This window comes from Rhinichthys klamathensis, unplaced genomic scaffold (assembly GCF_029890125.1).
Source record: "Rhinichthys klamathensis goyatoka isolate OS25496 unplaced genomic scaffold, OSU_Roscu_1.1 h1tg000331l_1, whole genome shotgun sequence".
NCBI classification, from domain to species: domain Eukaryota; kingdom Metazoa; phylum Chordata; class Actinopteri; order Cypriniformes; family Leuciscidae; genus Rhinichthys; species Rhinichthys klamathensis.
The window spans coordinates 1-62,500 of NW_026606846.1; the positions used below are offsets into that span (position 1 = coordinate 1).

The 62,500-nt window shown below is 42.5% G+C and overlaps 4 protein-coding genes across 4 annotated transcripts in view; all 4 read left to right on the forward strand.

Moving 5' to 3' along the window:
* Nucleotides 1-7,708: 7,708 nt before the first annotated feature.
* Nucleotides 7,709-11,860, forward strand: pde6hb (phosphodiesterase 6H, cGMP-specific, cone, gamma, paralog b). The gene is made up of 4 exons (XM_056272154.1): nucleotides 7,709-7,815; nucleotides 11,301-11,448; nucleotides 11,536-11,576; nucleotides 11,666-11,860. Exons 2-4 carry the CDS (start codon nucleotides 11,303-11,305, stop codon nucleotides 11,740-11,742), a joined length of 264 nt encoding a protein of 87 aa, XP_056128129.1. The 5' UTR covers nucleotides 7,709-7,815; nucleotides 11,301-11,302; the 3' UTR covers nucleotides 11,743-11,860.
* Nucleotides 11,861-17,604: 5,744 nt separating this feature from the next.
* LOC130106002 (G-protein coupled receptor family C group 5 member B) lies at nucleotides 17,605-29,166 on the forward strand. Its single transcript, XM_056272199.1, has 3 exons — nucleotides 17,605-18,670; nucleotides 28,956-28,990; nucleotides 29,086-29,166. Exons 1-3 carry the CDS (start codon nucleotides 17,695-17,697, stop codon nucleotides 29,164-29,166), a joined length of 1,092 nt encoding a protein of 363 aa, XP_056128174.1. The 5' UTR covers nucleotides 17,605-17,694.
* Nucleotides 29,167-31,302: 2,136 nt separating this feature from the next.
* Nucleotides 31,303-46,074, forward strand: zgc:65811 (uncharacterized protein LOC393524 homolog). Its single transcript, XM_056272201.1, has 9 exons — nucleotides 31,303-31,359; nucleotides 32,229-32,339; nucleotides 34,267-34,369; nucleotides 34,467-34,564; nucleotides 39,862-39,936; nucleotides 40,028-40,129; nucleotides 40,381-40,470; nucleotides 45,577-45,660; nucleotides 45,784-46,074. Exons 1-9 carry the CDS (start codon nucleotides 31,303-31,305, stop codon nucleotides 45,922-45,924), a joined length of 861 nt encoding a protein of 286 aa, XP_056128176.1. The 3' UTR covers nucleotides 45,925-46,074.
* Nucleotides 46,075-55,473: 9,399 nt separating this feature from the next.
* LOC130105961 (peripheral myelin protein 22-like) overlaps nucleotides 55,474-62,500 on the forward strand; it is a 10,643-nt gene continuing 3,616 nt past the window's right edge. Inside the window, exons 1-3 of the mRNA XM_056272150.1 lie at nucleotides 55,474-55,570; nucleotides 56,037-56,116; nucleotides 56,537-56,642. Coding sequence (XP_056128125.1) covers nucleotides 56,039-56,116; nucleotides 56,537-56,642 — 184 coding nt within the window. The 5' untranslated portion in view covers nucleotides 55,474-55,570; nucleotides 56,037-56,038. The remainder of the gene's footprint in view (nucleotides 55,571-56,036; nucleotides 56,117-56,536; nucleotides 56,643-62,500) is intronic.

Sequence of the window (62,500 nt, forward strand, 5' to 3'; positions counted from 1 at the left end):
CAGCGCTCTGGCCGGCTCTATCTGATATCAAAATTCAATGAAGATGGACGCCGCAAAGATTGTCGCAGACGAGCTGAAGCGTGGCAGTTACACCGAAAATGTTTTCGCCGCACTTTGTGGGCTCGGGAAACTGAACCGGAGGTATGGGCGCGGCGCGCGCGCCCTCGGTGCTTGAATACGGCGGCTCGGCTCGCTGACAGCGGTGGCTAACTGTTTCGTATGTGATGTCCCGATTGCTTTGAATGGGGAACGTTTTGTGAACAGGGAACAGACTTAATGGACTGGCAACAATCTCCATAGAACATGAACTGGCACAGAGAATCGAAATAGAGGATGCAGTTAAGACCTTTGCTGCGATGAAGGCCTGCCGTGCGCGTTTCTGAAACGTAAGTTAAGCTTCATTTGCTCTCTAGTCGTTATTTAAGATGCTGAACCTGCTGATGATATAATGTGCTTGCGGACATTTCATTTGTGTGTGTATACGCACATAAGAAAGTGGTGTAAAGAGATTTGCAACAGTAATCTGAGGAGGAAATATGATTATTTGGAAAATTCCTGTCATGACTGCTTAAAGAAAAATGCCAGCAGGCATTTACCTCCTGCATAAACTTTAATATTCTTGACATTTTGGGCACACGCGCGTTGCGCACTATTTGCGTTATATGCAGGCCTATGGCTTATTGGTCTTTGTGTGTTGTTGCTGGTTTTGCGTTATATGTATATGGCATATTGGTCTTTGTGTGTTGTTGCTGGTAAACGTTGCAAATAGAGGGGCAGCACAATTGTTTTTCGCCTAGAGCGGCAGAAGTGCATTCGCCGGTCCTGGGGGTGAGTTTGCATTAAGCATTAAAGTTTGTCGTTTTGTTTTAATTCTAAGAACACGTACATGTTATCTCATGTTTAGTCTGTTTAGACCTTCCCATACCTACCTATTGTTATTAGCTAGCTCAGGAAAGAAAAAAAAGCTGTAAAGCACAGGGGGAGCTTTACAGGGGGTATGGCTTATCTAAATGAGATGTAAATGAGCCCTATTGTCACTCCCAGCACGAGAGAGAGGTGAGAATGCACAATCTTTTGAGGCCGTTTTCTCCCATTTTACCTTTTTTGAGTTCCTACCTTCAAATGGCCACAACTTCTCCAAATATTATCAGATTTCCACGTGTTACACATCGTTGGAAAGCTTGGAGACTACACTTTCAGAATCTATGAATAACTCAAAATGCCGAAGAACCGACTTGTGTCCCTAGTTTCCGTGATCGGTCACATTTTTTTGTAAAATAAAAGAGACCCTAAAAGTCAAGTCTCTCTCTCTCTCTCTCTCTCTCTCTCTCTCTCTCTCTCTCTCTCTCTCTCTCTCTCTCTCTCTCTCTCTCTCTCTCTCTCTCTCTCTCTCTCTCTCTCTCTCTCTCTCTCTCTCTCTCTCTCTCTCTCTCTCTCTCTCTCTCTCTCTCTCTCACACACACACATACACTCACCCTCTCTCTCTCACACTCTTTCTCTCTCACACACACACACACACAAACTCACTCACTCAAACACACAGATGTAAATGAAGTGTTATGACTCCCCCATCTGTTCAACCCATGAAACTGCATCTCACTTCATCTCATTTAAACAAACAATGAGAAACAGTTTGGTTCTTATGCGTCTATTCCTGTAAAATGAGAAGACAAATGGAGCGCTGAAACTCACGGCTCTGATGGGAAGAAAAAAAGCTAAGACGTGTTCGCGTCAGCAGTAAATCCCCTCTAAACCCTTTTCCTGATTGGATCTTCAGTCCCATATAATCACATTAACAGCCTTCTATATATAAAATGCCATCAGATGAAATGATTATATAAAGAGAGAACACAAACACAGCAGGGATAAAAAATAAAATAAAAAAAAACATGAGACTACATTGAAAATCTGGAGTTCAAAAAGACCTGTAAATAAACAGAAACATAACAGTACATAAAAAAAAGAAGATTCTTCTGCTCTAATTCTGTGTGACGAATCAGATGCAAGTGAACGAGTGTCATTGATCATGTGATCATGTGTACAGCTTTCCCGTCTCAGATCATCAGGTTCAGTTCATGGTATGCACCTTTAAAAGAAGAAGAAGAAGAAGAAGAAGAAGAAGAAGGTACAGTTCATGAAGCTCCAGCGATGCTGAGACACAAACACACTGAGATCGTTTCATTAATAATCACACTTTTCTAAATGAACAACAGAAGCATTTTGAATAGCAATTTCTGATTTGATCCCCACTTTCTCATAAACGAGACCAAAACCAAACATGTACAGTAAGAATAATCAGCCCATTTTAAAGCTTTCAGGCTCTACCGTGCTGTTTACCACATTTACTGTGTTAAGTATGTTATGGAAGAACACATCATGTTTTTCTGAAACGTCAGGTCCCGTTTGGTCACATCCAATTACCCACAACCCCCCTCGTCTCCTCACTCGCTGCAGGACAGTCTAAAGCTCTAAACCGGATTATTCTGCTCAAGCTCGTCAGCTTCGCTTGTTTCCAGATCTGTCTTCATGACGCTGTTGCTGCAGACGCCACAGAAACAGACTAAACCTTTTGTTTTTATTCATCAACAAAATAAATCTGTCCATCCTCAAACTAAAGAAGATTTCAGTTGTCTAATCTAACACATTACACTAATTTGTTACACGAGTCCCAACATTCATAACGAAGAGATTAATGCTGGGAAGATCATTCTGTCAAAAACGACAGATCTTGATCACTGTCTCATCGACGATCCTGAGCTTTATGTTTAGATATGGACACAATGAGCCTCCACCAAGAAGAGAGTCACAAGACATGAAGAGTAACCCTAACTAACTAACTAACTGACTAACTAACCATCCAACTAACTAACTAACTAACTAACTGATTATCCAACTAACTATCCAACCAACCAACTAACAAATAACAGCCTAACCGGCTGACCGACCGACCAATCAACCAACTAACTAACTTACTAACTAACCAATCAATTATAACCAACCAACTAATCAACTAACTAATTTACTGTCACCAGTGACTGTAACCAGATAGACAAATAGTGACTGTAACCTACTGTCACTATCAGTTATCGGTCTTTAATAGTATCCACAGGTAATTAAACAAAAGGCAGGCAAGGAAACACATCCGTAGAATAAACAAGACCCAACAAAACTCAAATGAAACACAAGGACTTACACAGATCAAACAAGGTAATTAATGACGACCAGCTGAATAGATTTATTAAATTAAATCAGTAACTATGGTGACAAACTCAGGTGGGAAAATGGCAAAAAAAAGTCCAAACATAACAGAACCGTGACAATATCGTCCATGTTTAACTGATCAACAGACTGAATTAACAAACCCCTGATGTTTCTTCAATCTAGTCGTCTTTCTCTGAAAAAGCAAAACCTCAATGATTTGTCATTAGAGCAAAAGTAACTGTTCTTTACTCTGTGATATGAATTGAAAATAATGGCATGCCTTAATACCGGTTTTGCACTATAGCAAAAGCACTTTAAATCTCTTGACAAACTAAAAGACGTAAATTACATTTGTATGTATTCTAAATAAAAGATAAGATTGTACTGAATGTCAGCTTGCTTATATGGCTCAAGATAAGGATTTATTGAGTCCACATGTCATGCAAACAAGAAACTCTGCCTATAACCACAGGTCGAAAGCTGTCGTTCTAACCACACAACTTTGCAATGCCGTTTGCGAATGTTCGTTGGAACGATGGTTTCGGGAAACACTGAGTTGTTGAACTGCTGATAACGACAGGAACTTGTGACCATAGTTGGATAACAATCCTTTTGGGAAACACACAAGGCGCAGGTCCTCCATCTGATCTGGATACGGCCCGGATCCGGCTGACTACATCATGTGTTGTGGTCGTGTCTAGGCGCAGGTCCACCATCTGATCTGGATCCGGCCCGGATCCGGCTGACTACATCATGTGTTGTGGTCGTGTCTAGGCGCAGGTCCTCCATCTGATCTGGATACGGCCCGGATCCGGCTGACTACATCATGTGTTGTGGTCGTGTCTAGGCGCAGGTCCTCCATCTGATCTGGATACGGCCTGGATCCGGCTGACTACATCATGTGTTGTGGTCGTGTCTAGGCGCAGGTCCTCCATCTGATCTGGATACGGCCCGGATCCGGCTGACTTCATCATGTGTTGTGGTCGTGTCTAGGCGCAGGTCCTCCATCTGATCTGGATACGGCCCGGATCCGGCTGACTACATCATGTGTTGTGGTCGTGTCTAGGCGCAGGTCCACCATCTGATCTGGATACGGCCCGGATCTGGCTGACTACATCATGTGTTGTGGTCGTGTCTAGGCGCAGGTCCTCCATCTGATCTGGATACGGCCCGGATCCGGCTGACTACATCATGCGTTGTGGTCGTGTCTACGCGCAGGTCCTCCATCTGATCTGGATACGGCCCGGATCCGGCTGACTACATCATGTGTTGTGGTCGTGTCTAGGCGCAGGTCCACCATCTGATCTGGATACGGCCCGGATCCGGCTGACTACATCATGTGTTGTGGTCGTGTCTAGGCGCAGGTCCTCCATCTGATCTGGATACGGCCCGGATCCGGCTGACTACATCATGCGTTGTGGTCGTGTCTAGGGGCAGGTCCTCCATCTGATCTGGATACGGCCCAGATCCGGCTGACTACATCATGTGTTGTGGTCGTGTCTAGGCGCAGGTCCTCCATCTGATCTGGATACGGCCCGGATCCGGCTGACTACATCATGCGTTGTGGTCGTGTCTAGGCGCAGGTCCTCCGTCTGATTTGGATACGGCCCGGATCCGGCTGACTACATCATGCGTTGTGGTCGTGTCTAGGCGCAGGTCCACCATCTGATCTGGATCCGGCCGACTACATCATGCGTTGTGGTCGTGTCTAGGCGCAGGTCCACCATCTGATCTGGATACGGCCCGGATCCGGCTGACTACATCATGCGTTGTGGTCGTGTCTAGGGGCAGGTCCTCCATCTGATCTGGATACGGCCCGGATCCGGCTGACTACATCATGTGTTGTGGTCGTGTCTAGGCGCAGGTCCTCCGTCTGATTTGGATACGGCCCGGATCCGGCTGACTACATCATGCGTTGTGGTCGTGTCTAGGCGCAGGTCCACCATCTGATCTGGATCCGGCCGACTACATCATGCGTTGTGGTCGTGTCTAGGCGCAGGTCCACCATCTGATCTGGATACGGCCCGGATCCGGCTGACTACATCATGCGTTGTGGTCGTGTCTAGGGGCAGGTCCTCCATCTGATCTGGATACGGCCCGGATCCGGCTGACTACATCATGTGTTGTGGTCGTGTCTAGGCGCAAGTCCTCCATCTGATCTGGATCCGGCCCGGATCCGGCTGACTACATCATGCGTTGTGGTCGTGTCTAGGCGCAGGTCCACCATCTGATCTGGATCCGGCCCGGATCCGGCTGACTAAATCATGCGTTGTGGTGGTGTCTAGGCGCAGGTCCTCCATCTGATCTGGATACGGCCCGGATCCGGCTGACTACATCATGTGTTGTGGATGTGTCTAGGCGCAGGTCCTCCATCTGATCTGGATACGGCCCGGATCCGGCTGACTACATCATGTGTTGTGGTCGTGTCTAGGCGCAGGTCCACCATCTGATCTGGATACGGCCCGGATCCGGCTGACTACATCATGTGTTGTGGTCGTGTCTAGGCGCAGGTCCTCCATCTGATCTGGATACGGCCCGGATCCGGCTGACTACATCATGCGTTGTGGTCGTGTCTAGGCGCAGGTCCTCCATCTGATCTGGATACGGCCCGGATCCGGCTGACTACATCATGTGTTGTGGTCGTGTCTAGGCGCAGGTCCACCATCTGATCTGGATACGGCCCGGATCCGGCTGACTACATCATGTGTTGTGGTCGTGTCTAGGCGCAGGTCCACCATCTGATCTGGATACGGCCCGGATCCGGCTGACTACATCATGTGTTGTGGTCGTGTCTAGGCGCAGGTCCTCCATCTGATCTGGATACGGCCCGGATCCGGCTGACTACATCATGTGTTGTGGTCGTGTCTAGGGGCAGGTCCTCCATCTGATCTGGATACGGCCCGGATCCGGCTGACTACATCATGTGTTGTGGTCGTGTCTAGGCGCAGGTCCACCATCTGATCTGGATACGGCCCGGATCCGGCTGACTACATCATGTGTTGTGGTCGTGTCTAGGCGCAGGTCCTCCATCTGATCTGGATACGGCCCGGATCCGGCTGACTACATCATGTGTTGTGGTCGTGTCTAGGGGCAGGTCCTCCATCTGATCTGGATACGGCCCGGATCCGGCTGACTACATCATGCGTTGTGGTCGTGTCTAGGCGCAGGTCCACCATCTGATCTGGATACGGCCCGGATCCGGCTGACTATATCATGCGTTGTGGTCGTGTCTAGGGGCAGGTCCTCCATCTGATCTGGATACGGCCCGGATCCGGCTGACTACATCATGCGTTGTGGTCGTGTCTAGGCGCAGGTCCTCCATCTGATCTGGATACGGCCCGGATCTGGCTGACTACAGCATGTGTTTTGGTCGTGTCTAGGCGCATTCTTCTTCAGGGTTTGGTTCAGCTGAACAGTTCTGGTTTAGTATGTGTGTGTTTGAAGTTTACGGCACAGTGCGTCACCTGTTCTTCTCTCAGGACTCTGTTAAAGCTCAGAGATTGTTTGGTGCTAGTTTAGAGCAGATTAACCCAAGATTATGAGCTCTACTGCATTAAATCATCTGTCATATAGAATAAGAAGTGCTGATCTCCCAGACAGCAACATAGTGTCAGCCCAGATTCGGCCTATATCTGGTACACGTGGATTCCACACGGTCCAGATGTGGGCCGGATCTGGACCGACACTATGGTGCTGTCTGGGTCTCAAACTGCTATATTGGTAATCTCAATCTTCCCACATCTGTCTGCTACACATTCAAGCTCTTCTCAAATATACAACTGAGAAATACAATCCTTAAACTGTGTGAATTAATGTAGACAGAAAGAATTCTGCTATAGACATCAGTCCACATTCTCTACATGCATTAATTTTAAGTGCTAACAAAGGGACATTTTATTCTACAGCAAATAAATTACATATATATAACATGGGCAGAAAATAAAACAACAGAATGTAATTTTCAACTACAGTAGAAATCAGAGAAGCAAATAATTGAAATTAAAGTCATACTCAATATTTCTCAACATTGTCACTGAAATGGCTACTTTATTAAAGAAAATATACATTAGATTCTTTGACAAATGGCTATTTTTCACCTTAAACAACCAATCATTTCTTCATTGATACTTTATGGGAATTGTCTAGTTTAAAACAAAACCATTAAAACCACCCCGACCATTATCTTAATCTCTTCTGTACGTTTAAATGTCCAGGCGTGTGTCTGAGCGTCAGACTTTTCCAGTCAAACATTATTTTGTCCATTTTCTTGTGTCCATATTCATGTGTGTATATGTGTGGTGTTCACATGTTCATGAAACGAGACCATAACCCTGAGATTAAAGAGTCATGACCGCGCGCGCGCACACACACACACACACACACACACACACACACACACACACACACACACACACACACACACACACACACACACACACACACACACACACACAGAGCATTAAGTGGATTAGTGTTTCCCTAACGGGAGAGGGTGGAGTTGCTCTCTGACCTCCAGTGAGACTATAAGAGAGACGGAGAGATGGACAACCCTTATTCCAGACGGAGAGAGAGAGACACGGACACACACACACCGCTCACCGACAGCAGACGCAGGTAACACACTCTTTACTCTAGAGAGAGACCCTAACACACTCTGTTTTCAATCTCTGGTCTGATCTATTACCTCTGTCCAGTTGTTGATGTTGGTATAATTTAGAATAGTTTAATCAGGACTCTATTCTACACTTTTGTGCTTAAAGCAGGAAAACTGACATGTGTATCATATGAAATATTCATGATCAGATGAACGAGCATCTGTTCCAGAGACAGAGAGAGAGAGAGAGATAGACAGAGAGATAGAGAGAGAGAGAGATAGACAGAGAGATAGACAGAGAGAGAGAGAGAGACAGAGAGAGAGAGAGAGACAGAGAGATAGAGAGAGAGAGAGATAGACAGAGAGATAGACAGAGAGAGAGAGAGAGACAGAGAGAGAGAGACAGAGAGAGATAGACAGAGAGAGATAGACAGAGAGATAGACAGAGAGAGAGAGAGAGACAGAGAGAGAGATAGACAGAGAGAGATAGACAGAGAGATAGACAGAGAGAGAGAGAGACAGAGAGAGAGAGACAGAGAGAGATAGACAGAGAGAGAGACAGAGAGAGAGAGAGACAGAGAGAGATAGACAGAGAGAGAGAGAGAGAGAGAGAGAGAGAGAGACAGAGAGAGAGAGACAGAGAGAGATAGACAGAGAGAGAGAGAGAGAGAGAGATAGACAGAGAGAGAGAGAGACAGAGAGAGAGAGACAGAGAGAGATAGACAGAGAGAGAGACAGAGAGAGAGACAGAGAGAGAGAGAGACAGAGAGAGATAGACAGAGAGAGAGAGAGAGAGAGAGAGAGACAGAGAGAGATAGACAGAGAGAGAGACAGAGAGAGAGAGAGACAGAGAGAGATAGACAGAGAGAGAGAGAGAGAGACAGAGAGAGAGAGAGAGAGAGAGACAGAGAGAGAGAGAGACTCCCAGGGGCGTGGAGTGAGACAGGGCTGCAGTTTAAGCCCCACCCTCTTCAACATTTACATCAACCAATTAGCCGATATATTAGAACATGCTCCCTTTCAAGGTCTCACTCTACACGACACCGAGATCAAGTGTCTTCTCTACGCAGACGACCTGGTCTTCCTGTCGCCCACTAAAGAGGGGCTTCAGGACAGCCTGGATCTGCTGGAGGATTACTGTCAGTCCTGGGCCCTGACCGTCAACCTCCAGAAAACTAGAGTCATGATGTTCCAGAAACGCTCCAGATCTCAGGGACCAACACACACATTCACACTATCACACAGAACCATTGAGAGCACAAAAACATACACCTACCTCGGCCTGAAAATAACTCCAACTGGCAACTTTACTTTGGCTGTGAATGAACTCAAAGAGAAAGCTCAAAGGGCTTTCTATGCCATAAAAAGATCAATCAAAATTGACATCCCAATCCAAATTTGGCTCAAACTTTTCAAATCAATAATTGAACCGATTGTTTTATATGGCAGTGAAGTGTGGGGTCCTTCTATCAAATTTGATTTTTTAAATTGGGAAAAACATCCAATTGAAACTCTACATTTAGATTTCTGTAAACGAATTCTCAAAGTCCAAAGGAAAACACCAAACAACGGATGCAGGGCAGAATTAGGCCAATACCCTCTCCTTCTAAACATCCAAAAAAGAGCCATCAAATTCTGGAAACACCTAAAAACAAGCGACCCCAACACATACCATTACAAAGCCCTACAACACCAAGAGCTGAGCGTAGCGAGGAGTCCCCTGTGCCAGCGGGTGCTGAGACTGACTGGGCTCTCTCCTGCAGAGATCAGCTCGCCTCAGCACACACACACACTCACACACATTCGGCCCGCACAAATTATCACCACAGAACAAGACAAGTACATCACCCATTGGACAAACACCATTAAAAACCAACACAAACTGGAATGTTATTCGGCACTAAATCGAGAGTACACTGTTGCGAACTACCTGAGCACAGTGAGTGATGTGAGACTCAGGAGAACCCTGACGATGTACAGACTCAGCGAGCACAGCCTGGCCATAGAGACGGGCCGGCGCAGACAGACCTGGCTCTCCCGTGAGGACAGACTCTGCCCGCACTGCACCCTGGGAGTGACGGAGACCGAGCTGCACTTCCTCACAGAATGCCCAAAATATGAACATATCAGAGACCAATATTACCCCAAAATTAATCAAATATTTCCCCAATTTAACACCTGTAACCCAACCCAAAAACTCCGTTTCATTCTTGGCGAAGAAGCCAAATGCTCAAATATAGCTGCAAAATTTGTAGCATCCTGCCATATCCTGAGGGACGACCAGAGACCAGCAAACATCCAATAAACACACACTCACAGCCTAAGACCTACACACACACACACTCACACACACTCACTCACAGCCTAAGACCTACACACATGTATATGTTCAATTCCAAGTTCAGTGTTCGTTTGTTTTTTGCTTGTTTTTTTTGTTTTGTACAGAGATGTTTTATAAATCCTTTATATTTTATTTATTAATCTTTGTTTATTTTATTATTATGGTTTTATGCTATCAGTATTATTTTGTGTACTAAATGTTCTAAATCATTTTCTATGTTGTTTTGATGCTTTGGCAATACAAAATGTATTTTTTGTCATGCCAATAAAGCTTTCTGAATTGAATTGAATTGAATTGACTCAACTGTGTTTTTTTTTTTTTTTTTTTTTTTTTTTTTGTCATTTTGATATATTTCATTTTGATTCATTATGATATAAATGTAATGTATTCATGCATTTGTTTACATTATTAATTTATCGATTATTTGTTCATTGCCTATGTAATGGCCAATGCTTTGGCAATACTGTATAAGTCATGCCAATAAAGCTCATTTGAATTTGAATTTGAATTTGAGACAGAGAGAGAGAGAGAGACAGAGAGTTGAGAGAGAAAGAGAGAGACAGAGAGAGAGAGAGAGAAAGAGAGAGTTGAGAGAGAGAGAGAGAGAGAGAGAGAGAGAGAGAGATAGACAGAGAGAGAGAGAGAGAGAGAGAGAGAGAAAGAGAGATAGACAGAGAGAGAGAGAGAGAGAGAGACAGAGAGAGAGACAGAGAGAGAGAGAGAGAGAGAGAGAGACAGAGAGAGAGAGAGAGACAGAGAGAGAGACAGAGAGAGAGAGAAAGAGAGAGACAGAGAGAGAGAGATAGACAGAGAGATAGACAGAGAGAGAGAGAGAGAGAGAGAGAGACTCAGGTGTGTTAATCTGTGCTACTTCATGATCTGTCGGATGAAGGAAATCTCATAAGTCTGTTATATTAATGAGATTAACTGTTTTAATGAGGCAACATGAAAAACAGAGTTTGACGTGGATTATTGTGAGATGATAATCTGATTGACGTTTGGAATAATGTAAAGGGCTTTATTCTGTGATCATGACTGACTGTATTTACGTTATCACACTCATCTATGATCATATACGGGAGAAGAAGCACTTGATGATGAAGGAGAGGACTCTGTGATCCTGGGATGATAAGCTGTGTGTGTGTGTGTGTGTGTGTGTTTCAGACATGAACTCGGCTCCTCCAGCGGGCAGCGCTCTGGCCACCCCCGCCAGCACCACCGGCCCCACCACACCCAAGAAGGGCCCGCCCAAGTTCAAGCAGAGGCAGACCCGCACCTTCAAGAGCAAGGCCCCCAAACCCGGCCAGAAAGGGTACTAACATACTCTCTCTCTCTCTCTCTCACACACACACACACACACACTTACACACACATTAATGCTTGTCTCTCTCGCCCGCAGGTTTGGTGATGATATTCCGGGTATGGAGGGTCTCGGCACAGGTGAGTCCCAGTATAAGAACAGTATTATATAACACAGCATGTGCGGTGTGTGCTAGCCCTAACGCTGGTGTGGTCTTGTCCCGGGACAGATATCACCGTGGTGTGCCCATGGGAGGCGTTCGGGGACATGGAGCTCAGCGATCTGGCCAAATACGGCATCATCTAAGCCCCGCCTCCTCCACATCACCGCCTTGGCTCCGCCCCCTCGCGCCTCGCGGCCCCGCCCCCTCCGTTTCATGTTGTCTTGTGGTTATGATGTGGGATGGTAAAGGACTGATTCAACACATGGACTTTGTCTATTATTGATATGATTGCTATTGTTATTATTATTATATAATATTTTATATTTTGTATATGTTGCGATAAGACAACAACCTATCCCCTCCCCCACACACCAGCTGTCAATCAACACTCCTAGCCGTGACATGTTACAGAAGGTATGTTTCCTGTAGTAGCGATTGCTGATGACATCACTTCCTCTCGTAGTTGCCGTCCCATAAACACATTTATACTACTAAATGTGTCATTTGTGATTACCGGAGTAGAAATCCAATTAAAGTTTCTATTTTCAGTAACTCTGTTGACTTCATTGCAGCAGAATAAAAGCTCATATCATAACGGGATGCTGAATATGATTGAAGACCATCATGAAAAACACATTCAGATACATGTGAAGAGTGATTGAGATGAACAGTGTGTGTGTGGATGGGAAATCAGGAAGAGTAGAAACAGACCTGATGACATCAGACCGCTCCTCCTATACACCCACACCTGAGAGAGAGAGAGTGTGTGTGTGTGTGTGTGTGTGAGTCTGTGATGGACGGAGCGACGGGCGGCAGGTACGACACTTTCCTCTCTTAATACTATCAATCTGACAGACGATGAATGAATGAAACCGGGCCACAATATTCATGACTATGAGCGATGTGTGTGTGTGTGTGTGTGTGTGTGTGTGTGTGTGAGTGAGTGATAGATGTCTCTTTTCACTCTTTTTTGCACTGTTGCTCAAGTGTTTCTGTCAATCAGACGATCAGGATTTCATCCTGTTCATGTAAAGAGTCATCAGATGCTTGTTTTATTCGATACACACAACACGGCTTCCCTGCTGTCAGGTGAACGAGTGAACAGGTGAACGAGTGAACAGGTGAACGAGTGGAACAGGTGAACGAGTGAACAGGTGAACGAGTGGAACAGGTGAACGAGCAGTGTATGAAGCAGGAAAGACCTTTGTTAAAGCCAGGAGATAAAATCACTGATAGTCACAACTGAGCTTTTGTCCTGGAGAGGAAGAACAACACATCCGTCAGCACAGAAACTACTGCAAACTCACCAACACAACTCTGCCTGGTTGCTAGGGTGTTGCTAGGCACAAAAGGCGGAGGACAAGTTACAGCTGAAGGTTAAAAGGTCAAAAATACAAGTGAAGTAAAAGATAAGGAAAATAAGAGAGAATACAATGAGAATGAACTGAAATGTAATGGAAAATATACTTTTAAATATCCACTACTGTTCAAATGTTTGTTTTGAATACTTATTTAATAATTCATACTTTTACAAGTGTCATACAAGTGACAGTAAAGACATTTATAATGTCACAGAGATTTGTATTTCAAATAAACGCGGTTCTTTAACACGGCTTCAACAATTCATCATCAGCACTAATAATAATAATAATAATCAGAAAGGTTTAATGAGAATGAGTTCTGAGGAGTTTAAGGCTGTTTTCACACTTGTAGTTCTCTTGATCCAGACAAAAAAAAAAAAGAAAGAAAATAATGCATTTAGTCCTGGTTCTCTTAGCGTTCACACGGTCATTTTTAAGACCAAACCTAAAGAAAACAAAACAAAACGTATTTTAGACTGAACTTAACGAACATCTAAAACTGTGTGTATCAACATATGATGGTGTTTTGACCAGCTCGTGAAGAGCTTATAAAGTGTGTAAAGGAGTTGAAACAGTGACATGAATCACACACACACACACACACACACACACACACACACACACACACACACACACACACACACACACACACACACACACACACACACACACACACACACACACACACACACACACACACATAGAGGGTTAGGGTTAAAATGGAGCGTAGCTGGAAGAAAACTAAACTAGAGGTATTTCGCATTTCATGGAAAGAGAGCTCGATTGCTTACAGAGAGGCTTTAAAAGCTGCTAGATCTGCTTATTTTTCAACCCTATTAGAAGAAAATAAACATAATCCTAGGTATTTATTTGAAACAGTAGCTAAACTGACGGAAAATAAAGTTTCAAGCCAAGAAGATTCTAAGCAACACAGCAGTAATGACTTTATGAACTTCTTCACTTATAAGATCGATAATATCAGGGACAAAATTATAACTATGCAACCGTCTACCACAGTATCGCATCAGACAGTGCATTGTAGTCTCCCTGAGGAAAAATTTGATTCATTTGTTGCTATAGGAGAGGAAGAATTCTGCAAACTCGTTAAATCATCTAAATCGACAACTTGTATGTTAGATCCTATACCGGCTAAGCTACTGAAAGAGATGCTTCCAGAGGTCATATATCCTCCTCTTAATATCATTAATTCATCTTTGTCTCTAGGATACGTACCAAAAACCTTTAAGCTGGCTATGATAAAACCGCTTGTTAAAAAAACACAACTTGATCCTACAGAATTAGTCAATTACAGGCCGATCTCGAATCTGCCTTTTCTGTCAAAGATATTAGAAAAAGCAGTATCTTCACAACTGTGTTCCTTTCTAGAAAGAAATAATATCTGTGAGGATTTTCGGTCAGGATTTAGTACAGAATAAATTCTGTATTATAAATTTTAAGGCCAGACAAGTAGTTTGTTGAGGGTTGGTTTTTTAGGGAAGCACATATATTCAAACACGCAAACCTATAGAATGAGCTCTTAATACGCACTTGCACGCTATCAGCGTTCTCACAGGCTCACGTTTTTTAAAGTTTGCGTAGAGAGAACTTAAGAGTTTTGTGTTAGAGCAGTGTCGTGTTAGCGGCCCCTAAGTTAATAACTAATGATCGTTGCGACGGAAGAGAATCAATCAAAACTAACTTTAGCTGGAAAATAACTTTATTCTAGAGCTACTATAAAGCCAAAATAATCTTTGTTTCTTTAATTTCCTATTTATCACTGTAAAGCCGCTTTGGAACAATCTACATTGTTAAAAGCGCTATATAAATGAAGATGACTTGACTGAGATCTGCTGTGAGGAGACGCGGTTCTGACACCTAGACTGAACTGTGATGAGCAAGTCACCTTATATAGCGCTTTAACAATATAGACTGTTTCAAAGAAGCTTTACAGTGATAATATGAAATTAAAGTAACAGAGATGGTTTTGGCTTTACAGCAGCTCTAGAATAAAGTTATTGTCCAGCAAAAGTTAGTTTTTATTGATTCACTTCCGTTGCAAAGATCATTAGTTATTCCCTTAGGGGCCGCTAACACGACACCGCTCTAACAGAAAACCCTTAACACGCTCCGGCCGCTCATCCGCACAGCAACAGTGCCTGGAGCTCGAGAACGCAAACCTTGAATAAATGAATGAAGGTGACTTGACTAGTGATCTTTTAGTTTCTTTACTAAACTGTAGCCGGAGAGATCAAACTATGGCGGATCATCGTTGTAATCAAATCTGATAGACACTTTTGAAATAGAGTGCAATAATGCAGAATAATTCATCAATTTAAAAAGGCTATTCACCTGTTTGTGCTTGAAGTCTTCGAGACGTACAGGAGTCCTCAAGCCACTCCTGTGCGTCCTTTAGCCTATAATCATCAGAAGATGTCTTCTCCGGGAACTGTAAAGCTGAAAGATGCGTGACACAACAGAATGTATTAGTCGCACTACACCGCTACTTGCTGAGGGGAAAGAACAGTTCGCTACTGGAAAAGCTACACTGTTTTAAAAGCAACTGAGCTACTGATACTAAAACATGTAGTTAAGTTAGTAGCGTTGCTACTTGTAGTTAACATCTCACCAACACTGCCAGTCCTTTACCATAACCTCCAGTTTCAACACACTAATAACTAACTCAACCAGCCCCTTTATTCTGCGTATGATTATTTAAATGAGGAATGTTGTGACGTGTTTATTTCCGGAAGAAACTTAAGACTGCAATGGAGGCGTTTCAGGGAGTTCAGAAATATTGACACTGATATAGAGAATAACTCACTTTTTCATGCTCAAACAGCAAAATTACACACTAATGACAGATGAAGATGGAAAGAAGCAGAATAGGTGCTCTTTAAAATCTTACCGAACCCAAACTTTTGAATGGTACACAGCAAAATCCCCAGAGTTAAATGAACTCTGCTCTGAGTACATATGCCCCCACTCTAAAGAGTGTTAAAGTAACTCTGAATCAGAGTTAAAGTTAAAGAGATAATTAAGTCATTAATTAAGTGATGATTGAGCATCAGTGATGAACACCTGCTGTTAACAAGCAGAATCACTGAATGTAAGTAAAACACAAGAACTACAACTGACTTCAGCCACAGCCTAAGGTGGAATCAACTAAAGATTAAAGAAGACCTTAAATCTCTCAATATCAGAGCAAAGGAGGATAAATAACTCCACAAACAGCATTACCAGCTTCACTTAAATTTGACTTTATTTCTGATATTCATTTACAGAAATTGTTTTTGAGAATTAACAGAGGTTTAGATGTTGATGTTTTATTCAAAATGTTTGGTCACCATTATGGTGATCAGTGTTTCATTAAGTTGGGCAGTTTGACTCTTGGCTGATTATGTGAGTTTGTGGTCTTTGTAACAATGTTTACTAAAACACATAATTTGTTGCATAGGGAACCAAAAACAATGATGATCAGGTTATAGAGCTCAGCATCATAAAGTAGAAAAATGCTAGTTTATGCAACTCAATGGTGACATGCTTCATGCCGCAATGCATGCTGGGAGCCACCATAGTGTAAAACTCATGGATCCCAGCGTGCATTGCGGCATGAAGCATGTCACCATTGTTGAGATTCATATGTTGATTCTTGATGTCTATGTGTGTCTAAAGATTTTTTTTTCCCATAATGTATTTTAAAAATCAAAATTCAGAATGTCTGATCTGTCGCAAGAAAGTATTGTCAGTGAATATAACCTATTAATAAAGAAGGACCACTTTTGGTGTCTTTTCTATTCTATTATTCTATTCACCTGATTATTCTATTTTTTATTTTATTCAACTGATCATCTTTGTTTCTGGCTTCCTTTGCAACAAATTATGTATTTTGGTAAACACTGTTACAAAGACCACAAATTCACATAATCAGCCAAGAGTCAAACTGCCCAACTAAAGGACACACTGATCACAATAACGGTGACCAATCATTTTCAATATATCATCAACATCTAAAACTCGGTTAATTCTGAATAAGAACTTCTGCTGATGAATGGCAGAACTGGAAGTAATAAGTGATAAGTAATAAGAAGTCAAACTGGTTAGTAATAAGTGAAGCTGGTAATGCTGTTTGTGGAGTTGTTTAATCTTCTGATGAGATCTTCGGAGATTTAATTTCTTCCTTTATCTTCAGTTGATTTCATCTAAGGCTGTGGCTGAAGTCAGTTGTAGTTCTTGTGTTTATCTTTTTTCTGTTCTTGTTGTTTCTCTTTCTTTCAGTGATTCTGCTTGTTATCAGCAGGTGTTCATCACTAATGCTCAATTATCACTTAATTAATCACTTAATTATCTCATTAACTTTAACTCTGATTCAGAGTTACTTTAACACTCTTTAGAGTTGGACCATATGTAATCTGAGCAGAGTTCATTTAACTCTGGGGATTTTGCTGTGTAGTGTGTACAGACAGACAGATGGATGATGGATGGATGGGTGGATAAATAAATAGATAAATGTGGGGATGGATGGGTAGGTGGATGGGTGAGTAAGTAACTTACAACTGGAAGTAAGTTGAGAAACTCTGTATTTCCTGTAGATCACTGTGGGCATAAGAGAGAAAAGAGAAAATCACGTCATTATCGTCGTCATCATCACCATCATCATAACCATTCTCAACGGATCCAGTTAAGCACTTGCGTCAGATCCATCATCCAATCAGACGCCGCTGTCGAAACGTGTCCATGGATCTCCTGCAGGGGAACGGCTCCATGGATCTTCATCTGGGGAAAGGCTCCAGGCCGGCGGGCTGCGGCCCGGCTCTGGCTCAGACGTACTGGGCTCTGTGTGACACGTGGGGTGTGGTCGTTCAGGCTGTGTCTGGGCTGGGCCTGGTGAGCTGTGTGGTGCTGATGCTGGTTCTGCTGCTGTGGTCCCGCCGTCGATCCGGTGCGCTAGCGGCACTGCTGCTGTTCCTGCTAGCCACAGCCGGCGTCTTCGCTCTCCCCTACTGCTTCATGATCTCGCTCTCCCCACAGACCTGCCCGGCGCGCGTGTTTGCCTTCAGCGTGGTGTTCAGCACGGCGTTCGGCGCTCTGCTAGCGCGCGGTCTGGCCCTGTTGGGGGCGGCACTAGCGCGCGGGTGGAGGGAGGTGTGCGTGACCGCGGCGCTAGCGCTGGTGCAGGTGATCTTAGTGGTGGAGTGGCTGCTGGTAGTGCTGGTGCAGGACAAGAGGACGTGCCAGTTCTCACCGCCGGAGTTCGTCATGCTGCAGATTTACGTGATGCTCCTGATAGCCGTGGCACTGGTGTTAGCGCTGAGCTTCCTTCGGCGCGCGTGCGTCACCTACAGCTACAGCTACAGCGGACAGACGCGCTGGTGGAACAAGCTGCAGGCCGGGCTGCTGGTCCTCACGCTGATGCTGAGCGTCTCCGTCTGGATCGTCTGGGTCACGCTGCTCGCCTACGGGAACCGAGCCATGGGCCGCAGCCCCGGCTGGGACGACCCCGTGATCAGCGTGGCACTGACCGCTAACGGCTGGGTGCTGCTCCTGGGACATGGTTTCACTCAGGTCTGCTTCATGTGCAGGAGCGACGCCCGCACCAAAGACCCGCCTCTGGACTTCACTGGCTGGACGAGCCCCAGAACACCAGCTTCAGTGGAGCCGAGAACAGGCTCGGACAACAGCGGCTTCCAGACAGATGCGGACGGGAGCAGAGGTACGGGTAGAGAAGACAGTCAGTTTAACATGTTCGAAAACTTTACACTTTATTTCAGCAATAGTAAAAACCTTAAAAATATATTTTTTTAATTTGCAAACACAAAATTAATACTTTGTATCATATATTTATTAGCCTTTTGTGTCTAAATCCTACAAACAAGACGTGTTTTCTTTAGCATTCGAGATTCCAGCTTGTTTCCACAGACTTTCTTTCTACGTAACATCCAAAGTGTATTCTGTGTAAAATTCTGTGTAACATCATGAGTGTATTCTGCGCAACATCACGAGTGTATTCTGCGTAACATTCTGCGTAACATCACGAGTGTATTCTGCGTAACATTCTGCGTAACATCACAAGTGTTTTCTGCGTAACATTGTGCGTAACATCACGAGTGTATTATGTTTAACATTCTGCGTAACATCATGAGTGTATTCTGCGTAACATTCTGCGTAACATCACAAGTGTTTTCTGCGTAACATTCTGCGTAACATCACAAGTGTTTTCTGCGTAACATTGTGCGTAACATCATGAGTGTATTATGTTTAACATTCTGCGTAACATCATGAGTGTATTCTGCGTAACATTGTGCGTAACATCACGAGTGTATTCTGCGTAACATTGTGCGTAACATCACGAGTGTATTCTGCGTAACATCACAAGTGTTTTCTGCGTAACATTGTGCGTAACATCACGAGTGTATTCTGCGTAACATTCTGCGTAACATCATGAGTGTATTCTGCGTAACATTCTGCGTAACATCACAAGTGTTTTCTGCGTAACATTCTGCGTAACATCACAAGTGTTTTCTGCGTAACATTCTGCGTAACATCATGAGTGTATTCTGCGTAACATTCTGCGTAACATCATGAGTGTATTCTGCGTAACATTCTGCGTAACATCATGAGTGTATTCTGCGTAACATTCTGCGTAACATCACGAGTGTATTCTGCGTAACATTATGCGTAACATCACGAGTGTATTCTGAGTAACATTCTGCGTAACATCACGAGTGTATTCTGCGTAACATTCTGCGTAACATCACAAGTGTTTTCTGCGTAACATTGTGTGTAACATCATTCAATTCAATTCAATTCAAATTTATTTGTATAGCGCTTTTCACAATACATATTGTTTCAAAGCAGCTTTACAGAAAGTGCATTTCAGAAATGTACATAGAAGAATATAGTTAGTTAATCATCATGTATTAATTTAGGGCATAACATATCGCCGGCATTGAGTCGTCTCTTCACAGGCGTCGAGTCGTCTCTTCACAGGCGTCGAGTCGTCTCTTCACAGGCGTCGAGTCGTCTCTTCACAGGCGTCGAGTCGTCTCTTCACAGGCGTCGAGTCGTCTCTTCACAGGCGTCGAGTCGTCTCTTCACAGGCGTCGAGTCGTCTCTTCACAGGCGTCGAGTCGTCTCTTCACAGGCGTCGAGTCGTCTCTTCACAGGCGTCGAGTCGTCTCTTCACAGGCGTCGAGTCGTCTCATCGCAGGCGTCGAGTCGTCTCATCGCAGGCGTTGGGGCATCAGAAGTCTCCGTGAGAGTCTGGATACAAACTGGAGCTGACGAACGCTATTTACCTCGGGACTAGCGTCCCGAGATAACAGCAGAAAAGCAGATGGGAAATAATTAGCGTAGCTGCTGTTCATAATATTAATGCAGTCGATCTGATTCAACAGTGGTATAAAAGGTAAGCATTATGTGAATGCTTGGCTGAAGAGATGCGTCTTTAATCTAGTTTTGAACTGGGAGAGCAAGTCTGAGCCACGAACAGTATCAGGAAGGCTATTCCAGAGTTTAGGAGCTAAATGTGAGAACGCCCTCCCTCCTTTAGTGGACTTAGATATCCTAGGAATGACCAGAAGCCTCGAATTTCAGGATCTTAAAGAACGCGATGGATTGTAGGGCGATAGAAGGTCCATTAAATACACAGGAGCTAAACCATTTAGGGCTTTATAGGTCAGTAGTAGTACTTTGTAATTGATACGGAACTTAATAGGTAACCAGTGCAGAGATGATAGAATCGGTGTTATATGATCATATTTTCTTGACCTAGTAAGAACTCTAGCGGCTGCATTTTGCACTAACTGTAGCTTGTTTATTGAAGATGCAGGACAACCAGCTAATAAAGCATTACAGTAATCTAGTCTCGAGGTCATGAATGCATGAACTAACTTTTCTGCATCAGAAACAGATAGCATGTTACGTAATTTAGCAATGTTTCTAAGGTGGAAAAAAGCTGTTCTTGTAACATACGAAATATGATTTTCGAAAGACAAGTTGCGGTCTAGGATAACACCCAGGTCTTTTACTGTAGTCGATAAGGTAACAGGACATCCTTCTAAATAAAAATTAAATTTTTCTTTTTAAGGATGTCTATCAATGTAAGCAAACATCATTTGGTAACTACCCGTCTTTTGAATATCTCGGTATTGTTTTAAAAGGTGCCCCACGCATTTTACTTATCATTATTTACAGGCCTCCAAAATACTCTCCAGCCTTTGCTGAGGACTTTACAGAACTGTTATCAACAATTTCCTCAGAGTTCGACTGTTTTGCAATTGCTGGAGATTTTAACATTCACATAGATAATGATACAAATATGGCAAAAGAAATCAAAACTGTTTTAAAAACTTTTGACCTGATTCAGCATGTACACGGACCGACACACACTCGTGGACACACTCTAGATTTACTTATCAGTAAGGGTCTAAACATTTCATCGATTGTTATTAAGGATGTAGCACTGTCTGATCATTTCTGTATTTTCTTTGATATATTGATCTCTCCTGCCATTGAAGCTAGATCTGTGTCTGTCAAGAAGAGATGCATAAATGAGAACACTAGTGTACTATTTATGAAGGCTATATCTTCAACACCAAGCATATCTGCTGACTCTGTTGATTTTCTCCTTGATTGTTTTAACTCAAAAGTTAAAAGTGTAATTGATGATATTGCTCCTGTGAAAGTCAGGAAGAGTGGTAGACAAAAAGCACCTTGGAGAAACTCAACAGCTGTGCAAAATATGAAAAGACAATGCAGAAAAACAGAGCGCATGTGGCGGAAGACAAAACTTGTAGTCCATTATAACATCTACAAAGACACCATCCATGCTTTTAATATGGAACTAGGCAAAGCTAGACAGACTTTCTTCTCAAATATTATAAACAGCAACTTAAACAACACACGCACTCTTTTTGCTACTGTAGAGAGACTGACAAACCCCCCAAGCCAGATTCCCAGTGAAATGCTTTCAGACAGCAAGTGCAGGGAGTTTGCTTTTTTCTTCTCTGAGAAAATCAATAATATCAGAAAGGTGATCAGCACATCATTGAGCCGCACTGGGGTCAGACAGATCAGACCACAACCGCAGAAAGTAGCTACTATGTCTGATTTTGAAGAAATTGATGGCAAAATTTTAGAAGAAACCGTACAGCACCTTAAAACATCAACCTGCGCCCTTGACGCACTTCCCACATCTTTCTTCAAAAGTGTGTTAAACTGTTTAGAAGCAGATCTCCTAGAAATGGTAAATGCCTCACTTCTCTCTGGGAATTTTCCAAACTCCCTGAAAACTGCAGTTGTCAAGCCCCTCCTGAAAAAGATCAATCTGGATAAGACCATATTAAGCAACTATAGACCGATCTCAAATCTTCCTTTCATAGGGAAGATCATTGAAAAAGTTGTCTTCAATCAGGTGAACAAATTCTTAAGCTTGAATGGATACTTTGACAATTTTCAATCTGGTTTCAGATCGCATCACAGCACAGAGACAGCGCTCATAAAGATAATAAATGATATTCGCTTAAATACTGATACAGGGAAATTATCAGTGCTGGTACTACTCGACCTCAGTGCTGCATTTGACACTGTCGATCACGACATACTTCTTGACAGGCTGGAAAACTGGGTGGGGCTTTCTGGGATAGTCCTAAAATGGTTCAGGTCATACTTAGAAGGGAGAGGTTATTATGTGAGTATAGGAGACCATAAGTCTGAGTGGACGTCCATGACATGCGGAGTCCCTCAAGGCTCAATTCTTGCACCACTCCTGTTCAACCTGTACATGCTCCCAATGAGCCAAATAATGAGAAAGAACAAAATCTCTTACCACAGCTATGCAGACGACACACAGCTCTACTTATCCCTATCGCCTAACGATTACAGCCCCATTGACTCCCTGTGCCAATGCATTGATGAAGTAAACAGTTGGATGTGCCAAAACTTTCTTCAGTTAAACAAAGACAAAACTGAAGTCATTGCGTTTGGAAACAAAGATGAAGTTCTCAAGGTGAATGCATACCTTGACGCTAGGGGTCTAACAACTAAAAATCAAGTCAGGAATCTTGGTGTGTCTCTAGAGTCAGACCTTAGTTTCAGTAGTCATGTCAAATCAATAACTAAATCAGCATACTATCATCTGAAAAATATTGCAAGAATTAGATGCTTTGTTTCCAGTCAAGACTTAGAGAAACTTGTGCATGCTTTCATCACCAGCAGGGTGGATTATTGTAATGGACTCCTCACTGGCCTTCCTAAAAAGACCATAAGACAGTTGCAGCTCATACAGAACGCTGCTGCCAGGCTTCTGAGCAGAACCAGAAAATATGAACACATCACACCAGTCCTCAGGTCTTTACACTGGCTCCCAGTTACATTTAGGATTGATTTTAAAGTATTATTACTGGTATATAAATCATTTAATGGCCTAGGACCTAAATACATTGCAGATATGCTCACTGAATATAAACCCAACAGATCACTCAGATCATTAGGATCACATCAGCTAGAAATACCAAGGGTTCACTCTAAGCAAGGAGAGTCTGCTTTTAGCTACTATGCCAGCCGCAGCTGGAACCAGCTTCCAGAAGAGATCAGATGTGCTCCTACAGTAGTCACATTCAAATCCAGACTCAAAACACATCTGTTTAGCTATGCATTTACTGAATGAGCACTTTGCCACTGTGTCCGACTGTTTGTACTGTATTTTATTTAATTTTTTATTCTAAACTGTTTTAATTATTCTTATTTCTTTTGATTATTTTAATCTCTTTATTCTTAACTGTTTTAATTATTCCTATTTCTTTTGATTTTTCTATGTAAAGCACCTTGAATTACCATTGTGTATGAAATGTGCTATATAAATAAACTTGCCTTGCCTTGCCTTGCCTAAATTAAAGTTGTATTGTAAGAGATTTTGTGGGTAGTTTTTTGGACCAATAAGTAATACCTCAGTTTTATCTGGATTTAGTAGCAGGAAATTACACGTCATCCAGCATTTTATATCTTTAAGACATTCTGTCAATTTAGATAAGTTAGTGTATTCATCTGGTCGTGATGAAATATATAATTGAGTGTCATCAGCATAGCAGTGGAAATTAATTCCATGTTTTCTTATAATATTACCAAGTGGCAGCATATATATTGAGAATAGCAGAGGGCCTAACACCGATCCTTGCGGCACTCCATAGTCTACTGACGTTATCTTCGATTTTTCCCCATTTAAACAGACAAAATGGTAACGGTCTGATAAATACGATCTGAACCAGCTTAATGCCTGTCCCTGAACACCAGTGTAGTTTTGTAGTCGATCCAGGAGTATTTTATGATCTATAGTGTCGAACGCAGCGCTAAGATCGAGTAGAACTAATATTGAGATACAGCCTTGGTCAGAAGCTAAAAGTAAATCATTTGTAATTTTAACTAGCGCAGTTTCTGTGCTATGATGCGGTCTGAATCCTGACTGAAATTTTTCATATATCTCATTTTCTTGCAAGAAAGAACACAATTGAGCGGACACAATTTTTTCTAGTATTTTAGACATAAATGGAAGATTTGAAATGGGTCTGTAATTTGCTAAGTTATTTTGATCTAATTGCGGTTTCTTAATAAGAGGTTTTATTACTGCCAGCTTGAATATTTTTGGAACATGACCTAAAAATAAAGACGAGTTAATAATATTAAGAAGAGGCTCTTCCACTACAGGTAACACTTCTTTCAGTAGTTTAGTGGGTATTGGATCTAATAAACATGTTGTTGGTTTAGATGCAATGATAAGTTTATTTAGCTCTTCCTGTCCTACAGTTGTAAAGCTGTAGTTGTTCTTGAGGGACGATAATTGAGGCTGAATCACAAGAGACCATAGAGGATTGTACATTTACAATTGTATTTCGGATGCTTTCTATTTTCTCATTGAAGTAATTCATAAAATCATTACAACTATACTGTAACGGAATATTTTGCTCTGGTGATGTCTGTTTATTTGTTAGCCTAGCCACGGTGTTAAATAAAAACCTTGGATTATTTTGGTTATTTTCTATTAGTTTGCGGAGATGCTCAGCCCTGGCTGCTTTTAGAGCCTGTTTATAACGTGACACACTGTCTTTCCACGCGATTCTAAAGACCTCTAAATTAGTTTGTTTCCATTTACGCTCTAAGTTACGAGTTTCTCTCTTGATAGCATGTGTAGTACTATTGTACCATGGTGCTTTAGTTTTCTCTCTAACCTTTTTCAATCTAATTGGTGCAACAATATCTAATGTACTAGAGAAAATGGTGCTCAAACTGCTGGTCATTTCCTCTAGTTCATCTGTTTGTTTGGGTTCACTGAGCAGCTGAGATAGATCAGGTAAGCTATTTGAGAATCTATCTATAGTGATTGGAAGGATTGTTCTGCCTGGTCTATAACGTGGCGCAACATGACAAATTTCAGCAGTGCGTATTATACAAGTTACCATGTGATGATCAGTGAGATCGTCACTTTGCGGTATAATATCTATATCGGTTGGATCGGTTCCATATGATATAATTAAGTCTAGTGTATGATTTAGACGATGAGTGGGACCACTGACGTTTTGCTTGACCCCAAAGGAGTTTAATAAATCTGTGAACGCAGTCCCTAACGCATCATTTGTGTTATCTACGTGTATGTTAAAATCTCCAACAATTATTGCTTTATCGACATTGACCAATAGATCTGAGAGAAAGTCTGCAAACTCTTTTAGGAAATCAGTGTAGGGCCCTGGAGGTCTATATACAGTAGCCAAGGCTAGAGATAATAGGGATTTCTTTCTTACATCTAAGAGCGTAACATTTAGCACAAGTACTTCAAACGAATTAAACCTGTGACCTGTTTTCTGAGTAACATTAAGAATATCTCTATAGATTGTTGCAACACCGCCGCCACGACCGATCAGACGGGGCTCATGCTTATAACAATATCCTGACGGAGTAGACTCATTTAGACCGAAATACTCATTTGGTTTAAGCCAGGTTTCAGTAAGGCAAAGTACATCGAAGCTATTATCTGTGACCATTTCATTTACAATAACCGCCTTAGGTGTGAGCGATCTAATGTTTAGAAGACCTAGTTTTAGAAATTGTTTTTGTTCACTGATATTTAGATTTTCTGGTTTAATTACAATAAGATTTTTCCTAGATCCTACAGTGGATTTATTATTTGGCCTCACTAAACGAGGAATAGACACAGTTTCTATATAATATTCTACACTACTTATATCAATTAAATTGGCACAGCAAAGACTGTGATTTGGAATTTGATTTTTTAGTCATACGGTGTGTAACGTCTTGGAGATGTTGTCCGACAGAACAGCCGCTCCGATTCTGCTGGGGTGCAGGCCATCAGCACGGTAGAGCCTAGGTCGCTCCCAGAACAGATTCCAATTATTTACAAAGAGCAGTTTCTGTTCATTACACCATGACATTAACCATTCATTTAGAGCAAATAGTCTACTGAACCTTTCTTGTCCTAGTCGGTACGTGGGAAGCGGTCCAGACACGATGATCGTTGCCTCAGGCGCTGTGCTGCGTACCGTCTCGATCAGGCTCCTGTAGTCCTTCTTCAGAACCTCCGTCTGCCGCAGCCGGATGTCGTTCGTTCCCGCATGGAGGACAACGGCTCCGACGCGCTCGTCACCGTTCAGGATCTCGGGAACCTGTGCGGCGACATCAAGAACACGAGCACCAGAAAAGCAGTGAGTGCGCACCTTACCCTTACCTGAGGTAGCGCGGACATGACAGACCATGGAAGTGTATCATGAGTGTATTCTGCGTAACATCACGAGTGTATTCTGCGTAACATTCTGCGTAACATCACGAGTGTATTCTGCGTAACATTCTGCGTAACATCACGAGTGTATTCTGCGTAACATTGTGCGTAACATCACGAGTGTATTATGTTTAACATTCTGCGTAACATCATGAGTGTATTCTGCGTAACATTCTGCGTAACATCACAAGTGTTTTCTGCGTAACATTGTGCGTAACATCACAAGTGTTTTCTGCGTAACATTGTGCGTAACATCACGAGTGTATTCTGCGTAACATCACGAGTGTTTTCTGCGTAACATTGTGCGTAACATCACGAGTGTATTATGTTTAACATTCTGCGTAACATCACAAGTGTTTTCTGCGTAACATTGTGCGTAACATCACGAGTGTATTCTGCGTAACATTGTGCGTAACATCACGAGTGTATTCTGCGTAACATCACGAGTGTTTTCTGCGTAACATTGTGCGTAACATCACGAGTGTATTATGTTTAACATTCTGCGTAACATCATGAGTGTATTCTGCGTAACATTCTGCGTAACATCACAAGTGTTTTCTGCGTAACATTGTGCGTAACATCACGAGTGTATTCTGCGTAACATCACGAGTGTTTTCTGCGTAACATTCTGCGTAACATCACAAGTGTTTTCTGCGTAACATTGTGCGTAACATCACGAGTGTATTCTGCGTAACATCACGAGTGTTTTCTGCGTAACATTCTGCGTAACATCATGAGTGTATTCTGCGTAACATTGTGCGTAACATCACGAGTGTATTCTGCGTAACATTCTGCGTAACATCACGAGTGTATTCTGCGTAACATTCTGCGTAACATCACGAGTGTATTCTGCGTAACATTGTGCGTAACATCACGAGTGTTTTCTGCGTAACATTCTGCGTAACATCACAAGTGTTTTCTGCGTAACATTGTGCGTAACATCACGAGTGTATTCTGCGTAACATCACGAGTGTTTTCTGCGTAACATTGTGCGTAACATCACGAGTGTATTATGTTTAACATTCTGCGTAACATCATGAGTGTATTCTGCGTAACATTCTGCGTAACATCACAAGTGTTTTCTGCGTAACATTGTGCGTAACATCACGAGTGTATTCTGCGTAACATCACGAGTGTTTTCTGCGTAACATTCTGCGTAACATCACAAGTGTTTTCTGCGTAACATTGTGCGTAACATCACGAGTGTATTCTGCGTAACATCACGAGTGTTTTCTGCGTAACATTCTGCGTAACATCATGAGTGTATTCTGCGTAACATTGTGCGTAACATCACGAGTGTATTCTGCGTAACATTCTGCGTAACATCACGAGTGTATTCTGCGTAACATTCTGCGTAACATCACGAGTGTATTCTGCGTAACATTGTGCGTAACATCACGAGTGTATTCTGCGTAACATTCTGCGTAACATCACAAGTGTTTTCTGCGTAACATTGTGCGTAACATCACGAGTGTATTCTGCGTAACATCACGAGTGTTTTCTGCGTAACATTCTGCGTAACATCATGAGTGTATTCTGCGTAACATTGTGCGTAACATCACGAGTGTATTCTGCGTAACATTCTGCGTAACATCACGAGTGTATTCTGCGTAGAACCTTTTGCTAACGTTCCCATTAAGTTATGAAAAACGTTATTTCTAAAAGTTCTCTGAGCGTTCAAAACATCTTGTTTTTTCAATGTTTTAAGAATTCTTTTTCTTAAAGTTAAGGAAATGTTCCATTGAATCATTCTTCAAACATTATGAAACGTTACTTTGGAATGTTCTCTGAACGTTCTGAAACCAGTAGTAACATTTAAACAACGTTAGACGAACGTCCAACTAAAACATTTTAAGAAACAATTTCAGTTGATAAAATATGCATTACATTTCCAGGCTTTATGGCTGTGTTGAACATTTCAAGCAGCAGATGGCGCTGTTGTCCAATCTTTTCAATCAGTAGATTCTCACCGCATTAAAAACAAGGCTTAACATCTCAAACAGTGATGCTTCTCAAGAATTGAGTCTTGTTTTGAGGATTTTTAGACATTTTTACTGGAACATTAATACTCGTTAGCTTAGGCTAATCATCAAATACCTGACCTTACAGCCTCTATCCTGAATAACACAATCCCAGAATGCATTGTGAAACATATCCAACAAACCAACTTTGGTTGCTGCCACAGGTTAAAGGTCACATGTTTCTGTTGCAGGTCAAGTCGTGGTGTCGTCTGGAATCTTCATGAGTGTGAGTTCTCATCGTCCAATCACAATCCTGCAGCACTGGGTGGGTGATGATGTCTCTGTCACATGGTACAATCTGCAGTGTGTTTTATGTTTCAGGAGATCCGTGCTGAGAGAGACTACAGCATCCCACGTCCCACGACCACTAACATCAGCGAGCCGTATGACGACTACTACTGACGACTGCAGAAGTTCACACACTCTTTCTGTCTCCCGAGTTAATGAACCGCTTGCAGAACCTGTACAGATAGAAGAGATTAAAGGCCACGCTGTCATTTACTACTGTCCCTCACAAGCTATATCAAACAAAGCAAAAATAATGAGTTCACATCTGTGCAAAAGCTTTATAATGTGGTCATAATATTTATAAGCAGTCTTTGTCTGCTTTAAGTATAAAGTAACAAAAGTCTTCTTTTAAACAGCCATAATATATCATGGAGTGGTTATAAGACATTTCCCTTACAGTAAAATCAAAGCTGTGCGCAAAAGTACACATGAACAGAACATTCACTAAAACTGTCCAATTACAAGGCTTTACCAAATCTAATTAGTAGGTAAGCGTTATTGCTGTTGTTATGATTATTCATGAGATGATACAGCATAAGGCATTATGCATGTATAATAATGCATTATGAATACCCTTATGATGCATTATAAATGCAGGCTTCATAGAAAGTGTTACCCTTTTTTAGTGGGGGAGGGTGTAGTCGTACAGATTCAAGTACTCTTGTTATGTATGGATTGTTTTAGTTATGATTATTAGTTATGGTTTATTAAGTATGCTGACGTCGCTGTGGTGTTTAGCACTTAACACTAGGGGGCGATGGTGAGTCACACGGACAGTCATTTCAACACACTGTCAAACTACATCTCTTGTTGTGTTTGTTGGATTTTGCCGAATGTGACAGAATAAAAGAGCACATGTGTGTGTCCTGTACAGGTGTGTGTGTTAGAGCTGAAACCGCACATGTGTGTGTCCTGTACAGGTGTGTGTGTGTTAGAGCTGAAACCGCCCATGTGTGTGTCCTGTACAGGTGTGTGTGTTAGAGCTGAAACCGCACATGTGTGTGTCCTGTACAGGTGTGTGTGTTAGAGCTGAAACCGCACATGTGTGTGTCCTGTACAGGTGTGTGTGTTAGAGCTGAAACCGCACATGTGTGTGTCCTGTACAGGTGTGTGTTGGAGCTGAAACCGCACATGTGTGTGTCCAGGTGTGTGTTAGAGCTGAATGTTTCCAGTTCATGCATTGTACCGGATTTAAGGCTAATTTTCATCCGCAGTCCCCAGGCAGGTCAACACTAACATACAATTACACACACAATACCTGTGTGTTCACATACAATATGCACACACACTACATGAGCGTCTCTAAAGCAGATATTAACTGTCTCAGCAGGGAGTGTTTCTACACATGGATTATAATGTGCTGTTTACTCTGAGGAAAACAGATCAGATCCAGCCTCCTTTATCAACACTACAAATGTTCTGGAAGATAGAAAAGACACACACACACACACACACTATACTATCAGGGCCACACACACACAAAAAATCAATTAAACTCCAACAATCTCCATGTTTACAGAGTTGGTTTGATTTAAAAAAAGATTTTAAGTTCAATTTAAAAAGAGAAAGAGCTTTCCACACTTGTATATGGTCTGGTAGGGCAGTCCACTGATTATAGCGCCACTATATCACCCTATCAATCGTCCAAATGCAGAACAATTATGTTTCTCTAAGATCCTACAATGACGAAAATGGGTTGTCTTTTTAAATCTACAAATGTTAAAGTGTGTTTATATATGTTTTTTTCGGGTTTAATCACAGCTCCACACAGACAGTAAGGCATGTGAGAAAGGGTTAGCATGCACACAAGTCTTAGCTACATCACCAGAGAGACACTGGCTAATATTTGCCAAGTTATATTTAATATTCCTCACTATTTTCTTCAAATGTTTTGTAAAACTGAGATTTGAGTCCAATATTATGCCAAGATAATTGAACTCGTGAACTATTTCTATCTTTTCCCTATGAATAAACATATCAACATGAGGAGATTTAACATTTGTTTGTGAGAAGAGAATGAGTTTAGTGTTCCGGCTAAGAGGCGATTGCTCTCACAGCTTTCGGCCGCTCAGCTGCTAACTCCTGTTCTCGCGTGTGTACGGACAACAGTATCCTCAGCAAACCATCCCTTCACACGTAATGTACACACTAAATCATAAGGGACCTTACACTGATCCTTGGGGTACACCTAATGTAAATTGCAGGACTTAACCCCTTTCATTTTTACACATTGTTCTCTATTTGATAAATATGAGGATACCCAAGCTAAAGCTTCAGATGAAAACTGAGTTTAGAAAGGAGAACTGTGTCAAAGGCTTTACGCAAATAAAGTAACAATGGCTCGTTTCCACGCAGTCTCAGGTTACGACTGTTAGCATATTCTGTTTATCTATAAATGGGTTTATGTGAATGCTAGGGTTGGTCTCCAGGACTCTCGCTGTGAGACGCCACGGTCACGGGCTCGGCTCCAGAGTCCTGCTGTAGTCCTGGCCAAACTGGACCCGGGTTAGTGCAACATCCCCGGAAAGCAGTAGCAAGATAAGCCACGAGTCTTCGAGCGATCTCAGCGCGTCCATGACTCTAAACACATGAATAATTGCATGATGGCCGAGTAAGTTTTGATGAAAACGTAATAATTGTATCTGATCTTATTAAAAACACACAGTTTAATGTCGAAAGCGCTGGCTGGATGCAGAATTGACAGTGATGTCTGTATTCTCAAGATGTGCGTTATGTATAAAGTACAGTAGTGGTCGTGACTCACTCCCCGTGTTCATAGGAAACCGGTGGGTTATGGTTTCGATTCAGCAGCACAGAAACTCTCGTCAACCCGCTGACGTCACTCGCGCGGGGGCCAATGAGCGCGCGCGCTCTGACGCGGGGACGCGAGTGTGTGTGTGTGTGTGTGTGTGTACACCTCAGCATTCAGCACCCACAGACAGTGAGTGAACAGTGAACGCGACCGCATCTATCCGGAGTAACCAGACAAAGCACAGATCTTATTCAGTAATAGACCAGGCAAGTGTATTTATATATAGCGCATTACATAAACCATGGCCATTCAAAGTGCTTTGCATAGAAAAAAAAAAAAAAAAAAAATTTAAGAAAAGAAAAATAACTTATATAATTGTTTTTGTGTTATTAGGATAGCCCATTAAGACGTCATCCACTGGCAGTGCTCGGTTGGGGTCATTAATAATCTTTTTCTTGCAGTGAAATACATCGTGATGGACGGGTGCGCGCAGTTGTGTAAATGTTTCCTGATCTTGTTTAACATTCTGTTCGCTGTGAGTATGTCTCAATATGTCTTTTATTCAGATTTACTTGTCTAAATGTCTCGTTTGATAAAAACGTCGAATAAATGTACTAAACGGCTTATAAGCGCTAGTTTCGCTTTCAGCGCATTCGCAGGTAAAGCTCGCAGCTTCGGTGACGTAGTGTCACGTGTGGCGTTCATTCCTGGAAATAATTCTTGATATCAAAAATTCAATTTGCACTAAAATGCTAATTCTTGGTATCAGAAATTGGATTGTGAATTTTTATTATGATTTCGGATGTATCACATTGGAGTTTCTACTAGTAAGAAATCAATTCTTGATATCAACAATTTAATTTGAATGGCAGTCATACCTGTCAACACCCGTTTTTCCCGGGTTTCTCCCGTTTTTAGCCCTATCTCCCAGACCCCTCCCGGTTTGTTATTTCTCCCGGGAAACTCCCGTAATTTGCATGGCCCAACTCCTTTATGAATAATCGGACCAATATGTTTGTCTAATGTTGACCAGTTGCCAGATTGTATTAAATGCATTATATTCACACAATCCACAGACCATTTACAATTTCAACCCGTTTGTCACCTCAACCTGGCAACCTATAACCCAGTTGCGCAGTCGCGGAAAGTTTAACCCGAAAGCGAGCCGATAGACATGATGGCAGGTGAAGGTGGTGTCCCCGTAATGAAACTGAAGTACAGTTTGTAACGCGTTGCTTCAGGAAGATTAGGGATAGCTCACAACTGAAGTTATTGCATGAAGAGGCCAGACAGACTCACGGAGGCGATTGGCATCTCACAACTCGCACTTTATTCCCAAATCGAACTCGTGTAGCCTAACTGTCTGTCACACGTTCTACCGTCCACATCGTTACTTAATAAACAAAATAAGATAAAAATTAGCATCAAACAGAAATGACCCGCATACATGGGGTGTTCGAGGCCCAATACTGCCGACAGTTCAACAGGGAGCGCACAGCTCTTAAAGGGGCCACGCCTTATTTCCAGTCGTTACAAGTTGTACATTTACCCCAACCCTCAAATCATGATGATGATACAGTGATGTGTGTGTGTGTGTGTGTGTGTGTGTTTCAGCTGGTGGGTTTGGGGCTAGTCTCTCTGATGATGATGATGATGATGATGATGATGATACAGTGATGTGTGTGTGTGTGTGTGTGTGTGTGTGTGTTTCAGCTGGTGGGTTTGGGGCTAGTCTCTCTGATGATGATGATGATGATGATGATACAGTGATGTGTGTGTGTGTGTGTGTGTGTGTGTGTGTGTTTCAGCTGGTGGGTTTGGGGCTAGTCTCTCTGATGATGATGATGATGATGATGATGATGATACAGTGATGTGTGTGTGTGTGTGTGTGTGTGTGTGTTTCAGCTGGTGGGTTTGGGGCTAGTCTCTCTGATGATGATGATGATGATGATGATACAGTGATGTGTGTGTGTGTGTGTGTGTGTGTGTGTGTGTGTTGTGTGTGTGTGTGTGTGTGTGTGTTTCAGCTGGTGGGTTTGGGGCTAGTCTCTCTGATGATGATGATGATGATGATGATGATACAGTGATGTGTGTGTGTGTGTGTGTGTGTGTTTCAGCTGGTGGGTTTGGGGCTAGTCTCTCTGATGATGATGATGATGATGATGATGATACAGTGATGTGTGTGTGTGTGTGTGTGTGTGTTTCAGCTGGTGGGTTTGGGGCTAGTCTCTCTGATGATGATGATGATGATACAGTGATGTGTGTGTGTGTGTTTCAGCTGGTGGGTTTGGGGCTAGTCTCTCTGATGATGATGATGATGATGATGATACAGTGATGTGTGTGTGTGTGTGTGTGTGTGTGTTTCAGCTGGTGGGTTTGGGGCTAGTCTCTCTGATGATGATGATGATGATGATGATGATGATGATGATGATGATACAGTGATGTGTGTGTGTGTGTTTCAGCTGGTGGGTTTGGGGCTAGTCTCTCTGGGAATGTGGCTCAGATTCGGCGCTGAAACCAGAGGATTCTTCGACATCGATCTGAATACGGCACAGTTCACTATCGGTTAGTCCTTCTAGAGTTTCTCTGTGGCATCTGTGGAACTGCATGATATTAGCACTGCTGTTCTCACTGAGTGTGTGACGTGTGTGTGTGTCCGCAGGTGTGGGCGTGCTGATCGGCACGGGTGCGCTGATGCTGCTGGTCGCTGTGATCGGAGACTGCGGCGCGTGTAACCACAGTAAATCTGCTCTTGGTGTGGTGAGGAGAACACTCGCTTTACACACACACTGACTCACGAGACAGAGATAGCTCGAGATGAACTCTACAGAAGTGTGTGTGTGTAGAGATAGCTCGAGGTGAACTCTACAGAAGTGTGTGTGTGTAGAGATAGCTCGAGGTGAACTCTACAGAAGTGTGTGTGTGTAGAGATAGGTCGAGATGAACTCTACAGAAGTGTGTGTGTGTAGAGATAGCTCGAGGTGAACTCTACAGAAGTGTGTGTGTGTAGAGATAGCTCAAGGTGAACTCTACAGAAGTGTGTGTGTGTAGAGATAGCTCAAGGTGAACTCTACAGAAGTGTGTGTGTGTAGAGATAGCTCAAGGTGAACTCTACAGAAGTGTGTGTGTGTAGAGTAGGGCTGCAACAACTAATCGATAAAATCGATTATAATCGATTATGAAAATCGTTGTCAACGAATGTCATTATCGATGAGTTGGTCTGCTTACGTCACGGGGAGCGTTTACTGGTACGCACACACACACAAAGGTCTCTCTCCCTCAGCTGCTCTGCCGAGCGCGCGCGCTACACGGTTTGGAGCAGTCTCTTCTGTCTCGCATGCGCGCTCTAGATTTCGGGAGTTTGAACTAATTCGCGGGCATCAGGGAGCCGCTATCAATATGCGGGAGACTCCCAGAACTTCCGGGATCTTGGGATGTCTGTATTTTGTCTCGAGCATCAGGTTGCGCAATCAGTTCGCTCGCAACATAAGTGATGGATTAAAATAGCGCTACCGCAGAAATATTAAATTAAAACGGTCTTTACAAAGTGAAGCACTGAATATAAAGGCAGTTAATAACAGCAGCAGTAAAAGATTGTTTTTTAGTCACTGTACTCAGTGGTTTTCAGCGAATGTTTGTGCACTAATGCATCATTTCTCCTGTCCTTTACTCAAGCCTGTTAGCTCCATTCCGTTCTCTTTTTATAGCATTGTCTACTAAGTTTTAATTGTTTTTCAAACGCGATCTACTGCGGCTCTGTTCACACAATTGTTTTCAGTCTTTCTATATTTATTTAATCAATTTATCCTTATATTATATTCTTTTATATATTATATATAATATATATTATATTCTTTATCCTTATATTCCTTATATATAATTAATTTTAAATAAAAATTAAATGAATTATACATTTTAGATGTTTTTAGTTTGTTTTTAGTTCAGATATTCACATCTGAACAACATGTCTGTGTAAATTTGTTTTAACAAAAATTGTGTTAAAACATAATATGTTGGATATCATTTTTTTTAACAATAATCATGGTTGTCAACTTGCCATCAGCAATTATCATTAAAAACAATGCAAATATTGATATTAGTAAAACTCAATGTGTGGCTTTTGCACTTTTTAAAGTACCCTTTTACACATAAATATCCTGATTTACGGTTATATTTAGTTATAAAAAAAAAATCTAATTTAATTTCTATCCGATTAATCGAAAAAATAATCATCCGGTTAATCGATTATCAAAATAATCGTTAGTTGCAGCCCTAGTGTAGAGATAGCTCGAGGTGAACTCTACAGAAGTGTGTGTGTGGAGATAGCTCGAGATGAACTCTACAGAAGCGAGTGTGTAGAGATAGCTCGAGATGAACTCTACAGAAGTGTGTGTGTAGAGATAGCTCGAGGTGAACTCTACAGAAGTGTGTGTGTGGAGATAGCTCGAGCTGAACTCTACAGAAGCGTGTGTGTAGAGATAGCTCGAGATGAACTCTACAGAAGCGAGTGTGTAGAGATAGCTCGAGGTGAACTCTACAGAAGTGTGTGTGTGGAGATAGCTCGAGATGAACTCTACAGAAGTGTGTGTGTGGAGATAGCTCGAGATGAACTCTACAGAAGTGTGTGTGTGTAGAGATAGCTCGAGATGAACTCTACAGAAGCGTGTGTGTAGAGATAGCTCGAGATGAACTCTACAGAAGCGTGTGTGTAGAGATAGCTCGAGATGAACTCTACAGAAGTGTGTGTGTAGAGATAGCTCGAGATGAACTCTACAGAAGTGTGTGTGTGTAGAGATAGCTCGAGCTGAACTCTACAGAAGCGTGTGTGTAGAGATAGCTCGAGATGAACTCTACAGAAGCGAGTGTGTAGAGATAGCTCGAGGTGAACTCTACAGAAGTGTGTGTGTGTAGAGATAGCTCGAGCTGAACTCTACAGAAGCGTGTGTGTAGAGATAGCTCGAGATGAACTCTACAGAAGCGAGTGTGTAGAGATAGCTCGAGGTGAACTCTACAGAAGTGTGTGTGTGGAGATAGCTCGAGATGAACTCTACAGAAGTGTGTGTGTGGAGATAGCTCGAGATGAACTCTACAGAAGTGTGTGTGTGTAGAGATAGCTCGAGATGAACTCTACAGAAGCGTGTGTAGAGATAGCTCGAGATGAACTCTACAGAAGCGTGTGTGTAGAGATAGCTCGAGATGAACTCTACAGAAGTGTGTGTGTAGAGATAGCTCGAGATGAACTCTACAGAAGTGTGTGTAGAGATAGCTCGAGATAAACTCTACAGAAGCATGTGTGTAGAGATAGCTCGAGATGAACTCTACAGATAGTGTGTGTGTAGAGATAGCTCGAGATGAACTCTACAGAAGCGAGTGTGTAGAGATAGCTCGAGATGAACTCTACAGAAGTGTGTGTGTAGAGATAGCTCGAGATGAACTCTACAGAAGCGTGTGTGTAGAGATAGCTCGAGATAAACTCTACAGAAGCGAGTGTGTAGAGATAGCTCGAGATGAAATCTACAGAAGCGAGTGTGTAGAGATAGCTCGAGATAAACTCTACAGAAGCATGTGTGTAGAGATAGCTCGAGATGAACTCTACAGATAGTGTGTGTGTAGAGATAGCTCGAGATGAACTCTACAGAAGCGAGTGTGTAGAGATAGGTCGAGGTGAACTCTACAGAAGCGTGTGTGTGTAGAGATAGCTCGAGATGAACTCTACAGAAGTGTGTGTGTAGAGATAGCTCGAGATGAACTCTACAGAAGCGTGTGTGTAGAGATAGCTCGAGATAAACTCTACAGAAGCATGTGTGTAGAGATAGCTCGAGATGAACTCTACAGATAGTGTGTGTGTAGAGATAGCTCGAGATGAACTCTACAGAAGCGAGTGTGTAGAGATAGCTCGAGATAAACTCTACAGAAGCATGTGTGTAGAGATAGCTCGAGATGAACTCTACAGAAGCGTGTGTGTAGAGATAGCTCGAGATGAACTCTACAGATAGTGTGTGTGTAGAGATAGCTCGAGATGAACTCTACAGAAGCGAGTGTGTAGAGATAGCTCGAGATGAACTCTACAGAAGCGTGTGTGTGTAGAGATAGCTCGAGGTGAACTCTACAGAAGTGTGTGTGTAGAGATAGCTCGAGATAAACTCTACAGAAGCGTGTGTGTAGAGATAGCTCGAGATGAACTCTACAGAAGTGTGTGTGTAGAGATAGCTCGAGATGAACTCTACAGAAGCGAGTGTGTAGAGATAGCTCGAGATGAACTCTACAGAAGCGTGTGTGTGTAGAGATAGCTCGAGGTGAACTCTACAGAAGCGTGTGTGTAGAGATAGCTCGAGATAAACTCTACAGAAGCGTGTGTGTAGAGATAGCTCGACATGAACTCTACAGAAGTGTGTGTGTAGAGATAGCTCGAGATGAACTCTACAGAAGCGTGTGTGTAGAGATAGCTCGAGATGAACTCTACAGAAGCGAGTGTGTAGAGATAGCTCGAGATGAACTCTACAGAAGTGTGTGTGTAGAGATAGCTCGAGATGAACTCTACAGAAGTGTGTGTGTAGAGATAGGTCGAGATGAACTCTACAGAAGCGTGTGTGTAGAGATAGCTCGAGATGAACTCTACAGAAGCGAGTGTGTAGAGATAGCTCGAGATGAACTCTACAGAAGCGTGTGTGTAGAGATAGCTCGAGATGAACTCTACAGAAGCGTGTGTGTAGAGATAGCTCGAGATAAACTCTACAGAAGTGTGTGTGTGTAGAGATAGCTCGAGATGAACTCTACAGAAGCGAGTGTGTAGAGATAGCTCGAGATAAACTCTACAGAAGCGTGTGTGTAGAGATAGCTCGAGATGAACTCTACAGAAGCGAGTGTGTAGAGATAGCTCGAGATGAACTCTACAGAAGTGTGTGTGTATAGATAGCTCGAGATGAACTCTACAGAAGTGTGTGTGTAGAGATAGGTCGAGATGAACTCTACAGAAGCGTGTGTGTAGAGATAGCTCGAGATAAACTCTACAGAAGCGAGTGTGTAGAGATAGGTCGAGATGAACTCTACAGAAGCGTGTGTGTAGAGATAGCTCGAGGTGAACTCTACAGAAGCGAGTGTGTAGAGATAGGTCGAGGTGAACTCTACAGAAGCGTGTGTGTAGAGATAGCTCGAGATGAACTCTACAGATAGTGTGTGTGTAGAGATAGCTCGAGATGAACTCTACAGAAGCGTGAGTGTAGAGATAGCTCGAGATGAACTCTACAGAAGTGTGTGTGTAGAGATAGCTCGAGATAAACTCTACAGAAGCGAGTGTGTAGAGATAGGTCGAGATGAACTCTACAGAAGCGTGTGTGTAGAGATAGGTCGAGATGAACTCTACAGAAGCGTGTGTGTAGAGATAGCTCGAGATAAACTCTACAGAAGCGAGTGTGTAGAGATAGGTCGAGATGAACTCTACAGAAGTGTGTGTGTAGAGATAGGTCGAGATGAACTCTACAGAAGCGTGTGTGTAGAGATAGCTCGAGATAAACTCTACAGAAGCGAGTGTGTAGAGATAGCTCGAGATAAACTCTACAGAAGCGTGTGTGTAGAGATAGCTCGAGATGAACTCTACAGAAGCGAGTGTGTAGAGATAGCTCGAGATGAACTCTACAGAAGTGTGTGTGTAGAGATAGCTCGAGATGAACTCTACAGAAGTGTGTGTGTAGAGATAGGTCGAGATGAACTCTACAGAAGCGTGTGTGTAGAGATAGCTCGAGATGAACTCTACAGAAGCGAGTGTGTAGAGATAGCTCGAGATGAACTCTACAGATAGTGTGTGTGTAGAGATAGCTCGAGATGAACTCTACAGAAGCGTGAGTGTAGAGATAGCTCGAGATGAACTCTACAGAAGTGTGTGTGTTGGCATAGTAGAATGCAAACCCTGCTCTGCAACTCAATGCAGTCGCTGTCTAGAGAAGCTGAGAGAGTCATGGCTCTTCATTTTCTTTTCTTCTGTGTGTATCTGAGAAATAACATGACAATATTGTGTGTCTGTTGTGGATGAACTGTGTTTCTGTTTTTCTGATGTTCAGTTTTCTGGCCTGCTGTCCTTCCTGATCATCATCGAGATTTCAGCAGGTGTGATGGCCTTCATGATGAGTGGAAAGGTAAACACACACACACACACACACAGAGCATGAGCACATGTCTGTATAACAGTGCAGACCTGAAGGCAGTTGTGTGTTTGTTGTGTTGTAGGTGTCCGAAGAGTTGGCAAATTTCTATGCCACGATCTACGCTCAGTATCTGAACACCAGGAGTCCTGGTCAAGCCATAACGCTCAAACTATTCCACAACACTGTAAGACACACACACACATACACACACACGCACGCACACGTGCACACACACACACACACACACACACACACATTGTTACTATACTGATGTAATCCAATTTTTGAACCTCCTTTTTAAACATGTATCCCTCACAGAAAACATAATGAGGGGCGTGGCCTGAACCCTGAATACACACGTCATTATGAGGACATTGGGTTAGGGCTCATGATGTGGGTAAACCATCTAACATTCGTGTGTGTGTCTGTGTGCAGTTCGACTGCTGTGGCATCGGTGGACCAATTGAAGTGTTGGTGCGTGACACCTGTCCAGAGGGCAACATCCTGAAGCAGCTCACATTTCCCGTGAGTCACTTCCTGTTTGACTTTAGGCCCATTCACGCCAAAAACTATAACCATACAGATAACTATAACGATAACTATATTAGTGTTCACACCAGCGGACGATAACTATAACGATAACTATATTAGTGTTCACACCAGCGGACGATAACTATAACGATAACTATATTAGTGTTTACACCAGCAGACGATAACTATAACGATAACTATATTAGTGTTCACACCAGCGGACGATAACTATAACGATAACTATATTAGTGTTCACACCAGCGGACGATAACTATAACGATAACTATATTAGTGTTCACACCAGCGGACGATAACTATAACGATAACTATATTAGTGTTCACACCAGCGGACGATAACTATAACGATAACTATATTAGTGTTCACACCAGCGGACGATAACTATAACGATAACTATATTAGTGTTCACACCAGCAGACGATAACTATAACGATAACTATATTAGTGATCACACCAGCGGACAATAACTATAACGATAACTATATTAGTGTTTACACCAGCAGACGATAACTATAACAATAACTATATTAGTGTTCACACCAGCGGACGATAACTATAACGATAACTATATTAGTGTTTACACCAGCAGACGATAACTATAACGATAACTATATTAGTGTTCACACCAGCGGACGATGACTATAACGATAACTATATTAGTGTTCACACCAGCGGACGATAACTATAACGATAACTATATTAGTGTTCACACCAGCAGACGATAACTATATTAGTGTTCACACCAGCAGACGATAACTATAACGATAACTATATTAGTGTTCACACCAGCAGACGATAACTATAACGATAACTATATTAGTGTTCACACCAGCAGACGATAACTATAACGATAACTATATTAGCGTTTACACCAGCAGACGATAACTATATTAGTGTTCAGACCAGCAGACGATAACTATAACGATAACTATATTAGTGTTCACACCAGCAGACGATAACTATAACGATAACTATATTAGTGTTTACACCAGCAGACGATAACTATAACGATAACTATATTAGTGTTCACACCAGCAGACGATAACTATAACGATAACTATATTAGTGTTCACACCAGCGGACGATAACTATAACGATAACTATATTAGTGTTCACACCAGCGGACGATAACTATAACGATAACTATATTAGTGTTCACACCAGCGGATGATAAATATAACGATAACTATATTAGTGTTTACACCAGCAGACGATAACTATATTAGTGTTCACACCAGCAGACGATAACTATAACGATAACTATATTAGTGTTCACACCAGCAGACGATAACTATAACGATAACTATATTAGTGTTCACACCAGCAGACGATAACTATAACGATAACTATATTAGTGTTTACACCAGCAGACGATAACTATATTAGTGTTCACACCAGCAGACGATAACTATAACGATAACTATATTAGTGTTCACACCAGCGGACAATAACTATAACGATAACTATATTAGTGTTCACACCAGCGGACGATAACTATAACGATAACTATATTAGTGTTCACACCAGCGGACGATAACTATAACGATAACTATATTAGTGTTTACACCAGCAGACGATAACTATATTAGTGTTCACACAAGCAGACGATAACTATAACGATAACTATATTAGTGTTAACACCAGCGGACAATAAATATATTAGTGTTCACACCAGCAGACGATAACTATAACGATAACTATATTAGTGTTTACACCAGCAGACGATAACTATAACGATAACTATATTAGTGATCACACCAGCGGACAATAACTATAACGATAACTATATTAGTGTTTACACCAGCAGACGATAACTATAACAATAACTATATTAGTGTTCACACCAGCGGACGATAACTATAACGATAACTATATTAGTGTTCACACCAGCAGATGATAACTATAACGATAACTATATTAGTGTTCACACCAGCAGACGATAACTATATTAGTGTTCACACCAGCAGACGATAACTATAACGATAACTATATTAGTGTTCACACCAGCAGACGATAACTATAACGATAACTATATTAGTGTTCACACCAGCAGACGATAACTATAACGATAACTATATTAGCGTTTACACCAGCAGACGATAACTATATTAGTGTTCAGACCAGCAGACGATAACTATAACGATAACTATATTAGTGTTCACACCAGCAGACGATAACTATAACGATAACTATATTAGTGTTTACACCAGCAGACGATAACTATAACGATAACTATATTAGTGTTCACACCAGCAGACGATAACTATAACGATAACTATATTAGTGTTCACACCAGCGGACGATAACTATAACGATAACTATATTAGTGTTCACACCAGCGGACGATAACTATAACGATAACTATATTAGTGTTCACACCAGCGGATGATAAATATAACGATAACTATATTAGTGTTTACACCAGCAGACGATAACTATATTAGTGTTCACACCAGCAGACGATAACTATAACGATAACTATATTAGTGTTCACACCAGCAGACGATAACTATAACGATAACTATATTAGTGTTCACACCAGCAGACGATAACTATAACGATAACTATATTAGTGTTTACACCAGCAGACGATAACTATATTAGTGTTCACACCAGCAGACGATAACTATAACGATAACTATATTAGTGTTCACACCAGCGGACAATAACTATAACGATAACTATATTAGTGTTCACACCAGCGGACGATAACTATAACGATAACTATATTAGTGTTCACACCAGCGGACGATAACTATAACGATAACTATATTAGTGTTTACACCAGCAGACGATAACTATATTAGTGTTCACACCAGCAGACGATAACTATAACGATAACTATATTAGTGTTAACACCAGCGGACAATAAATATATTAGTGTTCACACCAGCAGACGATAACTATAACGATAACTATATTAGTGTTTACACCAGCAGACGATAACTATAACGATAACTATATTAGTGATCACACCAGCGGACAATAACTATAACGATAACTATATTAGTGTTTACACCAGCAGACGATAACTATAACAATAACTATATTAGTGTTCACACCAGCGGACGATAACTATAACGATAACTATATTAGTGTTCACACCAGCAGATGATAACTATAACGATAACTATATTAGTGTTCACACCAGCAGACGATAACTATAACGATAACCGTATTAGTGTTCACAGCAGCAGACGATAACTATAACGATAACTATATTAGTGTTCACACCAGCAGACGATAACTATAACGATAACCATATTAGTGTTCACACCAGCAGACGATAACTATAACGATAACTATATTAGTGTTCACACCAGCGGACGATAACTATAACGATAACCATATTAGTGTTCACACCAGCAGACGATAACTATAACGATAACTATATTAGTGTTCACACCAGCAGACGATAACTATAACGATAACCATATTAGTGTTCACACCAGCAGACGATAACTATAACGATAACTATATTAGTGTTCACACCAGCAGATGATAACTATAACGATAACCATATTAGTGTTCACACCAGCAGACGATAACTATAACGATAACTATATTAGTGTTCACACCAGCGGACGATAACTATAACGATAACTATATTAGTGTTCACACCAGCAGACGATAACTATAACGATAACTATATTAGTGTTTACACCAGCGGATGATAACTATAACGATAACTATATTAGTGTTTACACCAGCAGACGATAACTATAACGATAACTATATTAGTGTTCACACCAGCAGACGATAACTATAACGATAACCGTATTAGTGTTCACACCAGCAGACGATAACTATAACGATAACTATATTAGTGTTCACACCAGCAGATGATAACTATAACGATAACTATATTAGTGTTTACACCAGCGGACGATAACTATAACGATAACTATATTAGTGTTTACACCAGCAGATGATAAATATAACGATAATTATATTACTGTTTACACCAGCAGACGATAACTATAACGATAACTATATTAGTGTTCACACCAGCGGACGATAACTATAACGATAACTATATTAGTGTTCACACCAGTAGACGATAACTATAACGATAACTATATTAGTGTTCACACCAGCGGACGATAACTATAACGATAACTATATTAGTGTTCACACCAGCAGACGATAACTATAACAATAACTATATTAGTGTTCACACCAGCAGACGATAACTATAACGATAACTACATTAGTGTTAAATACCAGCGGACGATAACTATAACGATAACTATATTAGTGTTTACACCAGCAGACGATAACTATAACGATAACTATATTAGTGTTTACACCAGCAGACGATAACTATAACGATAACTATATTAGTGTTCACACCAGCAGACGATAACTATAACGATAACTATATTAGTGTTTACACCAGCAGACGATAACTATATTAGTGTTCACACCAGCAGACGATAACTATAACAATAACTATATTAGTGTTAACACCAGCAGACAATAACTATATTAGTGTTCACACCAGCAGACGATAACTATAACGATAACTATATTAGTGTTCACACCAGCAGACGATAACTATAACAATAACTATATTAGTGTTAACACCAGCAGACAATAACTATATTAGTGTTCACACCAGCAGACGATAACTATAACGATAACTATATTAGTGTTTACACCAGCAGACGATAACTATAACGATAACTATATTAGTGTTCACACCAGCAGACGATAACTATAACGATAACTATATTAGTGTTCACACCAGCAGACGATAACTATAACGATAACTATATTAGTGATCACACCAGCGGACAATAACTATAACGATAACTATATTAGTGTTTACACCAGCAGACGATAACTATAACGATAACTATATTAGTGTTCACACCAGCGGACAATAACTATAACGATAACTATATTAGTGTTTACACCAGCGTATCATTTACATTTAGAAAGATTTTTAAAACTATATCTTTATCTTTATAGTTATTATCAATGGTGTCAAGGGTTTTTTAATTTTATTTCTGCATGTGTGATGTTTGAGGAACGAAGCAGACGCTCATCTTGTGTGTGTGTGTGTGTGTGTGTGTTAGAGCTGTCCCAGTGTGATCCATGACATGTTCAACTCGAGCGCCCCAATGGTGTTGGGAGGGTTTCTAGGGACGGCAGGAATCATGGTGAGTCCATCTGAACACACACTGCAGTTTACATGCTCTCACATCCACACACACTGGAACCGTGTCCAGTACTGCACGCTGATCTGTGTGTGTTTGTCTGCATGTGTTCCCGCTCATCCCCAGATGTTGGCGCTGGTGTGCAGTGTGGTCTTCAGCAGACACATCTCACAGTCTCGCGCAGCTCCTACATACGTGCTCCTGACCAATCAGCCGTCGCTCCTGCTTCCTCATGCTCATGTTCCTCACGCAGCGCAGCAGATATAACTGTCTCTCGCTCGCTCTCTCTCTCTCTCTCTCTCTCTCTCTCTCTCTGTCTGGCAGTTGGTGGCGCTGGTGTGCAGCTCCTTTCTCTATAAAAGTCTGAACTCGCCTGGCTATTCGACTCCATCCTACTACTGAGAGCCAATCTGACCCTCCACTCGTCTGTGTGATGGAGGGATGAACACGTCCATCGCCGCGCAGTTCGACAACCACACCTGTGTGTGTGTGTGTGTGTGTGTGTGTGTGTGTATCCAGAATACACACCTGTGTTTAATGTTTTTTCTTGGTTATGTGAACATTCCATTTGATTATTTTGCAAACATTGTTTTAAAGGGGTCATATAATAGTACATGCACTTTTACAAGTTGATTGTACTGAAATGTGTGTTGGCAGTGCCTGTACACAACCATCATATAATGATAAAAATCTAACAAACTGATACGGTTAGACAGATGTGTCCTCAGAGACTCCCGCTGCCATTCTTTCTCCAAAATATACCCTCAACTGTTGTCAAGGCAACACTCCACTTGCGTTGTGTCTAAACACCGAACAGAGGGGCGGAGTCAGCTAAGCTCATTATCATTTAAAGGCACATGCACTGAAACGGCGTGCTGAAAACAGAGCTGTTTTTGACCAGGTAAAATTAGTGTTTTCTTACAATACTTACAATGAGAATTTTTAATTAAAGTATATTACAAAGTTTTCATTTAGACCCTAAAGATTCATATTAACTTGTACAAAAATGGCATTATATGACCCCTTTAACGTTACTTTTGAAAACATCCCCCACATCACTTGAACAACCAACTAAAATGTTTCAGAAAAACATTCCATGAACAATGTATAGATAATGTTTTTGTTCTAACGTTTTTAGAACATTATTAAAGACCAGATAACTTTGAATGTACGTTCTATTAATGTTACAGGATGAACGTTTGTTCACAACTTTGAGAGAACATTGCCAGAACGTTCGTTACAGTTCTGAGAACGTTCCCTGTTAGCTTCGCATGAACATGTTCAAACTCAACCTATTTACACATTTCATTTTTTATTGCTTTAATCTTCATTTTATAAACTTTTCAGTTCTGAATTCTGCATAAACACTGTCTGTTACAATTTCATCCTGAATATTTCAATTTCTTGCTTTGTTGTATACGATTAAAACATTAAAGAAATTTTCACAAACCCGTCTCAGTCGAGTGCATTTCATCAGATGTTGAGCTTGGATGGTGGTGAGAGGTCAAAGGTCAGAAGTCATCAAATCTGTGATGGAAGGGACTTGTGCACATGGAACACGTCTTCAAGTGCCGGTCTGCGAAGATCATGCCGAACTTGCCAGATTGAAGGACTCCTCAACACATCACATTCACTTCAAACTGACATAAAATAAATATGCAGAATCTCACTTTTTCCTGCGATCAGCTGTGTGTGTGTGTGTGTGTGTGTGCAGTACACGAGTGTGGCCACTAGAGAGCAGCAGCTCTGTTACATACTCAGTGAGGTCTCTGTATTTCTGTCACAAGTAACATATACACTACTACAGTATGTACTTAGACTATGCACTCAATGCTGTGTACTCAACCATCTTCTAGTGTATAAGGTTTATTAGGTGATTGCCTCATCCACCATCAGAGTCTGATAGCCCTTTCCTTTGACTATGTAATTAAAACTGTGACAGTCGAGCACACTTCTTTTTCCCGTTTAATTAAGTGCATTATCCGGGTATTAGAAGTGCACCCTTTCTTGTTGGGATTTTCAGTCTGAACACACTAATCACACTATTTATACTACAAACCAGCATAGAATAGTGCATAACTATGTGAATTGGGACGTACCTTGTGTGAAGGTTTCAGACCGTAAGTTCATGGCGAATGATCTACAACAAACAAACTACAGACATGACAAAGCAAACATTTAATCACTGAAATTTAATTGCCATGGTTTAGTGGTGGGTCAAAAAACAAAAGATCAGTTCTATCAGAAATAGACACTATTTAATTGGTTCCACAAAATGCCAAACCACACACACACAGGGTTTTGGGATATTTTGTTGGAAAATCTTTTTCTTTTTTTTGTTCTTGACGTTTCAATGCTCTATTTACAAGCCTGTTCACTCCAAGAACAATAACTATAACAATAAAGTTTTAATAATCGCTCTAACTCTAATAGCAAAACACCACAACTACAAGTACACAGAGGAGTGATACACATCTATATACATCCAGCAAAAATCCTCCAAATCGCTGCTGAGTTCTCAAAATGGTCGGTTCGTTCTGTCACGGTACAAGTACCAAAACAAGGAAGATAACTCAAGTGCAAAACAAAGAGGAAAAACAGTACAAACCAAGAGGCAACATTCTAATCTGAAAAATGAAGCCTACCCGGAAGTGCGAAAAACTGCAATACATCGAAAATCCGCTAGAGGGAGGTCCCAAAAGGGAGCAAATCTCCATAGACCCGCACGTTAAAATGTCAGTTTTCACAGCATAAATTTATGTTTTTACAGGTTGGTCCCATGGACTTTTATTGTATTTTTTGATAGGTTCCGAGTGCCTGACAACTGTGATGGGGGGTGAATTTTTTTCTAACTCGGTAGTTTAGATCGTATTTAGATATAAAATGTATGACAAATAAGCGCGTGATTGACAGCTGATAACGGGCTGCGCCGAGTGGAATTCCTGAAATTTGACGTCTCGGCCATGATCTGACACAACACATCATACCACCTCTGTATCCTTTCTGAACATTTGTATTTGAAATATCGTAAGATTTTACAAGATGGCACCGCCCATACCCCCCATAAACAGCCTCAGAACCGTTCTTCAGAAAGTCTATGGGTGACGTCACAGACGCTTTGTCCATATTTTTTACAGTCTATGGTACAAACACAAATCAAAAACCCACGAGGGGGAAAACATAATAAATGAACATGAAACCAACACTGACTCTGAACATATGAACATCAACAAGGAACTGGGAAGACGTATGACACCGAACCGACAAAGACTGCATACAAGAGGAGACTTAAAAAGGGAACAAATCAAGAGGGAACAGGTGGAACAACTCAAACACTAATCAGGTAACGAGGGGGAGGGATCAACAATCACAACAGCACATGGCACAACATAACAACACCCATGTGCAACACAAGACAGGACAGGCATGTGACAGACACAGAGGAATGATATCACTGGAATCACTTTCAGAGCGATTTATTTTACAGCTGATGAACGATAAAAACATTTAAAGCCAATCAGAATGAATCCTGCTGTAAAGAGATCAAGCGTTTAAAGCGGCAGATGACAGCATGTCTTCCAGCATGTTTAGAATAAACTGAACACTGGTGTGGTTATATAGTTATCTTTATAAAATTTGATTCACTGGTGTGGATGTAATACTGTTATCATTAAGTTATTGTTATAGTTATCATTATGGTAATGACAGTTATCGTTCACTGACAGGACACTAATATAGTTATTGTTCACTGGTGTGGACGTCAATATAGTTATCATTAAGTTGTTGTTATAGCTATCATAATAGTTATTGTCCAATAACTGGCCAAGCCGGATCTGCTCTTAATACGAAGGCGGTCCTCCAGAGCTTCCAGGCAAAACTCCTCCGCTCCATTGATTGATTAACTCTACTGTCCCCAGGGGGAAATTCTTTCCCACAGCACTGCACTTGTTTAACACACACAACATGGAGTCCATGGAGTCTGACCCCGATCCCTCTGCTTTTAAGTAGTTATGTAGCGCAACTGACCTCGTCCTGCATGCTACAAAAACGATGGCCCAGACGATCGGTCATGCAATGGCCAGTTTTGTGGCGCTGGAGCGCCACCTCTGGCTGAATCTTGTGAAGATCAAGGACGCAGATAAGCCTTCCTCGACTCCCCAGTCTCTCCCTTGGACCTCTTTGGTCCTGCGGTGAACAGCTTCGAAATTAGCGAGCGTTACTCCCTGTACTCCCTGCCCCAATGCGGTGACCCACCGCTCGTGGCTCTCCAGCCCGTGGCCACCCGAATCCAGGCCTGGGAGAATCCAGTTGGGTCCTGGAGACGATCAAATAGTCGGTGGATCTGAAAGATGCTTATTTTCATTTCCACATTCACAGACCGTTCTTGAGATTTGCGTTCAAGGGGGTGGCCTACCAATACACTGTCCTTCTGTTCTGACTGTCTCTGGCACCTCTCATGTTTCTCGAAGTGCGTGGACACAGCGCTCTCCTCCCTGAGACAGAGGGGAGTGCGTGTCCTGAATTACCTCCACAACTGGCTGGTTTTGTCTCAGTCGCAGCTCAAGGTCAAATGGCAACAGCACCTACTGCACATGCGGCCTCTCCCATTTTGGCTCAAAGCCAGTGTACCATCCCATGCTTACAGCCGTCTGGGATGGCTTAGCTGATGGCTGACCATACCCCGGTGGCCGGCCAATCCCTCTCTGCCCACCATACCCCGGTGGCCGGCCAATCCCTCTCTGCCCACCATACCCCGGTGGCCGGCCAATCCCTCTCTGCCCACCATACCCCGGTGGCCGGCCAATCCCTCTCTGCCCACCATACCCCGGTGGCTGGCCAATCCCTCTCTGCCCACCATACCCCGGTGGCCGGCCAATCCCTCTCTGCCCACCATACCCCGGTGGCCGGCCAATCCCTCTCTGCCCACCATACCCCGGTGGCTGGCCAATCCCTCTCTGCCCACCATACCCCGGTGGCCGGCCAATCCCTCTCGGCCCACCATACCCCGGTGGCTGGCCAATCCCTCTCGGCCCACCATACCCCGGTGGCCGGCCAATCCCTCTCTGCCCACCATACCCCGGTGGCCGGCCAATCCCTCTCTGCCCACCATACCCCGGTGGCTGGCCAATCCCTCTCGGCCCACCATACCCCGGTGGCTGGCCAATCCCTCTCGGCCCACCATACCCCGGTGGCCGGCCAATCCCTCTCGGCCCACCATACCCCGGTGGCTGGCCAATCCCTCTCTGCCCACCATACCCCGGTGGCTGGCCAATCCCTCTCGGCCCACCATACCCCGGTGGCCGGCCAATCCCTCTCTGCCCACCATACCCCGGTGGCCCGCCAATCCCTCTCGGCCCACCATACCCCGGTGGCCGGCCAATCCCTCTCTGCCCACCATACCCCGGTGGCTGGCCAATCCCTCTCGGCCCACCATACCCCGGTGGCCGGCCAATCCCTCTCGGCCCACCATACCCCGGTGGCCGGCCAATCCCTCTCGGCCCACCATACCCCGGTGGCCGGCCAATCCCTCTCGGCCCACCATACCCCGGTGGCCGGCCAATCCCTCTCGGCCCACCATACCCCGGTGGCTGGCCAATCCCTCTCGGCCCACCACAAGACAGCTGTTACAGCTCTGGTACAAGTCATCTTCTATAATTTAGACGTCCCTGCTCTTCAGGAACGGGTTTCGTCTTCCTAGCCCTGTTTGACCCCTCTGAGGTCCATCCGGCTCTGGTTCAGCATTTAAACCTGACTGTTCTGGAGACTTTATCTCGTTTCTAAGCAATCCTGCCCCAGTGTGGGCTCTAGGCTGCCTATCTAGAAAGCTAATATAATCATTATAGTTATCATTATACTTATCAATATATTCATATTCATTCAAATGTTCTTAATTGTTTAAATGATTTCATGCAAGTAATTTCTGATTACATCTTGATTACAGATTTGCCTAGCATCGTCAGTGCCAACCACGTAATGTTCATTGGTTTTTTAAATAAATGTGATTCATATATTTTTCAACTATTAATTGAAATAATAATAATAATATAATAATAATGATGATGCTATGCTTGAAACAGCCAGCAGATGGAATGACCTCGAGGATGGAGGATGTGACGCAGTGTGTGAAGCCCTTCATCTGTGGGACGGAGTGTGTGTCAGTGTGTGTGAAGTGTGTGAGGGTGCGGCGGCTGGTGACTCATGTCATGTTGAGTTGCCTGGCAACTGCAGTTGTTTTCTTTTAAGCTCAAGAAAAACATGAACGTCTGGATGTCATTCACAGACAGAGACCCAAATAGTTGTTCTTTCTATAAAATATGAATAAATAATCAGTATGCTGAATTATGCATATAATTATAAGATGAAGATGAACATTAGAAACCTTACATAAAGTTTTTTAATAGTAGTAGCTCAGGTTGCTTTACAAACAAGTCAAAAGAAAAAAAACGTGTGTGAGATGGACGAGAGCCGTTTGAAAGTGAGAGAGAGAGAGTGTGTGTGTCTGTGTGTGTGTGTGTGTGTGTGTGTGTGTGCGTGTGTGAACATGCGAGTATGAGAACTGAAATATGGGAGCGTCCAAAACATTCCCATCTGGATTTCAACACAAACACTCAACAATAAACAGCATTTCAAAACACTGTCTGATGTTCCTCACACACTCACAGAAGGTGGATAACAGGAGATGATTGAATAAAGATCATAACGGATTATACACATGGTTGTTGCAGGACTTTTTTGTTCTTACACAAAGACGTTATTGTGAGTGCGCGCGCGCGCGTGTGTGTGTGTGTGTGTTTTGGCGCTCAGGTGAGGTTGTATCTGTCCTGCAGGTGAAATCTGGTTGGACAACATTTCTAAATTCTCTCGTCTTCTCGTTAGGGTGTGTGTCTGTCACACAGGGTGTGTGTGTGTGTGTGTGTGTGTGTGTGTGTGTGTGTGTGTGTGTGTGTGTGTGTATTTACTCACTGAGAATCACAGAAACACATTTCACAAAAAACCCAAAGCAAAGACCGAAAACAACAGGAATAATTGAAGTGTTTGGTGTTTTTATGGATCCGGGCAACATATATCCAAGCCTTCTTTCAACATCTCACCAACTTATTCATAATCATAATATAAACTCAAAACTCCTCATCTCATTTGAATACATCAGTTAAAATTACACTATTTTTCACTATTTTAGACAATACTGAAAAGCTTTTTCAAACTTTTTCTGAGGCTAACTGAACTCTGGCATCTAGAGACTCTCATTAGAATAATATCTGTCAAACTGTTTCCCAGACTGATTTCTAATATCTATTTCTAATAATTGTTTTCGGACATATAAAGACATTTGACCAGGTTCTCAGTCAAGAAGTTGGTCGGTCCTTATCCTATTTAGCACTAAAACTATCAAATAGATCTGGTTTAATCAAATCATAATTGACAGCTTCAGGCATTTTGACCAGTTGGACTGAATCGCATCTAAAGCTCATTGAATCTGATCCACATTTGACAATAATGATCATCATTTTCTAAAGTTATTAGAGGATATCAGTGGCGACTCCATCATGTGTCTTGTGTCCTGATTTTAAATCCAGCATTAAAGCTTCCAGTGGTTGATGTGAGTGATGGTCTGTAAGAGGGCGTAGACTCGTAGACTCAATACAGGACAATATTTACCAATGAATCACACAGAGAGAACAGGGTTATGAGGAAGGTGTGTATGTGTGTGTGTGTGTGTGTGTGTGTGTGTGTGTGTGAGAGAGAGAGAGAGAGAGAGAGAGAGAGAGAGAGAGAGAGAGAGAGAGAGAGAGAGAGAGAGAGAGCCAGTGATTGGTGTTATCAGTTACACAAAGTTTTCACAGAGCCGGGGGAAAAGGGCTTGTCAGGACCTTCCTAAACGCCACACCCTTTGAGAAAGAGAAACACTACAGGAATGAGAGTGAGGGGGCGGAGCCAGGGGGAGGGGCCAGCTAGAGAGTGGCTGGTGGGATAGATCAGGGAATGGGCAGTAATGAGAGTGAGGGGCGGGGGTCAGGGGCGGGGCCTGGGCAGAGCCAGGGGAGGGGCCTGTTAGAGAGCGGCGGGTGGGATAGTGAGAGTAAAGGCAGTAATGAGAGTGAGGGGGCGGGGTCAGGGGCGGGGCCTGTTAGAGAGAGGCTGGTGGGAGAGGTGAGAGTAAAGGCAGTAATGAGAGTGAGGGGGCGGAGTCAGGGGCGGGGCCTGTTAGAGAGAGGCTGGTGGGAGAGGTGAGAGTAAAGGCAGTAATGAGAGTGAGGGGGCGGAGTCAGGGGCGGGGCCTGTTAGAGAGAGGCTGGTGGGAGAGGTGAGAGTAAAGGCAGTAATGAGAGTGAGGGGGCGGAGCCTGTTAGAGAGCGGCTGGTGGGAGAGGTGAGAGCAAAGGCAGTAATGAGAGTGAGGGGGCGGGGTCAGGGGCGGGGCCTGTTAGAGAGAGGCTGGTGGGAGAGGTGAGAGTAAAGGCAGTAATGAGAGTGAGGGGGCGGAGTCAGGGGCGGGGCCTGTTAGAGAGCAGCTGGTAGGATAGTTGAGAGTAAAGGCAGTAATGAGAGTGAGGGGGCGGAGCCTGTTAGAGAGAGGCTGGTGGGAGAGGTGAGAGCAAAGGCAGTAATGAGAGTGAGGGGGCGGGGTCAGGGGCGGGGCCTGTTAGAGAGAGGCTGGTGGGAGAGGTGAGAGTAAAGGCAGTAATGAGAGTGAGGGGGCGGAGTCAGGGGCGGGGCCTGTTAGGGAGTGGCTGGTGGGAGAGGTGAGAGTAAAGGCAGTAATGAGAGTGAGGGGGCGGGGTCGGGGGCGGGGCCTGTTAGAGAGAGGCTGGTGGGAGAGGTGAGAGTAAAGGCAGTAATGAGAGTGAGGGGGCGGGGTCAGGGGCGGGGGCGGGGCCTGTTAGAGAGAGGCTGGTGGGAGAGGTGAGAGTAAAGGCAGTAATGAGAGTGAGGGGGCGGGGTCAGGGGCGGGGCCTGTTAGAGAGAGGCTGGTGGGAGAGGTGAGAGTAAAGGCAGTAATGAGAGTGAGGGGGCGGAGTCAGGGGCGGGGCCTGTTAGAGAGAGGCTGGTGGGAGAGGTGACAGTAAAGGCAGTAATGAGAGTGAGGGGGCGGAGTCAGGGGCGGGGCCTGTTAGAGAGAGGCTGGTGGGAGAGGTGAGAGTAAAGGCAGTAATGAGAGTGAGGGGGCGGGGTCAGGGGCGGGGCCTGTTAGAGAGAGGCTGGTGGGAGAGGTGAGAGTAAAGGCAGTAATGAGAGTGAGGGGGCGGGGTCAGGGGCGGGGCCTGTTAGAGAGAGGCTGGTGGGAGAGGTGAGAGTAAAGGCAGTAATGAGAGTGAGGGGGCGGGGTCAGGGGCGGGGCCTGTTAGAGAGAGGCTGGTGGGAGAGGTGAGAGTAAAGGCAGTAATGAGAGTGAGGGGGCGGGGTCAGGGGCGGGGCCTGTTAGAGAGAGGCTGGTGGGAGAGGTGAGAGTAAAGGCAGTAATGAGAGTGAGGGGGCGGAGTCAGGGGCGGGGCCTGTTAGAGAGAGGCTGGTGGGAGAGGTGAGAGTAAAGGCAGTAATGAGAGTGAGGGGGCGGGGTCAGGGGCGGGGCCTGTTAGAGAGAGGCTGGTGGGAGAGGTGAGAGTAAAGGCAGTAATGAGAGTGAGGGGGCGGGGTCAGGGGCGGGGCCTGTTAGAGAGAGGCTGGTGGGAGAGGTGAGAGTAAAGGCAGTAATGAGAGTGAGGGGGCGGGGTCAGGGGCGGGGCCTGTTAGAGAGAGGCTGGTGGGAGAGGTGAGAGTAAAGGCAGTAATGAGAGTGAGGGGGCGGGGTCAGGGGCGGGGCCTGTTAGAGAGAGGCTGGTGGGAGAGGTGAGAGTAAAGATCTCCAGTCGACACAGATCTCCTCTGGAAGTGTGCAGTTGCTCTCCTCCTGTGATCGGCCTTCTGTTATTCAGGTAAGATCTGAAACTCTTCTCAGTCTCTCTACTCCTCCGCTCGGGAGCTCTGGGGGGATTCCAGGCTTCAGAACACTAGTTAAGAGAGTGTGTGTGCGTGTGTGTTGGTGTGTGTGAGCATGTGTCATGCTGAGAGGAGTGTGTTCGGTCAGCGAGAGCCTGAGCTGGTGTTCTTCTGTGTGATATATGGGAAATCTTGAGAAACATGGGAATCGGAGCGCCTGAAGTGGGACAGATGGGAAGAGAGGAGGGACGCTTCTTTGAGGAGTGGCATTTCTGTGCAATGCTGAAGACATGTTTCAACCCATAGAGCTGTAACAACAGTTGATCCGCTCATTCATACCTGCTGAACACACACACACCCTCTGAACAGGGCGGGTTCACACTGGCTTCATGTGCTGCTGTTGAAATGTGCTGAGCCTAATCTCAGTGAGTTTATCTGTGTGTGTTTCTCTCTGTCTGTCAGTCATGTTGGTGTTACTCGCTGCCATCTTCCTCCTCCACCTCGGCTGCATCGCTCTGCTGCTGGCCGCCACCATCCATAACGTGAGTTACACACACACTCCGAGCAGGCGAGGGCCTTCACACACACACACACACACACACACACATGCTTAATTATTCATCTGCTTACTACATTAGATTTAGTTTTCATCTTCAGTTCAGGAACATGCGTCAGTAACAGACTCCATGTGCGATTTAGCGTCAGCAGTGTTTGGAAACTGTGAGAAAATGAAGCACAAAATGAAGTATTGAGGAAATGTGTTACATGACAGAGCAATATTGATATGATCCACGATCACACTAAAGTTGAAGCTTCTTGTAATGGTGTAATGATACCGGAAGAACTGAACGCAGAACTGAGGTTTGAGTAGAAATCCGTGTATAGTTGAATGACGTCTCTCTCGCTCCTGCTGATATGATGTGTTTGTTTGTGTGTGTGTGTGTGTGTGTGTGTGTGTGTAGGCGTGGTGGATGACCAACACTGTGTCCACTGATATCTGGGGTCGCTGGACTCTGGAACACGGCGGACAGTGGAACTACACTGAGATTCCTAACATCTTTGCCAAAGGTCTGAACACACACATATTCATCAGTTCAGTCATTGATCTGAGTCACAACAACAGTCACACACACACACACAAACACACACACACACACACACAAACACACACACACACACACACACACACACACACACACACACACACTCATCCACTCACAACAATAGGCCGTCAGAAGCTGCTGTTGAGTTTCTAATCCACTCTGAGAAACAATGTTTCCGTGTTCTATGTGGAGCTCTAGTGTTCTTGGCTCAATATCAAAGAACCCAAAAAGCTTTCATATACTGTAAGAAGAAATGTCGTAAATGATTATTTACATGATTCATGGGTTATTTCCAGTGTTGGGGAAAGTTTTAACTTACATTTAACTTACTTAGTTACTTTTTATGGAAAGTTATGTTAAACGTTACGTTTGCGTTGCTTTTTCTCACCTGGGCTGGGCTTGCGTGTTGTTTTAAATAACAAAAGAATCATTCTTGAAATAGTATTTTTGGTGAACATAAAGGCTGAAGGAAATGCTAAATCAGCCAATAAATAGGAAAACAAAGTAACTTATTTGAAAAAGTAACTCAGATGTTTTGTTGTGAATTTAAAAGTAGCGTTACTTTACTTGTTCCTTGAATAGAGTAACCAGATTATGTAACTTGCATTACTTGTAATGCGTTACACCCAACACTGGTTATTTCAATATTTTTCTTTAGAAAAAAAGTATGTTTATGAACTTTTTAAAAATGCAATTAAACACAATAAATGAATTAAAAGTAAAATGTTCTCTACATGCAGCGCCTGACGGAATCTTTTGAGGCTGTAAACAGAAGCGTGTGGTTTAACTGTAGCTCACACACTCACGTGCAGTGTTGTGGCTAACTCATTACCAGTGGTGGAATGTAACGAAGTACAAATACTTTGTTACTTTACTTAAGTAAAATTTTCACGTATCTGTACTTTACTTAAGTAGAATTAATAGTGCATACTTTTTACTTTTACTTCGTTACATTTTCCAGCAATTATTATACTTTCGACCAAAACGTCATCCTGACCGTCCGTTCGTCGCACGTTTCTGTCTCACCAGTGAAGTTTGGTTGCCATAGATATATCAACCCGGTCACACTAAATGCGTCTCTATCATAGACATAATAAATACATACGGTAGTTTTTATTTATTATGTCTATGGTCTCTACAGCACGCAGTGTGTTTATCGTGCAATTTATACGCGAAAATTAGTTTTTACATGCATAGGAAACGCATTGGTAGGTTTAGTAGTGATGTGGGGTGCGTGTGTATTATACGTTTGGTTAGGATTAGTATGGCAAGCCAAGAGGTTCAGAATTATGCCATAAATGAATCGCGATTACAGCAAACGCCGTCATATACGGCGTTTTAACATAATATGTGTTTATATATATATATATATATATATACCGTATGTAAGGGCAGGCCCGCCCACAGAAATGACTGGGCCCCTGAAAAGGTCCAGTGAATGGGCCCTCCCCAAATCTGCAATAGGCTACTCATATCATGCGTGTGCTCTCTCTCTCTCCTACATTAACACATACATTTAACTGAGAGAGACTTACTCCGTGATGGGGTCTATACACACACACACACACACACACACCCAGGGCTCTCAAGTGTCACGCATTGAGCATGACAGTCACTCATTTCGATCTTTTGTCACGCACTCCCGCCACACATTGTATTTCTCACGCGGAAAAACGATTTATAATATATTTAATATGCCGCAGCGCGCAACATGTCTCTGGCCGCGCCGCTCTCACTTTGGACCCGGCAGGAATCAAGCGCGTTCTGTGTTGTTAGTCGAGCTACACAAAAGCCAATCAGAAAATAGCACTATTGTATGGGTACGATTTAACGCAACAACCAATGAAAAAAGAAAATTGTCATGAAACAACCCCATTCCCGCGACCTGCCCAACATCAAATACGCGTCTATCGCGTCTAGTTAGACGCTTGAACATTCGCTCGAGTTCAGAGTTTTCAACTTGCGCGGAAGACATTCGCGGCAAACGCGTCGCCCAATTCGCGTCATTCGCAACGCCCGGCGCAAATGATGCGTCTATTCGTGTCTTTGCATTGACTTTGTATGTAATCTACTCGCGCAAATGATTAAATTCACGTTCGGTGTGAACACACCATAAGGCTGCCACACTGCAGAAGCAAATTCCATCCTATCTTCGATATGTTGGAGTAGTTTTAGCCGGACAGTGCACATGACAACTGCTGTAAATGACATGAAATATTCTCTCAGTCCTCGCGCATCTGATAAGGCCTCATTAGATCATTTACAGGACGATTTTAGGCAATCGATTGCTTCAATCACACTGGGGAGATGGTGAGCAATAGGTCTTACTTTTTCTTTTACTGTCTAGGGTCCTACCGCGTCAATTCGCGCACTCCATCGTGTGTCACTCACTTGGTTATTATTGCTCACTTGCGCTGCTGATCGCGAACTGGCGCGAAGCACTGGCGTTTTGACTTTGCGTTACGTACAACAAAAAATAGCCTACTCAGACCATTTTCAGTAGAGGGGTGTTTCATTATGACACAGGCTACATTTTACTCAAGCAACATTAAATAAAATGCATTTTTTTCTCTCACTTTCAACAATAAATGGTGCTATTTTGGTTAAAAATGAAATATGGTAACCTTTCCTTATATTTAGGATGAACATAATTATTGCTGGACTGCATGGGCCCCCCCTAGCGGCTGGGCCCCAGAAAACATTCCCCTTTATCCCCCCTTATGGACGGCCCTGTGTAAGGGTAGCCTATAGTAAGCTTGATGTGTAGGTTATATTGCCTAATTGCAAGCTTGTTCAGAAATGGTGACAAAAACTTAAAATATAACTGCTTTTCCATCATATTGAACATCATTATATGAGTATTAGGTTGAATGAGTTAGAATTAACTGTTTTATTAATCATTAGAATATAGACATTAAGAGAATAAATTGTTATGCAAGTACTTTTACTTTTAATACTTAAAGTACATTTAAAATCAGGTACTTTTTACTTTTTACTTAAGTAGGGTTGTCATTGTGGTACTTCTACTTTTACTAAAGTAAATATGTCTCTGGTTATTTGTACTTTTACTTAAGTACTGAGATTCAGTGCTTCCTCCACCACTGCTCATTACAAGTAACTTGTATTATTGTAACTTGTACTTTTTCAAGTAATCTGATACTACTCTAGTAGATTTTCAACAAAATATCTAAGTTACTTTTCAAATAAGTGACGCTAGTTACTTTTTCACATTTATTGACTGACAGCTCTCCTGTCCCCATGTTGAGAGAAATAAAGTGAGGAGGTGTGTGTGTGTGTGTGTGTGTGTGTGTGTGTGTGTGTGTGTGTGTGTGTGTGTGTGTGTGTGTGTGTGTGTGTGTGTGTGTGTGTGTGTGTGTGTGTGTGTAAACATGATGGTTATTGTAATTCTAGACTAAATGTGAACATGCATTTACTCGTCTCACTTACAAGAAAACATTCAGTATTCCTCAAAATGCAACATGACATCATGACTTTGCGTAAAAATACACGCCACTTTCAATTCAAGTGGCGTGTTATCTATACGCATTTTGAGCTATCAACGTGTATGTCCACGCCGAAATCTTTTGCGTGTATGTCTACGCCATTAAATGTCCGAGTGATTCCGCGTGTATGTGTACGCCGTTAAATGTCCGAGCGAAACGAAGCAAAATCTATATCTACATCTGTGGAGCGATATTTCTTTTCCTAGGATGGTAGCTATTAACTGGCACCCCCCTTTTTTTTGCATAGACATACAAATCACTATCCAAACTTAAATGGTTGTAATTCAGGAATGCTTTGGAATATAGACCTATGGCTGGTCTTGTTTTAAAGAAGACATTTTCCAGATTATTGTAGAAGTCTAGAAATTGTAAAAAATGAAACAGAAAAAAAGTTATATAAGTTTGAGTTTATGAAATTGTGTAATGTAAAAATATAATGATTAATATTTTATATAAAATATATATATTACAAAATATATTTTACTCTAAAACTGCAAGGAAATTAAAGTCAAATATCTGAACAAGTTGTATTCCAAATTTTAGGTTGATATCTCAAAAAATGAGCTTTCAGTAAGATTTTATTTGGGCGCAGTACCCAACTTTTTCACTAGGTGAACACCAGACTCCATTACTGCCCATATAAGGGCGCCTCCATTTTCATATGTTTTGAGTGATCTGAACCATGTATTTCCATAATTTTCATACAATTTATGAAGTAGACATCCTATTCAGAAGTAGTATGGGTGGTTTGGCAGTATTTGATTTGAATTAAACCTCTAATAAATGCATAAAGACTACGTTATAGCGTTATAGCTCGCAGCCGCATTACAAATCGAGAATCCATACATTTTTCTTTATATTTAAAAAATTTTCAGACCTTTTTTTCTCATAAAATGTAATTGGTGTTATCTTTTGAACTCATGGCATGAAAACAAACTGAGGTTTCTACCAATCTTTCATGATTTTTCATGTTTATTGTTATTTCAAAATAAAGGCCTAAATACTCCTAATGAATATGAAATATTCTTGTTGCAAATTGATAAATTTCTGCTCCTCTGTAATATATTTTAGATAACAGCCACCAAATATGAAAACTAGAGATTTTAAGCTTTCAAATGATATATAGTTTGGCAATATTACTTTAGGTTTTTACTAAGATATTATGGTTTTAAACATGCAATGGCAAATGCCGGCGGCGGGCCCATGCTTAACCCCAGTGACGGGTAGGTTTAGGGACGGGGTTGGGGTAGGTCATATATTTATATATACATAATATACAGTAATATAACGTTAAGTCAAAGGCGTTGATAAACACGCTGAAAAGCGATTATGCGTGTTGATAGCACGCCAAAAATGGAAATACGAATTGGCGTGTCATACATACGCCATTTCATGAGATCAGTCTGCAAAATGATTAAAAACAGTAAAATGCAATCTCAGAATTTCACGCAAACTTTTATAATTAACTAGATTAAATGACAGAAATATACTTTATGTATTTAATCTCACTTTATTAACCAATGTCTTTGCTGCTGACCTTCAATGATCTAATTCAATAAGCAACAATGACTAGATTTAGAAATAAGTGTGTTGAACTTCCGTCTCCTGTATCCTATTGTTCTATAATCCAGAATAACAGCAGCTGAAAGGTTTGTTTGAGAGGTGCCTCTACTGTACTCTACTGTACTCTACTGTACTCTACTGTACTCTGCCTCTACTGTACTCTACTGTACTCTGCTGTACTATACTGTACTCTACTGTACTCTACCTCTACTGTACTCTACCTCTACTGTACTCTACTGTACTCTACTGTACTCTACCTCTACTGTACTCTACTGTACTCTACTGTACTCTACCTCTACTGTACTCTACCTCTACTGTACTCTACTGTAATCTCTACTGTACTCTACTACACTCTACTGTACTCTACCTCTACTGTACTCTACTGTACTCTACCTCTACTGTACTCTACTGTACTCTACCTCTACTGTACTCTACTGTACTCTACCTCTACTCTACCTCTACTGTACTCTACTGTACTCTACCTCTACTGTACTCTCCTGTACTCTACCTCTACTGTACTCTACCTCTACTGTACTCTACCTCTACTGTACTCTACTGTACTCTACCTCTACTGTACTCTACCTCTACTGTACTCTACCTCTACTGTACTCTACTGTACTCTACTGTACTCTACCTCTACGGTACTCTACCTCTACTGTACTCTACCTCTACTGTACTCTACTGTACTCTACTGTACTCTACTGTACTCTACCTCTACTGTACTCTACCTCTACTGTACTCTACTGTACTCTACTGT

Bases quoted from the DNA above. Each gene is read 5' to 3' on its own strand.
- pde6hb (XM_056272154.1), top strand. From the start codon at position 11,303: ATGAACTCGGCTCCTCCAGCGGGCAGCGCTCTGGCCACCCCCGCCAGC. The intron at 11,449-11,535 runs GTACTAACATAC...TCTCGCCCGCAG, and splicing joins CCCAAACCCGGCCAGAAAGG to GTTTGGTGATGATATTCCGG. The intron at 11,577-11,665 runs GTGAGTCCCAGT...GTCCCGGGACAG, and splicing joins TATGGAGGGTCTCGGCACAG to ATATCACCGTGGTGTGCCCA.
- LOC130106002 (XM_056272199.1), top strand. From the start codon at position 17,695: ATGGATCTCCTGCAGGGGAACGGCTCCATGGATCTTCATCTGGGGAAA. The intron at 18,671-28,955 runs GTACGGGTAGAG...TTTCTGTTGCAG, and splicing joins AGATGCGGACGGGAGCAGAG to GTCAAGTCGTGGTGTCGTCT. The intron at 28,991-29,085 runs GTGAGTTCTCAT...TTTATGTTTCAG, and splicing joins CGTCTGGAATCTTCATGAGT to GAGATCCGTGCTGAGAGAGA.
- zgc:65811 (XM_056272201.1), top strand. From the start codon at position 31,303: ATGAGGATACCCAAGCTAAAGCTTCAGATGAAAACTGAGTTTAGAAAG. The intron at 40,130-40,380 runs GTAAGACACACA...GTCTGTGTGCAG, and splicing joins TCAAACTATTCCACAACACT to TTCGACTGCTGTGGCATCGG. The intron at 40,471-45,576 runs GTGAGTCACTTC...TGTGTGTGTTAG, and splicing joins TGAAGCAGCTCACATTTCCC to AGCTGTCCCAGTGTGATCCA.